Source organism: Canis aureus, chromosome 4 (assembly GCF_053574225.1).
Source record: "Canis aureus isolate CA01 chromosome 4, VMU_Caureus_v.1.0, whole genome shotgun sequence".
In the NCBI taxonomy this organism is placed as follows: Eukaryota; Metazoa; Chordata; class Mammalia; order Carnivora; family Canidae; genus Canis; species Canis aureus.
The window spans coordinates 10187689-10247622 of record NC_135614.1 but is presented as its reverse complement, the minus strand read 5'-3'; the positions used below and the strand labels follow the sequence as shown (position 1 = coordinate 10247622).

General features: G+C 43.3%; 1 long non-coding RNA gene across 1 annotated transcript; it reads right to left on the bottom strand.

Moving 5' to 3' along the window:
* Positions 1–3637: 3637 nt before the first annotated feature.
* On the bottom strand, positions 3638–15671 carry LOC144311782 (uncharacterized). The gene is made up of 3 exons (XR_013377305.1): positions 15569–15671; positions 12782–12822; positions 3638–4307 (listed from the first exon to the last, which is right to left on the bottom strand). It is a non-coding gene; the product is annotated as an uncharacterized LOC144311782 (long non-coding RNA).
* Between the last annotated feature and the right edge of the window lie 44263 nt (positions 15672–59934).

Sequence of the window (59934 nt, the reverse complement as noted above, 5' to 3'; positions counted from 1 at the left end):
AAAAAATATAACTAGGCATTCAAAAGTACACTAGACCAAAAACCAAGAGAAAAAAAATCACATAATAGAAATATTCTCATGGGCAATCCAGATATTAAAATGATTAGAATTAGATTTTAACTATGATTTATATATTCAAAATGTTTAAAAACAACATGGAAAATTTAGTCCAAAGAAATGCAAGCTACAAGAATAAAATGGAAAATTTATCAGTAAAAATCATGATAACTAAAATTAAGGACTCAGGAATAAGCTTAACAGCAGATTAGACAAAACTGAAAAGAGAAATAGTGAATTGGAAGTCAAATCAGAAGAAAGTAATCAGATAGGAATATGAAAAGACAAGTGGGTTTTATTTTTTTAAGATTTATTTATTTATTTTAGGGAGAGAGAGAGAGAGCATGTGAGGAGGGGCAGAGGGAGAGAGAGAAAGAGAGAGCTCACTAAGCTCACTAAGTTCTGCCTGATGCAGAACTTGATCTCATGATACTGAGATCACAACCTGACTCAAAACCAGGAGTCCAATGCTTAACTGACTGTGCCACCCAGGTGCCTCTAAACAGGTGGATTTTAAAAATACAAGAAAGAACACAAAAGTGTTATGGTTCACATAAATTATACATAAATTCAGTCACTGAAGAAGAGGAGGGAATGGATCTACAAAAAATATTTGAAGAGATAATGACCAAGGGTTTTTCAAACTAATGAATAATGTCAGATCTCAGAGTTACTAAGCTCTGTGTATCCCAAGCAGGATGAATACAAAGAAAGCCAGGCATAGGCAAATCATACTGCTGAAATTGCTAGGGGAAAAAAAAAAGGAAAAAAGTCCTAAAGCACGTAAAAAAAAAAAAAAAAAAAAAAAAAAGATTTTCTTGAAAAAAACAATAGTAAGACCAACAGCTTTTTTTTTTAACCACATATCAATGGAAGTAGAAGACAGTGTTATTCTCAAATCACTGAAAGCAAACACTGCCAAGCTAGAAGCCTATGCCCAGAGAAGTTAGCCTTAAAAAATAAAGGTGAAATAAAGACATTTTAAGCACACATTCACATCTATACAGGTACTGAGAGAATTTGTCAGCTACTGACCTACACTGAAGGATATACTACAGGGAGTCTGGGCAGAAAGCAAATGGTCCCAGGTAGAGGTTAACAATGGAAAAAGAATGTAGATAAATAAATATGAACACTAATTCTAACAATAATAATATCTTGTGGGATTTAAGAAACAAAATACTCAATAACAATAGCACGAAAAGCAAAAGAGGGATAAATGTAGCTCAAATATCTTAAGGTCCTTGCACTCGAGGAAAGGGCAGATTAATAATTTATGGTAGACTTTAATAAGTTAAGGGTGTGTATTAATTTAGGATAACCATTAAAAAATAGTAAAAGAATGTATACCCAATATGCTATTAAATGAGAATCAATGGATTATAAAAGTACTTGGTTAAAAAGAAGTTAAGAAGTATAATACAAATCAAGAACCATGAACAGCAAATATAAACTACCTGGTGATTAACGTAACAAGGAACTGGCAAAACTGCTATAGAGAAAACCTTGAAACTATAATAAAAGTGGAAGGGCACCCAGGTGGCTCAGTGGTTGAAGGTCTGCCTTTGGCTCAGGTCATGATCCCAGGGTCCTGGGATTGAGTCCTGCCTCAGGCTCTCCTTAGGGAGCCTGCTTCTCCCTCTGCCTATGTCTCTGCCTCTCTCTGTGTCTCTCATGAATAAATAAATAAAATCTTTAAAAAAAAAGATGGAAAAGATTACATGAATACACAGAAAGATATCCTATGCTCTTGTGAATACATGAAAGCTCAATCCTATTCCCCAAATCAGTAAATAGGTTGCAACTCTAACTCAAAATTTAGGACAATTTTTTTCAGATTCACTAGACTTATTCTAAAATTTACATGGAGGAAGAAAGGACCACAAATAGCACAGCTGATTTTGAATAAGAAAAGAAGGGAGCCTTGCCTCCCTAGATATTGCTAGATATTAATGTCCCCTAAAAAGCCATGATAAGAGCTGCAGTCTGTTGCTGGCCTGCAGCAAAAACAATAGATCAATGGCGCAGAAGGCAGCACTCAGGGACAGATCTTTGTGAACTTCATATTTCAAGAAAACTGTTACAGACCAGTCAGAAAAGGACAGACTAACTCACTATTGATATGGGAAAAAAAACCCTGGGCTCCAGTTAATATTATAAAGAAGGACTCCCCTATGTACCAACTTAATGGAAGACAATATTAGTGGTCTAATAATAAGAAAGGTGGAAAGCAGAAAAGATAGGTGGATATGATTGCTCCTCCAAAAAACAATTCCTAGTCAACAAAGGATACCATGGACAAAATTAGCAGATTAGGAGAAGATACATGCAATATTTAGAACCAACAAGGGATGGATGTCCACCTTAAACCAGGGGCTCTGGCAAATGAGCAAGGAAAAAGAAAGAGCCTGGTTGAAAGTTCAGCAAAGAATGTGAACAAGCAGGAGGTGCCTGGATGGCTCAGTCAGTTAAGTGTCTGACTCTCGATTTTAAGCTCAGGTCATGATCTCAGGGTCGGGACATCGAGCCCCATGTTGAGCTCTATGCTCAGTGGAGGAGTCTGCTTGAGATTCTCTCTCATTCTCTGCACCCCCCATTCACACCCTCTCCTTCTCTCCCTCAAATAAATAAAACTTTAAAAAAAATGTGAGGAGGCAGTTCATTGAAGGAAATCTGAAAGACCAAGAATCATATTAAGGATGCTCAGAACATAATAACTAGAGAAATGTGAAGTAAAATAACCATAGACCTCATATTATACTTGGTACATTCATAAAAATTAGAAAGCTGGAAGAAAAAGAACGTAAGAGAATAGAGGAAAAGAATTATTAAAAAGTGAAACAAAATTTGTAATAAGTTTAATCCCAAACATATCAGCAATTATATTAAATATAAAAACAATCTAAAAAAAATAAAGATTGGATCAACTTCAGGTTTTGTATTTTTTAAAAAACTATGCACTGTTTATAAGGAATCTTACTTTAAATAGCAGTCTGGATGCTCCAGTCATAAGCTTAGTGGGGTTTCTGGGTGCCTGGCCCCAGGGCTTTCTTTATCTTGGCTCTTTTCCCTTACCCTCTGGCCCCCGGGTGGACTCCGTGCTCCCCTATCATATTTCCAATAAATCCTCTTTTCACTTAAAGTAGCCAGACTTGTTTTCTGTTGGTTGCAATAAAGAACTCTGATTAATGCATTTCCAGGACACTGGCCTTTGAGTCCTAGGCTGATGGATGCACGCCCCTTCCCCATCCAGAGAGAAGACAATGTGCTGGTTTCCAATTCTCATTTTGATAGCAGAAAATGGGAGAGGTTGTCAGTGGGTCCCCCTAATTGGAGAACCCTTACTAATAATCATTGAGACCTCTCGGGTATGGGGTTCAGATTTTTAAAAATAAAGAAGTGGGATCCCTGGGTGGCGCAGCGGTTTGGCGCCTGCCTTTGGCCCAGGGCGCGATCCTGGAGACCCGGGATCGAATCCCACATCGGGCTCCCGGTGCATGGAGCCTGCTTCTCCCTCTGCCTGTGTCTCTGCCTCTCTCTCTCTCTCTGTGACTCTCATAAATAAATAAAAATTAAAAAAAATAAAAATAAAGAAGTGCTCATCATTTTATTCCCCAGAAGGTTTTGCTTTGCTTCGATGGACTCAACAGGAGGCCTGCCACCCATTTAGCAGTTTCCAGGAAAGTGCTTTCCTCTGATACTGATGCACTCCGCTCTCAGTATCTCCGCCCTGAACACTTTGTTCTGCAGCATCTTTATCTTTTTTGACTTTTTTCTCACTTACTTGGCTTTGAACTGAGGAAAACACTTCCAGCTCCAATTTAAACCAAGAGGATGCTCTTACCAAGAGCAGCTCCACAAACTCCCCACTCTTTCTCTGAGCATGTCCCCAAATGTAGCTGGGGGGTGGTGCTGGTCGTGATTATTGAACTGACGAGTTGCAAATGGATGGTCCGCAGATGGGAAACAGCAGCCAGCAGTGATGTTGTGCTTAGACTGAACCATTCTTTTTTTCTTTTTAAACAACTTGGCAAGCAATGAGAAAGCAGGAGATTTCACAAGAAGAAAAGAGAATCCAGATTCTTGACATTGTCACAAACCAAGGGATGTGGCCACACAAAACCCACATCCTGCAGGGCACAGTGGAGCATGATGTTGCCACTTTACCTCAGTCCTCAGCATTCCCTGTTGTCACCCTGGTGCTGAGGCTCAATGTCCCTGGTGTCTACCTGCTGTGTCTGCTGTTCTTCCTGAAATAAAAGGTAGAAAAGACAACTTGTTTGAAGAAAAATGGAATAGGACACCTTAGCGGGGCTGCCTAACAATTGTGGCATCTGCCCTGCACAGCAGGTGTGAAACAGCTGAAACAGCTCCTGCTCGGCTTGCTTGCGAGCCATGCCCCTGGCACTGGGCTGTGACAGCCCAGAGAGGCAGTCGTGTTCTCCTTTGCTCAAAGCCTTTATATGGGCTAGCAGAGGTGGGGCATAGTTTATACGCGTGTGTCTGTGTTGAAAAAATAAAATTCATCCTGCTTTACTTATTTATGTTGCCTGGCCAGCTCCTGTAGACATTACAATTTGCAATCCTTGTTTTAGTGTCCCCACGACCTTTTTTTTTTTTTTTTTAAAGAGGAGGGAGGAGGGGCAGAGGGAGAAGGAGAGAGAGAATCTTAAGCAGGCTCCACACTGAGGGCAGAGCCTGATGTGGGGCCTGATTCCACGACCTTGAGACCATAACCTGAGCCAAAATCAAGACTCAGACGCTTGACTTACTGAGCCACCCAGGCTCCCCTTGCTTTATTCTTTTTATTCCTTTGGTTTCATAAGTTACAATTTCACTGGATCTTCATAACAACCTAGATATGAGGAAAATTTTCCCAATCGGAGGCTGACAAAATGATGCCTTTTCTCTTATTACAGATACCCTAAACTGACTTTTGGTTTTTCCCTGCTCTTTCTACTCACTGGGTTACTTGCACATCAGAATATTCCATGCTCATTCCCATGTCCAGGCCTTTTCCCAGCTGAAATGACCTCACCATCTGCTACACCTAGACAGATTGTATCCACTTCTTTGGGTTAGAGTGGATGTCTATTTGTTTTCTATGCCAAGCACCCTTTCATGGAACAGTAGTATGGGGATACTGTGCTTTCCACCCCAGATCCCCACTTCAGGGCTCGTCCATTTATCTCTGAGAATCTGGGAATGTCAGCTGCTGACAGCTCATAGCTGCATCTCTCCCAGCTACAGGAAAGAGCTCCCCCCAGAGTTCTGTTTCCTCGCAGGGATACCCTGCAGCCAATGACTGGCTGACTCAGATTTCCTTAAAGAATCTCCTGAGGTGTCAGTTGCAACTTCAGGGTAGGTGACTTCTCCCTCTGCCCATCCTGCTATCTTCATTTGGGAGGAGAGAAAGAGAGGGAGAGATTTTAAGGAATTCACTCATGTAGTTGTGGTGGCTGGCAAGTCTGAAAACCATAGGGCAGGCAAGCAGCCTGAGGATTCAGGAACAAGTTGAAATAGTAATCTTAAGGTGAATTTCTTCTTCGGGAAAACCAGTCTTAGTTCTCAATCTTAGTCTTCAACTGATTGGATGAGGCCCACTCACATTATAGAGAGAATCTACTTTACTAAGAGTCTACTGAATTAAATGTTAATCATGTCTTAAAAATACCTTCACAGTATTTAGACTGGTGGTTGACCAAACACCTGAGCACCATGGCCTCAACAAGGGATACGTGAAATTGACCATGATAGCAGATTTTCCCCAATGGGATCTACTGCCATTTACTGAAGTGATTGTGCATTGAGGTAAAAGAGAGTTCCCAGTCCTCTTAAGGATGTTGGTCACAGGGTTTAGATTGACACTGATATTTGGGGACCTTGGTAGGTGACAAAACCCAAGCTAAAAGGTTATAAGGTAGGAAAGACCAAGAAACTGTAAATGACTCCCACCCTATTTCAAGATAGGAAGTAAAAAACAATGATCCACTCCATGGAGAATGCCAGAGAATAGTGCAAACTTTAAAAATGTAATGAATGCAGGCATGATGGTTGTGTAATGCTATAATTCACCAGTCTGGCCTCCAGAAAAATCAGTAGTGAATAACCACAAGCCTAACCAAGTAGCCACACCAAGTACAGCTACCATGTTGACTGCAGTATCTTTGTTAGATTAACCTCCAGCATGTAGTATGTGGCCATTGACCTGATGAGTCAGTTCTCATCCACCCCTATTAAGGCAAAGGATCAGAAATGGCTCACCTTCACATGGAATAGATAACAGTTCACATGTCTGGTCTTGCCCCAGCATTGTGTTAACTTCCTTAGTCTCTGTCAGATGCAGTCCAAAGGGATCTGGACTTAATGGAAGTTAAGTCTGGATATTCCATGAAATATCTCATTAGTCCACTATATTGATGGCATAATGTTAATTAGACCAGATGAGGAGAAGGGGCAGGGGAGGACTCAGTAGCACATTCATTCCAAAGAGTGGGAGAAGAATTATGTGGAGATTCAGTCCCTTCCCACCTATAGGTGCCCTCCAAAGTAAAGGATGATTTATTGCATCTCATACCTCCCACTATTAATGAAGTACAATGCCTGGTAGGCCTTTTGGTATTCTTTTGGCAGCATATACCACACTTGAGAAAATTCTGCACTTTGACACATTTGCAGGGCGATATGGCAGGCCATGGGATTTGAGTGGGGCCCAAGGCAGAAAAGGGCTCAGCAGCAGGTCCAGGCAATCGTGAATGTAACTCTGCTGTGTGGACCATGTGATTCAGAAGACCCAGATGCTAAAGTTATTCACAGTGGGAATGGTAGCTTTGTGTAGTTTATGCTAGTCTTTAGTAGGAGAATTATAAAGTAGACTTTGAAGATTCTGGAACAAGGCTATGCCCCATGTAGCAGAGAATGTTATAGGAACAAAGAGACAAGACTTGGATCTTGTCCAAGACTGGATCTTGGCAAATGGAACATCTGGTCATGGAAATCAAGTAACCACATGGCCACAGCTGCCCATCCTGAACTGGATTCTGTAGTCTCATCAAGTCATTAGGTCAAGTGGCCCAGCAGCAATCCATCAAAGGGTAGAAATTATACATCTAGATTAAGCACAATAGGGTCAGAAGGTACAAGTAGACTGTGTGAACAGGTGGTCCATATCACCTGGTATCCATCACTTTTGCATTGGCTTTCCTCTACCTCATAGTAATGGCTGTTTGGGAGGTTCCCTTATGATCAGGGGAAAGGAAAGGGCCAACCTTGGTTCGTGGATGGCTCAGCTTTTGTCAGTTTATCAAAAACAGATGGCAGCTGCACTCTTTGGGAGCAGCCCTGAAATGGCAGGGAAGGAAAATTCTCTCACAGGTAGAGATCCAGGCAGCATAGCTGGTCACCCAATTATGGGAAAAGAAGAGGCCCAAGGCAAGAATATGTAAAGATCCATGAGCAATCATGAGTGGTCCAGCTGGTTAGTGAGGGCTTGGAAGGAGAAGGATTGGAAAGGCAGGGACAAGGAGATCAGGAAAGAATGACAAAAGAATATCACACCTTAATGCCCACCAAATAGTGTCCACTGTGGAAAGAGGCTTTGAACAACAACAAGAATGACTCAGCAAGTTCGTGTCAACCACTCCAGAGCTGGTATAAGTGATATATGAACAGAGTAGCTCCAAGGCAGAGATAGAGGTCATATATGGGCCCAAGAGCAAGAGCTTCCTCTCACCAATTCTCACTTAGCTGCCACTGCTGCCACATGTCCAGCCTGCCAGCAATAGATCTGCACTAAGCTCTGACATGCCATTATCCCTTGAAGAGAACACTGTTCACTTGGTACAGTTGATTTGACTGGAACAACACACATTCTCAATATGAGTTTGTCCCGTCCACAGGCCTTGGCCATGACCTGAGGACTTGTAAAGTATTTATTTCATCTGTCTACAAAGAATTCTATCAACATTATTGCAGGCCAAGGGACTTACTTTATAGAAAAGGAAGTAAGGTCAAGTGGTCACAAATAACCCACGCGTCCTGTTATATACTGCGCCCCGTAGCAGCTGACAGTCTGAGAGAGCATGCCTCTCAAAGATGGTTTTTGTAGATGATCCCCTGTGAGGATGGGTTGTCATTCTCCGGGGAGAATATACAGCCTCAATCAATCACCATTACATGCTGATGTGTCCCATGAGGCTGAGTAGGAGTGGCCACACTTACCAATACTCTCAATGGCTCACTTTGGGAGTTTGGGGTTCCCATCTCCATTACTTCAGGGTGTGAGAGCAAGGAAAAGGGTCACCATCCCTGCAGGGATTATTGATCTCACCATCAGGAAGGGTTAGGACTAATGTTGCACAAGAGAGCAGGGAAAAATACATTTAGTGTCTGAGTGATCTACAGGGAGTCTGCTGGTGCGTCTGTGTCCAGTTTTAGTGGTAAATGAACATCAACAATGATGGTCTGAGAAGGTCATGGTAACCAGGGTCTCACAACCCTCAGAAATAAAGGTCGGGGTCAACCCAAAAGGCCCCAGCCAAAGATGAGTTGAATCTAGAATGGGTTGGGGAGGAGGGGATGATGCTATCATGACTATTAGTTACAACCTCAAGAGCAACCCACATAAGAGAACCATAAGAGAACCATCTTATGTAAATTTCCCTCAAAACCAGACCAACCAAAATTCTAGAGCAGCTGTTCCCACATGGGACAAACTTAAAAGAAGCAAGTAGATCTGAGCAGTACAAGGGGTGTAGAGTCCTAAGTGCTGTCGTGCACTGCCCCAATGCCCTGTTTAGTGACAATGTGCCCATTCCCCAGTGTCTAGGACTATCAGCTGCTGACGGCTCACAGCTGTGTCCTTCACTGAGAACTACTCTCGACTTCAGAGATCTGCCTCACCCAAGGATATACCACTCCTAGGGAAATGGTCCAGAACAATAACTGGCTGAAGGGAGGACATGGGCCTAACCCTCTTGTCTCAGCTGGGGATAACGGTCCAGAGATCCCTGGGGATCAGCTGAGGCCTCAGATACAACCACACTACGGGTTAGCTTCTCCCATTGGCCAATCCTGCCTTCTTTTCTTCCTTATGGGTGTGTCCCAAGAGCATTATCCAGTAAACCTGCACACAGCTTCCCATCTCAGGATCTAGTTGCAGGGAATCTAAAGTATGGCAAGCAGTCAGTCACCTTCTTTGAAGGGATTTCTCCCCCAACTCCAGTCAAACAGGGCCCTAGCATGAGCAAAGTCATAGTATCCTGACCCCCGAGGGCATAGAGGGGAAGTTGTTGTCTCCCACTTGTGGGGAAAGCTAGTTTTCAATAAATGAGAATGACGGCAAGACAGATAGAAGAGTCTTAATTGAAGTCACTATTGGGAGTATCCTAGATGTCCTGGTTCCTTCCTTCCTTGGATTTAGTTGTTTAGTTTTCTTTTGAGTCTTGTAGGGGATTTGAAGGATTTAGAGCCGATCAAGACAAATGGTATGACCACGAGAGACAGTAACCCACAAGCTTTATGAGTGGTGCTTTGCCAGAGAGAGTAGCATGAGACGGAAAGTCCCTTCCTGCATGAGACCATCCAGAGTTGCAATAAGGGGGCACTATCCCGAAGGGCAAGGGAATTTATGGGGGACAGGAGGATCAAAGAAGAGACCATCCTGTCTAGACAGTGGCACTTAGTAGCTCCACAGATAGTCTTTGGGTCAGTGAGCTCCAAAGGGCCTTAGTGACTTGGGGCGTTAGAACCACAGGTTCTATCTGACCAGTGGCCAACAGATACAGGATGAACTTTCATGGGGAATGCAGGGCAAGCAGTCTTGAAGTGGCAAAAAATGCATTTGTTTGGACCATTTTAAAGATAATTAGCTGTGTAAAAATTTGAGTTTGGTGCCAATGGACTTTGAGCTAATGAATCTCAGCCTGTGGTGAAGAAAGAACCTACCGGCCAATAGGTAGACACCATATTTGGTTCATTTATATAACAAGTCGGTAAGATACTACCCTACCCTTCTAAAAACTGCCCCCTTAGTACTTAAGCTGTTGGAGTGGAGGCTCTGATAGTCGCAGTGAAGACATCCTGTCTAATACGAGTCTAGCACAAGCCTTATTGTCTTTGTGAAGCCAAATACAATGATCGGTCCTCCTCTCTGGCTGCTCGGGGCCATGAGGTCTGTATCATATTTCAGTGGAAGGTTCTATTTTGCATTATTCTCTCACGGTTTCGGTTTCGTGTTTTGTGTTGTGTGGCTTCTCTAGCTTATTAGCTCTTTGAGGGCAAGGGCTTTGTGATGCTCCTCTTCTGTCAGGGGCCCTGTGCCTGGAGCTGCCTGACAGAAGTGACTCCTTCCTTTTCTCTGCAGTTAGGAGCGCTCCCTTCCACCTCCCTGCAGGCCTCAGATTAGCCAGCCTGGGGACCGACTTCCTCCGTGATAGGAAAGATCTCAGAGCTCCCACGCTGATACAAAATGTTGCCTGGAAAAAAAAAAAAATGTTGCCTGGGTTGCCAAGGCCCTTCTTGGTTCTTGCTCTTTATATAATTTTTCTTATTACTTCCATTTCTTACTTCTCACTGATACCTGGGAACTTTGACCACTTGCCTTGTTTTTGCCACTTAGAGGAGATGCTTGGTACCTCAATCAATCGATTAATCAACCAGTTGCGAAAAATAAAGCCCAGGCTGTGACTCGGGGGTCCCGGCTCTGGTCCTGGGACTGTGTAGCCTTGGACAGTCTCCTGGCTTCCTAATGCTTCTGTTTGCTCATCTCTGATGCCATGGTACATGCTTGCCATGTGTCAGGCCCAGCGACTAGATCACCTCGTGTACCCAGCAATGTGATGCATGTGCAGTAAGCTCCCTTGGGCTTCTGGAACATATTGCCCCACCATCTCCAGTTAGACCCCCCATCTCTAAACTCGGCACTGGCTCCCAGCTTGCCCCTACCAGCCCCAAGCTGGCTGTGCTCCTTAGCTCTTGCCTGAGAACCCGTCTGGACTCACGGGGTTCTGATTTAGCATCACACAAATCTGTGAGACTTTCGGCAGATCATTGTGCCTGGGCTTCTTCCCAGAAGGCTGAAAACATTACAGAGGTGATATTTAAAATGGGTTTTGCTACTTGCTATGTTGAGAAGAGTGTTATTTTGGGGGATGGATATGATAGCCATTTTGTAATGCATATAGAGAAGGATTTAGCATTCATGTGATAAAGATGGTTATAAGAGTGACACCCATTTAAAAAATAAATAAATAAAATGGGTTTTGTGCTCCTACGGAGAGCAGAGCCTCCAAAATGCCTGGCTCTTTGCAGTGGGAAGGCCATTTGCCACTTAGTTATTTTTCTTGGCTCCAACCATTTCATCAGATGGGTATCTACTCAGGGAAGAATGCTGGGATTTTCTGGGTTTGGAGGAGAGCTAGAACATTGGAACTGACCATTTTGGAAGAGCAGCAAAGTGGCTCACAGATTTCTTGCTTTCGGCATGGTGCTGGCAGAGCAGCTCGAAACTCAGAGGAAAGAACTGGCAGCAGAGGAGCCGGGAGGCCTATTTTTGGAGGAGGCATGGGGATAGCAACCTCAGGAGTCCAGGAGAGGATGTTTTTCTCTTTTGAAAATACCCTTTAATGTCTCAATGTTCCACTTTCCCGGGAATTGAGTGGCTGCTGCCTTTCAGAGGAGCTATAAATAGTCCTCACCACTTTGGATAAATAATGCAGCAGAATGAGGGTGAGGAGGGCCAGGTGTGCTGGGAAGCCTGACTTGGCTGGCAGCGGGCGCGGGGCATGGGGACGGGAGAGGGCATCTGAGGCCCAGCTCCTGAAAGGGAGGGGGACGGGGGAGAGGGCCAGAACTCCCTGGGGGACCTTCACGGGGGATCCCAGGGCTCTGGTGCTTGCAGGGCCTCCCAGCATGAGGGACCTGCACGGGCACGGGGGGCCTGGAGGTGTGTCCGCTGCGGCCGCAGCTGCTGCGCGGAGCTCGGATCTGAGCAGGGCCGGCCCGTGGGCACGCGGGCTCAGCGCCGTCCCTTCCGGACCGTGCCTTCACCTTGGCCTCTTTCAAAAGGAGCCCTTACCCATGAGGTGGTTCACCCGGGGGGTGTTTCTGAGCATTCCGCACACAGTGAGTGAGTCCGTCTCGGCAAAGATAAACAGAACGAGAGAAACTTTTGACCTTGTGCCCAGAATCATGGGGGCCCAGGGATCAGGGACGCTGGCTTGGAATAAGGCACCTCAGCAGTGGCCCCCCCTTCCCATATTGCCAAGCCCCTGTTTCTACCAGGACATAAATGTCTGTCCTCACCATGTCTCCTTTGTGATTTGAGACCCTAACAACTGGTTTCGGAGAGGCATACTGCCAACCTGAGGGGACCTCCCCCAGGAGGGGAGGAGCAATGCCCCCTGGGCACTGGGGTTTGGCCAGGCCCTGAGGGCAAGTCAACCCCTTCCATGGAGGGCAGGCTCCCTTCCGCCTCCTTCTTCAGGGAGGTCCAGGGATGGCCTTCCTCAGGGGCAGAGGGGGGACACAAAGCCAGCCCCTGTCTCCTCAAGCCTACAAGGGAAACGTGCCAGGTGTTGTGCCACCGACAACCTTCTCCAGGGCACGTCTGTGTCCTATCTTCTATTTTCACAGAGCTCCTGTCCTGGATGTTCCGCCACCTATGCGGGAAAAGATACTGGATTCCCCGAAGACGTGGACTCCGGTCAAGGCTTCCATTCCGTACCTTGGGGCAGGGCAGCCACGTGTACTGGTCCCGCTCGAGGCCTGTTTAAAATCAGAAAACCGTTAGTGGGCGCAGGAGTGAGCTCGGCCGTGAAGCTGCTCCTCGCTCGTGTAACGTGTGTGGTCCGTCCTCCCTGTAAATTTCGAAACAAAACTTCGGGAGCATCCGTGGTGACACTTAGAGGTCACACGGGAATCTGCTGCATCTGTCTCCTAAGTTTATGCTCTTGTCCCCACGGGCACACACCAGCAACTGGGGCTGGTGAATCTGGCTGTTTGGGAACTAGCCAGGGAGGAGGGGAAACCACAGCTTCTGGGTTTAATGCGTCATCCCATTTATTGCTGGCCTTCCATAGCTGTTTTCATCAGGGTCTGGGAAAGCCACACATTCAGATCACAGAGGGTTACACCCATGGGGTAAGTACCACTCAGTTGCGATTGAAAGAATTGCTTGGGGTGAAGATACATCTAGAAATAAGAGGGGCTTACTGGCTTAAATTCATACTGAAGTCTTACACCAGATCCTTCCAGCAGGATTTGATGAGTCAGGTCCCTGAGAGGAGGAAAACAGGTAAAGGATGTAGAAGGGGTTAGTGTCTGTCAAACACATGTCCAACCAGGGCCAGCCAGAAGATTGCCCTCTGCGGGGCATCCTTGGTTAAATCCTCGAGCTGCTTCTCCTCATTGGTCTCCTCTTGCCAGGGGGTCGGTGGAGGCTCCTAAAAAGCTCTTCTGACCTGAGGAAGGACGTGTGAGGACTTTCTGCCTGTGACCCTGTAGGAAACTTTGGCTTCTCTGAAATATCAATTAAACACATATTCTGAAGCGTTGGCCTAGATGAGCCAGTGTGGAGACATCAGGAAGTAGGAGTAATCAGGACTATCCAAGCAATGCCAATGCTCACAAGACATCCATGGTACCGAGCAGGTGGCAATATTTTCTCTCCCACATGCCCACACAACCACAGCACAGCACTTGTTGTAACCAAATGAGGTACACCTTCTTGTCCTGCCCCTGTTGCCCTCCATGTCTGAGCCCCCATCCTTCCTTGGTCCCCCCCAGGCAGATGCATTGCTTGAACTCCTTGCACATATTCCACTGTAGGTGACTTTCTCCCTTTTTTTCATAGTCACCCTAGTTGAATCTCCTTTCTTCCCACTTCTACCTAGTAAAATACTACTTCCCTTCCAGACCCAGCTCAAATGCTGGGTAACTTAGTCCCAGTACAACTTAGTCATCAGAATGATGAATGTTTGTTCCATCTTCATTAATTCTCACTTTGTGCCAAGAGCCTTACATATATTAGCTCTGTTCTTTTCAACAAGGCCATGACAGATTATGATTCCCACTCCATAGATAACAAAATTGAGCTCAGGACAGCTAAGAAACCTTTCTAAGATCACACAGAAGTGACAGCTGGGACTCAAGTATATGAATGAATTAATGAGTCTGTGTTACCAATAAGCAAATGAAACCAAACTCAGCATCATTAGTCATTATTAGAAAGATGTAAATCAAAAACAGAGTGAGAGACCTCTTCATACCCACTAGGATGGCTACAAGATAAAACACAGAGAATAACAATTGTTACACGGAGAAATTAGGACCCTATAACATTGTTAGTGGGAACATGATATGATGCAGCCACTTTGGGGACCAGTCATTTCCTCAAAAAATTAAACATAGAGCTAACCTATGACCTAGGAATTCCACTTCTAGGTGTACATCCAAGAATTGAAAACAGATATTCACACAAAAACTTTACTTGAATGTTTATAATGTCATTATTCATAATTGCCAACAAGTCAAAATAACCCAAATGCCCATCAGCTGATAAATGGGTAAACAGAAGTGGGGTAATGGTCAGCCATAAAAAGGAAGGAAGTCCAGACAGAGGCAGCAACATGAATGAATCTTTGGGAAACATTATGCCAAGTGAAAGGAGCACTCACAAAGGACCAGCTACTGTAATAATGTCATTTATGGAAAATGTCCGGAAGAAGCACATCTACATAGAAAGCAAATTAGTGGTTGCCAGGCACTGAGGAATGGGAGCGATGGGGAATGACAGCAGATGGATTTGAGGGTTTTTTTGTGGGGGGTGGGGTAGTTGAGGAAATGTTCTGGAATTTGATAGCGGTGATGGTTGCACATGTTTATAAGCTGAAAACCACTCAATTGCATACTTTAAAAAGGTTAATTTATGATATGTGAAATATATGTCAGTGAAAAAAAGAGTCTAGGATACCCAGATTCACAGAATCAGTCATCAAGGATTTATTGGACACCTATTATGTGGCTAGAATTGTGTGGCCAAAGCCTAGCACACAGTCGGCACTCTGAAATATCTGTTGACTCACTAATAGGTGACAGTGCTCAGCCCTGGGGATGAAGAGATGGTTAAGATGTGATTTCCCAAGAAGCCAGATCAAAAAAACAAAAAAGAATACATATCACATTTATGTAAAATGCAAACTAAAATATAGTGATACAAAGCAGATCAGAAGTTGCTTGGGATTGGGGAGAGAGAATAGGAATGTAGATATGTTCATGTATCTTGATTAGGGAATGTTTGTGTGTGTGTTGGGGGGGTGAGAACCCCCCATCATATATCCTAAGTTTTGGTACATGTGTTCTCATTTTCATTTGTCTCAAGGTACTTTTCAATTCCCTTTTGGTTTCCTCTTTGACCCAATGATTGTTCCAAAGTGTGTTATTTAGTTTCCACGTATTTGTGAATTTTCCCATTTGCCTTCTGGTTTCATTCCACTGTGTTCCAAAAACTTACTTGGAATGATGTAGATCTTCTTAAGTTTGTCAAGACTTGTTTTGAGATCAATCCTGTGATCTGTCCTAAAGAATGTTCCATGTGTGCTTCAGGAGAATGTTCATTCTTCTGCTGTTGGGTGGAACATTCTGTATATGCCTGTTAGGTCCATTTGGTCCAGCTCAGTGGGGGAGCAGTGGTGGCTTCTGCCACAGGGATGTTCAGCAGTGTAGACTTTGGGTAGCTCCATCAGTTGAGCGCAGAATCCCGGTCCTCAGTGGCCTGCAGGGGTCCTCGGTGGCCAAGGCTGTGGGGGTCCACAGTGGTGGCAAGGGTTGCTGGGAACTTCCTGCTCCCCTTTTCCGCTGCAAGGGGTAGTCACAGCCAAGGAGATCCTCGCTGATGTTGGGGTCTGGGGCAGAGGTGTGTGCAGAGTAGCAGCAGAGTCAAGGTCTGGGGCATGGGCACGTGTGAACTAGCAGTGGCGCCAGGTTCTCTATTCCAAACACTTTTGAATGTCAATTTTCTTTTCAGGTTACCTGTCATCCTGCAGGGCATGGGCTTGGGAAATGCTGGTATAGGGAATGATTCACTTCACAGAGGGGAAGATACCTACAGCCTCTTGCCCTTTACAACCTAAAAACCCTGATTAGCAATGTGCCTTGGTGGAAGTTTGCATCCTCATCACACAATATATACTGTGGATCTGTACATTTTTGTGAGTGGTGAACCAAGTTTCTAAAACAAAACTGAAATAAGTAGGCCACCATAAATACTAAGATTAACTCTATGAGGCACTTGGAATGGTTACTGTTCTGGGATCTGCTGATGGCGCCCAGAGTTAAGCCTTTTGTTCTGTTAACTTTTGGTGAAAAAAATCGTGTTATCCATTTATAATATGCTCCACTGAATAGGGTATGACTCAGGGCCCCCCGTACTCACACTTCCCACGTGGAACTTGATGTGACATTCAAAGTGTTTAACAATCGGCAGGCATGAGCAGTAACCAAGCCTACCGACACTGACCAGCATGCTCTCCTAGTGTGCCCCTGCTAAATATCATCTCCACTTAGCACTGACCTGTGTGGCTCCACTTGTAGACGGAAAAGGTAAAACGATTTGATAAATACCAAAAGGCCTTAGCCCTGAAACTCCTGTAACTGCAGTAGTTTGTGTGAATTATGGCACTGCATCTCTAGAAAGCGCCACCTAAGAGAAAGGATAAGGTCAACCTGCAAAGGCATGGGCATCTTTGTTACTGAAAACGACCTCACTGCAAAGTGGCTTCCTGTGATGATGAGATACATGGTGGGGAAGTTTGTGGGAATAATTACTTTCTCTTTTGGTAAAATTACTTTTTATTCTAAAACCCATTTTGTTTTGTTCAAATGTATTTAAAATATTCACAGGGAAAATAATTCGTCTCTTTGGTTAGTTGCCTTTGAGAAGTTGCAAGTAGAAGCAGTCTGGTAAAATGCTGAGGCCTGTAACTTAATGAAGGATTCTGTCTCAATGCTAAAATAAGCATTATTTGGCACAGGGGGTGAGGGGGGTGGGAGGGAAGGAGATGGGAGGGAATGTTGGGAGAGGTGGCCAGACAGTGAGTATCCTAGCTTCACAGTGATTACGGAGTGGGGGATAAAATATCCCGCACACACCATCTGTGAGCTGTGTATGGCAAATGCTGGAATGAACCCTGGACGCATCCCACAGATTCCTATATGCAACATTGCAGAGCCAGGCTAGTTTCATAGTGACTTCTAAGTGGGGCATAAAATATCTGATCATCACTGATTTGATGCCTCCTTGCCCCACCCCAACATGGCCCAATTCCAGACATGGGGACAGCATGGGAGGTGAGGGGGACCCAGAAAAGTCATGTGGAAGTTATGATTGGCATTTTGGAGGCACGAAAGAACCAAGATTCAAGGATGAGACAACGCAAATTTTTGAAAGAGGTGATAATTGTCCAGGGCATATTTCTTCCTTCTCTGATGGAGGTTTCTCTTAAACCTCTTGATAAGCCTTTCATGCTATGTAGTAAATAGCTAACTCAGCAGGTTTGGGGTGTTCAAACCTCATACATTCTAAAGAAACTAGCCCTTGAGGGGCTTCCGAGAGATGGGCTCTAAGCCTTTTGAATATGTGCCCAGTAAGCATACTTTGATATACCTGGAGCTTTGGCTACACCAGATAGCCCATGGTAACCGCATGATTTGTGGTGGGGACCTTGGTCACGCCAAGTTTGAATCCTGGAGTAGCTGGAATCTGAGAACTAAGGTCAGTCATATGGGTGTTTCACACTTTTGTGACCCACTCCCAATAAAAACCCTGCACGCCGAGGCTTAGGGGAGTGTCCCTGTCCATCAGTGCCCTAAACAGCCAGACACACAGCCTCACTGGGGGAAGTAGCTGCTGTCTGCACAGCTCAGCAGCAGAGCACGCCTGGAAGCTCGAGCCCGAGTTCTCCTGGACTTAATCCCCTCACACCTTTTCCCTCTCTGGTTTTAACCTACGTTTTTTCACTGGGATAAATCATATTCATGCCTCTTTCAGCTTTTCCGAGTTCCGTAAGTCCTTCTAGTGGATCATTGACAAACCTTCCATCTAAAGAAGGCCTTTCCACTTACTTAGAGGGTGGTCTCGGAGGCCTCTGACCACAACGTCATCTTCTCGCCAGCACAGACTGTCTTCTAAATAGCCCCGGAGAGCTGTGAAGTATGCGTCTTCCCTTCCCTTCCATCACACTTCCTTGCTTTTCAGGTGGCCTCTGAATCCTGAAAGTCAAAAATAAGCCCCCTGCAGTCCTAGGTCAGCCAGAGTGGCTGCATGCACTTTTGCACAGGAGTGAGCCGAATCTCACTGCTGAGAAGAATATTGCCAGGCCAGGGCACCTGGGTCCCCCCAGGCCCAGCCAGTCTATAGGGTGAGTGGTTTTCACTTTGACTTTCTAGTTCTGTTCAAGTTCCCCCACCATCCACCCCTAGACCTCCAGCCAGTGGTTAAGCCCCAGACTGTGTTCTGACTTCGTGGTTCTGGGCTTCCTCTAGAACTGGACCCTCTTCTCCATGTCCCCAGGGACCTCCTGGCCAGGCCCATGCCTCCCCGATTGACCACCCTGGATCTGGGCTCTGGCCTAGCACCGTGCCCCCAGGTCACTGCCATGACTCAAACCAGCCCAGAGACCCTCCTCTGAAACACACGGAACCAGAGGAAGGACAGACAATACTGCAAACCTCAAGAAGATATTTTTCCAGCAAAGTGTTATCCCTGCGTTGGTCTCCACCTGCGAAGCACAAGGTAACATGGCCTTTGTCCCTGGAAGACTTGGAATTGTCAGACTGATCTAAGAAGTAGAGGAGTGTTCTCTGGTCACCTTGCGCACACGTGCTCACCTGCGTCAGGCTGCCCTTCCCCTTCCCAAACTGCCGGTACAAATCCTACTCATATTTCTGGTCTCTGTTTCCATGTTAATTCCTCAGGGAAACCTTTTCAGCCTCGAAGTCTAGGTCAGGTACCTTTGGTCTATGCTTTTGTGAAAACACGGTCTTTTCCCTCCGAGAGTTCGGCTGTGTTTGTAATTAGTGGGTCCATGTGCATCCCCTGTTGACCACAGGCTCCATGTATCCTGCATCTGATTCTGCTCACCATTGGATCCCATGACCTAGCACAGTGCCTGGCAGGTGGTAGCGTGCTCAAACATATTTCTTGGATTCAGTATGAGGTGTACGAACCATGTCACAATCGCTTTGTGTGCGTGTATGTTTTTAAAAAATTAATTCAATATTCCCTTCTATAAATGTATACTCGGCCTTCATAATCTTTTGCTCTTGTAGTTTGGGCATCTGCTCACAACCTTAAAAAATGAGAGAAGTGATTCGTTGCCAAGGTAACCATTTCACAACTGGAAAAAGAGTACAGCCCTGTGGGAAACAGATGTGCGGCCATGTGTGGACCAGTCTCACTCCTTCTCCACGCCTCTTCCCTGACCGCTCCAGGGAACAGAGCTAATGCTGAGGAACAGCATGAACAACCTCACAGAGAATGACTTTCTCCGTGCAAAAATGACTGAAGAGAATTCTGACATGTGGTACAATACGGATGACCCTGGAGGATAGGAATCTAAGTGAAATAAGTCAGTCACGATAGGGAAACCACTGTATGATTCCACTTGCATGAGGTTCCAAGAGGAGTCAATTCACAGAGACACAAAGTAGAATGGTGGTTGCCAGGGGCTGAGAGGGGGGGAGAGAGATGGTTTTTAGTTGGTACATAATTACAGTTCCGGGAAAAGAAGTTCTGGAGATGGATGGTGGTAACTGTAAATGTAATTGTGCCACTAAAAGCACACATAAAGGGTTAAATTGGATAATTTTATGATCTATATATTTACCACGATGAAACAATATGAAAAAAGAAAGATGGGTGGTGAGTTCCCTTCAGTTAATCAGGAATTTGAAGGAAACAGTTGGTGCTTTCTTGTTTAAATTCTACAACCGAAGACATAGAAACTCCGCAAAGACACAAAGTGGGAAAACATGGCACCCCAACAATAGTTAGGTGTCTCCCTGCAACCAGGCAGAGGACGCTGTGGCCAAACCCAGCAGTGGCGAGGGGTGCTGAATGTCTTCATATTTATGTAATCTTGTCCCTTAAAAGCATGAGGGGAAAGCATGCCTTTTCTCGGAGCTTCCCTGTCGGTTTTGTGGATGTCTACAGGTCTTACATGGGAAGACATAACCAACAGTTTGAAGGACCTTCTCCCAGACGCTGGCAGGAGGGACGTGATGTGTGTAGGAATACCAGCTATGTATCAGTGGGCTCTTTGTTCTTCATTAATCCTCAGACACACCAGAAGCATACCTATCTCAGGAGGCTGAGAACACTGAGGAAAGGAGAGATGAAGAACTATCTGGAAGTTATACCTCTTCTAGGAGGCAGAGGCCACACACACAGCTGTCTGATGCTCCTGGGAGTGGCCCCATCAGAAACAAACTGTTCCAGACTTAACTGAGCTACGGTCCTGTCAGTCTCACCTCCCCAGTCACCGATGCTCCCTTGGCAAACATTGCTGACCCTTCCCCTTGTTTGGTAATGTGGGGTGTAGGTAATTCTGGACATTTGCTACAAGGACTCAGATGCCAACATGACAGGCTGAATATCCCCAGAAAGCAAGGATTCACCAGGAGAAGCTGGGAAGGGATCCTCCCCAACAAACACTTTTTAAAAAATATTTTATTTATTTATGAGAGAGAGAGAGAGAGAGAGAGAAAGAAAGAGGCACAGACACAGGCAGAGGGAGAAGCAGGCTCCATGCAGGGAGCCCAACGTGGGACTCGATCCCGGGGCCTCCAGGATCACACCCCGGGCTAAAGGCTGCACTAAACCGCTGAGCCCCCCAGGGTACCCCCCAACAAACATGTTTAAGTGAAAGGCAGGTGCGCAGGGTCAGGCCACCCTCCGCCCTCCCTCCGCGTGGCGTTGTCACCACAGCATCAGGCAATGCATCAGCTATGCTGTTTGAAGCGACCTGGTGTTTGGCGAGGAGGTAAGTAGGCTGCTTCTTTCATGCATAGTTGACTTCAGAATGCCTCCTTGGTACCCAAGCCTCAGGTCCCGTGCTGTCCACCCCAACCAGTGATACCTGTGATCCCCTCTGAGCCTGGGAGCCAAAAGGCCCCCCACCACAGGGCCCTGATTTCAGGTTATAAGCGTCCTGCTATCAAAGCTTCACATCCTGCATTTTTCCCACCATTACTTTCCAGAAGCTCCCGTGCAGATGATGTTTTCCCAGAAGCAGGAGAAAGCAGCTGTTAACCAGTCTGACTAGACCCAGGGAGAGAGAGGTTGTCAAAACAAGTCTGGAGCTTTCTGTAGCAGGGAGTGGACCTGCCCGGGGCTGGCAGATGCAGAGGGTTGGCTGTGGCTGCATTTGGTGCTGTCGTGGCAGAAGCAGACACAGACAGCAGCGGAGGAAAGAGGACCAGACCTCCCGGAGAGACATGTGGGTGACCAGAGAAGAGCTGAAATGAATCAGGAGTCAGGGCCCCAAGAGACAGGATCAGGAGCATGTGCATGGCAAGGCAGGTTAGCTTGGGATCATGCAGAACTGGAAAGCTTTTTCAATCATAAAAAAAAAAAAAATCACCAAAGTAATAGATGTTCAATGTCAAAAATTCAAACAACAGAGAGATGTGATAGTAAAACTAAAAGTCTCTGCCTCCCTCTTCAAGCAATTTCTCTCCTCTCCCCGGGATAACCACTATCAGCTGTGAACACAGACCCCTCTAGTCTTTCCTCCAGGTATTTGGAAACGTGGAGACCTCCTTCTCCCAAGTCAGACGTCACTTGAAATGTTTCATTCCTTTATTTTTTTAAAAGATTTTATTTATTTATTCATGAGAGACACAGAGAGGCAGAGATGTAGGCAGAGGGAAAAGCAGAGCAGACCTCCCACGGGGAGTCGGCTGTGGGACTCAATCTCAGGACCCCGGATCATGACCTGAGCCAAAGGCAGAGCCACACAGGTGCCCCTCCTTTATTATTTTTTAATCAAATTAAATCTGAATCCAAACCTCTCACCTCCCATCACCGGGGCTTCCTCACCCCTAGAATGACACCAAGATCGCAGGGTCCCGTGCCAGCTAATCATCTGCTGTGTGAGCCCAGGGTCCTTTCAGATCCAGTGGCTCTGCTGATTCTGAGCCTTATTTGAGGCAGGAGCACTGTCATCTTTGGCAGACTAAGGTACCCACTCCTTGGGTCCAGCTCCATGGGGTCCACATGGGGCTCTGTCCTTGCTGACATTTGCTGTCCCTGAGGCAATATCTGGTTTCCTCTGGATCTAAACCCTTACCTTCCACTTCCTTTCAGATGGCAGGAAATCTCATGCGTGCGCTTGCTTTTTTTTTTTTTTTTCTTTTTTTAAAAGATTCCATCTATCTATTCATGAGAGACACTGAGAGGCAGAGACATAGGCAGAGGGAGAAGCAGGATCCCTGTGGGAAACCTGATGTGGGACTCGATCCCAGGACCCTGGGATCACAGGCACTCAACCACCGAGTCACCCAGGCGTTCCTTCTCCTCCTGTCTCACCTTAAAAGACATGCCCTAGCGTACTGTCTTCTGTGAGCTTATTGACTTCTCACAACTTGTGTTTTCTGCCTGCAAAAATCGCTAACGCGAGAAATCACCAGGAATCAAAGTACCTCGAGGTGGGGGCAGGGTGGGGGTGGGGGACGAAGAATAATGCACAAAATAATGGGACTGGCACACAAATATAATGGGATCACATAAATGGGTCCTACTGTACATTATATTCTCCAGCTTGCTTTTCTCACTGAAGAATATACGAGACATATTTCTTTGCCACTATATTTACATCAACATCTCTTTTTTTAAACAGAATGGGGTTTTTATCCCATAATTCATTCAGCCATTTCTCTCTTAATGGAGCTGTCAATTTCCTTCAAAAAAAAAAAAAAAAAGCTCACCATCAATGCCACACTGTACATGTATCTTTATGCGCACACACGTATTTCTGTAGAAGAGAAACTCAGAGTGGAATTGCTAGATGATTAGATTGTGGAATATGCTCTCTATAATAAAATAAATACTGCCAACTCTTTAAAAATGCTGAACCATTTTATGCTTCCACAGAATCTAAGCATACCGGTTCCCATGCCTCCTTACCAATTGTGACCAGTCATTTCCTTTTCAAAAATCCATCTTGTGGGTGAAAGACGGCATCTCGTTACAATTTTGGTTTGCATTTCCCTAATTGCTGGAGAAGTTGTATGCCCCTTGAAGCTTAGTGGCCGGGTCTATTTCTTCTTTATGTGATCTCCTGTCTTTATTCGTTTTTTAAATCCCTATTCTTATTGATTCTAAAGAGAATGCACTTTAAAAAAAAGATTTATGTATTTATTTGAGAAAGAGAGAGAGAGAGCGTGACTGGGAGGGGCAGAGAAAGAGAGGAACTCAAGCAGACTCCATGCCGAGTGTGGAGCCTGACATGGGCCTAGACCTCACGACCCTGAGATCATGACCTGAGTGGAAATCAAGAGTTGGATGCTTAACTGACTGAGCCACCCAGGTGCCCCAAGAATGTACTCTTCTAGTTCTTGATACTAAACTTTTGTGTTACCTAACTTAACAATGTTTTATTCTAGTTTGTCATTTACTGATCGACTGTGATTGGGATTCTGACTTAATTGGTAAAGAGTGAGCAAAACCAGTAATTTTTCAGGGAGGCTCAGTCAGTTAAGTGTCTGCCTTTGGCTCAGGTCATGATCTCAAGGATTAAGCCTGCTCAGCGGGGAGCCTGCTTCTCCCTCTCTCTCTGCTCCACCCCCCCCCTTGTGTTCCCTCTCTCTTTCTCTCTTTCTGTCAAATAAATAAAATCGCTTTTTAAAAAATCAGTAATTTTTTCAAAGGTCCACCAGGTAATTCTAATCAGCCAGGATTGAGAGCCACCAGGGCAAAGAATAAAATAGGGACCAGAGAAAGTGAGCAGTCTCTCGTGCCATTGAAATATAAATATGAAGCCGTTTGTACACCAGCTCTATAGTCTCCCTAGGTTTTGTTTTGTTTTTTTACTTTCTGTTTCGTTCACCATAAGGAAGCAAGAGGAAGTGACGTGTTTCTCTCCAGTCTGACACTCTTCAATAGCATCCCATTGCCCTTACGATGAAATTCAAACTTCTTACCCTGGTTCTAAGGTCCTGCATGACCCGGCCTCTATCTAACCAGCTTTATCTTTTTTTTTTTTTATAAGTAGGCTCCACGCCCAACATGGAACCCCATGTGGGGCTCGAAGTCGCAACTCTGAAATCAAGACCCGAGCTGAGATCAAGAGTCAGACGCTTAACCACTGAGCCACCCAGGCACCCCATCCAACTCTCACCCTGTTCCCTACACATTATTACTGCCCTCTGCTCCCGGAACTCACCAAAGGCCCTGTTCTCCCTCTGGGACTCAAACTTGCTGCTGCCCCCCGCCCTTGCACACTGTGCTCCTTCTCAGTCTCTCTCTACAACTCTTTGGAGATGTCTAAGAGACAACCCCCATCATTCTCCACTCCACACCCTATTTATTTCCTTCACAACCTACTGCGATTTGTGATTATTTAATGTGCTTATTTTTCTTGGTTTTGGAAGTGAATATTCCCATTGACATGTAAACTCTACGGGAATGGCTACCACGACTTCCCACTGCCTGGCATGCTCATGGGCATATTCTTGGCCACAGTTTGTTAAATGATTGAATCCTAGTTTGGCCTGCCAGTGTGCCCTCCACGCCCAGCCCTCCCCCTGGCAGAGAGTGATGGCTGAGGAGAAGAGGGGGACATGCCTGACACTGTCCTCCTCGAGGGCCCATGTGTCTCTTGGTTTTCTGCGTCACTGACGCACTTGTAAATCTCCACAACCACTGGGTGCCAGGGCCTCTGCCAAGGCTCAGGAGTGTCTGGCCCTTGCCCACTGGCCTTCAGCTGAGGCCACCGCTCTCTCTGACTGCACCTTCGAGGCTCGCTCTCTGGCACCTGGACTTCTCCACCTTGGAAAACGAGCCCCCCTTCCAGCTCCCTCACCGTCTGCACACCGATATTTGAGAGGTGAAGGGAGGGGGAGAATCTTCCTCTGAAGCATTTCGTCCTTTTTCTGCAGTGGACTTAAGTTCCCAATAGAAATCACGCAAGGCACCCCCTCTCGATTCTTCCATTTGCACAACCATATATGTAGGAACACTCTAAGGCCCCTCAGAGGACCCTGATGCCAGGTCTTCACTCCTGACTTACGAGGAGCCCTTGGTAACCAGCACGTGGATGGGCAGGGCTGCTGCTCCCTGCTGTCCCCAGGGGAGGGGACCTTCTCAGAGCAGCACCCCAGGGCCTCAGTGATGAGCAAAACGTTTGCCTGGTGTCTGAGTGCAGCCATCCTGTCACTGTGGGTTGTTTAACATGTCAATCTTGCCGCGACAAGTTGTCACGTCGCTTTATGGCGACAGCATGCAACCCATCAGTCTGGAAAATAGGAATCTTACATCCAGGAGAATGCTGAGAAAATTGACCACCAAATAGTGGGGGCTATACCCCGCCTGATGGGTGTTTTGACTGAGACGTGGCACTAGTGAGCAAATCTACACCCTGCTTCAAGGGGACCACAGACAAAGTTGTGGGTATGAAGACAGGAAACTTGTCCCTCAGCCTGAGGCTAGTTTCTGGTCAACCTTGGGTCCTGTGAGAAGACCTTCCATGTGAACCAAGATCTGCCCTTTGGGATCTAACCTCTGAAACATCAACCATTCCCCTCATACTGAAGCCTACTATATTTCTCGAGGAAATCCCCGAGGCCTCCCAGTTTCCTGGGGCAAATGGTTAACTACATGGAGAGGCCCTTGGGAACCCAGGGTTTGTACAGTACTGATTAATATCAGTCAGCTCAGCTTATTTCCATTTCTAAGCAGTGCCACACAGTCTTAGGGGAGCACAAAAGAAATGTCACCAACACACCCTGTCCCTCCCACATTCCTACACCTCCACCTGTTTTCCTTAAATCCTCCTTTGATTGGGTCCCCACAGCCCCTCACTGCTGCTCCACTCCGGAGAGGGTCTTAGCTGGACCTCGGGTTATTGTGCCCTCCACTGCAGATAACATCGTCACCCCCCAGGCCCCTGCCCCACAGTTCCCGGGCTCCAGTGGAGCCTGGAAGTTGCCTCCTTCAGCCTAGATTCTGGCTTAGGGCTGGATTCTTTTTTTCATCCAAAATAAAAAGAACTTCACTAAGCCTCATAAAAGTGCATTTTTTTTTCAATTGAATTACCTACTTTATTGAATAGAGGGATTCAAGGAGAACTCTAGGAATGCTTATTAGCCACTAAAATGTCAGAGTTCTGCTTTCTGTGAAAAGTAATAACGAGGAGGCAGTTTTATAGGGTTTTGTACTGAAATTAGATCTGGGTTCTCCCAACGCTGGGCTAACTGGTGATAGCTCTTCACTGTTTCCTCTGCCTTCTTGCTAATTTTATTATCCTTCTAATATCTGAAGATGATGGCTTTGATGACTCCAGGTCCTTATATTCAGAGCCCAAGTGTCCCTCAGTTTTCACATGGATATTTTGTAGAAATGTCAGCTCGGTTGCCCAAACGACCTTATCACTTCTCAATCCCTCATAATTATTTCATTTAATGGTCAGCTCCTGGTCCCCTCCAGCCACCCAGTGGTCTGGCCTCACAGCAAATAAACCAGCAGGTGTGTGTGTGTGTGTGTGTGTGTGTGTGTGTGTTTAGATCTATTTATTTTCTTTTGAGAAAGAGAGAGAGAGAGGAGGGGCAGAGTGAGAAGGAAAGAATCCTCATGCAGACTCCCCACTGAGCAGAGCCTGATGCGAGGCTTAATCCCAGAACCCTGAGATCATGACCTGAGCTGAAATCAAGAGTCACACACTCAACTGATTGAGCACCCAGGTACTCCTAATCACCAAGTGTTCTTATTTGGAATCTTTTCCTCCACCATCTTTTCTTCCTGCAATTACTGCCTTGGATCATACCTCACCACCCTGGGCTTTTGTGCTTTATTGGTTACCCCTGGTAACCAATACCCACTGTAATACCACTGGGATTACTGGTACAGTAATACCCACTGTGACCAATCCTGTAATACCCAATCACTGTACGCACCACACGGCACATCCTCTGATTCCTCAGTGTGACAGATACCTGTGTCCACTAAGTCCTGCCCCTCTCCTCCTGGGAGCTAGTCACCCTCCCCCCAGCCATATCTGTGGCTGTCTGGGAACTGCCATGCTCCTGTGCCCCTGGGTCACAGTCCACTTGTCCAGGGTGGGCACTCAGGGCAAGCTGGGCCAGTTGGATATACTCAAGGCCCCAACTGGGTCATGTAAAGAGGATGATTTCTGGTAAAGGTATCTAAAAGATGAACCCCTAGAGAATCAGGCTGCTATGTGGAGGAAACGAAGCCAACATGTACAGAAAGGAGGTAGAAAATCATGTTGTGGGTATTTGCATTCTTGAGGCTCAGGTACAACCTGTCCTTCCTGTTGTTTGCTTGCTGAAACTTTTTCAGGAATCTGGGAGCCCAAGCTAGTTGAAGTTGCCTTTTTTGGGTTTGTTTGCTTGCTTTCAGAAGGAGGGTTTATTGTTCTGAAGCAAAAAGAGGAGACAAATGTTGTCTTATTTGTTCCCTACCTCTCCCCACACCTACCCTGGTATCTAACTTGGTACCTGGCACATATTAAATACTTGAGCAATGTTTTTGAGTACTTTTCTCATTTCCCCTCTAGAATTCATTTTTGAAGGCATAAAGCCATATCTTATTTTTCTTTGTATGCTCTGCACCAAGTACAGTGCTTGATATACAGACAATGCTCAAGAATGGCTACTGCTGTTATCTTAGAGAAAGAGGGAGAAAAGAGCCTGATGTGAAGAGGTAGGGTCAGAAATATAACAGAGGGTGAATTGGAACAGTATTTTGTGGTCGAATCAATTGACCTCAGTGATTCAGTACATGTGGTATGAATGGAGAAAATCAGGGATTCATTCAGCAAATATCCTGATTTTTGGCTGTCTGGCTTTGGTAACCGGGTAAGTGATGGTGCCCTATACTATGTGGACAATACAGGAGAGAAACACATTTCTTTTTTGTTCTCTCAAGGTTCTGTGTCTTTCTTTGGGCTGAGGACGTTTCCAACACTTAACCATTGTGCCCTAGAAACATAACTGCAGTCATCTTCCCTAATATGCATCTATGAATACCTGCTCTGTTTAGAACATGAGTGGCTATTTTGGGATTACTGTCAGTTAAAAAAAAATAGCCCACAAATTCTAAAATATCAGAATTCTGAAAACGAGTAAGGGCTTCTTATTTAACTTGAGTTTCACTGGGAAATGATGATTTTTAATTTGCAAGTTTAAAAATTTATCACATGAATAAAGATAAATTCAATTAATTTCATGCACTTAAGATGCAGATTTGGTCCCTGTGAGAGAGACTGGAAATGGGGCTGTAGGCAAGTCAGGATGGGGACACACTCCCGCCACCTGTGTGGCCACAGTGGAAACCCGTCATTCTCCTGATCTTAGAGAATGCAAATCTCTCTGGGTGTGTTATCTGTCTTCATTTCCATCTGTCAATTTGGGTTCTTTGGAGATAAGTTACTGTCTCATAGGAACACTATCAATGTTAAGTTGAAAAATAACCACAGGCTGAAAGGAAATTAAGGTTGTGTCTAGGGGTGTGTATGTGTATGTTTGTGTGTGTGTGTGTGAGAGAGAGAGAGAGACAGAGGGACACAGAGATGCAGCTAGTCTGCTGGTTAATCTTGGATTCTACAACCACTTTACTTTTTGGATGGAAGTTACAGTTGGTTTCTTAACATTATGCCAAGATTTCCAGCTGCTTTGGTCCTCTGAACTTATTTCATATGTGCCCATGGATAAATATAGATTTCAGGCGGACAGTCCTGGTATCCCAAGTCAAGACCCTAAAACCTTGTTTGCAAAAATCCACAGCTTGAACCCATCACCCCCATAATTCTCTGAAAGAATAAACTCATGGAGTAGTGGTTATTTTTGTCCATGGTTGTTGGTATAACCGTGTTCCATGATCACCCAAGGAGTATTTTTTAAATGTAGATATAAAGTCTTAGCTCAGACCAATAAATCAGAATCTCCAGGATGGAAACCATTTTTTCTAATCTCCAAAGGTGATTCTAATAAGCATTGATGGAGTTAAAAACCCATCAATAGCAGTCCTCTTGGGGTGCATGTTTGTTCTTCATGCCCTAAAGAACTTCGGTCTGAATTTCTGCAGACAGAACTATATTCCCTAGGGCTTTGCTGTACATAGCATGGCCTACTGACCAGCACCATCAGCATCACCTGGAATTTGTTGGAAAAGCCCCATCCTAGACCTATCGAATCAAAGCCTGCATTTTCACAAGATCGCCTGGTGAATTACAGGCACATCTAAGTTTAAGAAGCATGCTGTAGGGTCAGAGAGGTTTGGTCTTTGTTGCACATTGAAATTGTGTAAGGAATTTAAAAAATACGGATGCCTGAACTCAAACCCCAGGGATTCATGTGATTAGCTTGGGCACTGGGAACTTTTATAATCTCGCAAGGTAAATTCAAATGAGCAGAAAGAGTTGAGAGTCACCACCCCAGATGGCTTTGGGGATCATCCAGAGGATTCATGACCCATCTTAAGGTGGGATTCCAAATCTTACAAAAGCCATCGCAACCTCTTCTTCCCCAGAGTAGAAAGCAAGTCAACTTTAAGGTTGGGTCTTCTCACAGGACTTATTTTTTTTAAGATTTTATTTATTTATTCATGAGATACAGAGAGAGAGAGAGAGAGAGAGGAGCAGGCTCCAAGCAGGGAGCCCCACGTAGGACTCGATCCTGGGTCTCCAGGATCACACCCTGAGCTGTAGGCTGCACTAAACCGCTGAGCCACCAGGGCTGCCCAGGATCACAGGACTTATATAAGGTTATACAGGAGACAGTTGCTTCTCAGAGGATGAACATTTAAGTTTTGGATGCTTTGTAGATTTCAAATCTCTGGACAGAGAAACAATTGGCCACATTAGAGCTATGAATAACAATTCCCAGAGTGCAAATGCCCAGATATCCTCATGGAAGTGTAAAGAAAAGGAAGGGCATAAAAGTGGACCATGGAGCATCTGGTGCTGAGCTGGAAAAACACTCTGAAGGTGAAACAGTGCCTTGGACTGGAAACAAGGTGCCCATTTTGTGAGCATTAACTTCTTGCCCCAAAGAAAGTGCCCCAAACCACAGTATTTATGAGAAATCTGACCACTGAAAAGTAATCCTATGTGATTTTTAAAGCAAACAGATTCCTTGGAAAAAGGTTTTCTGCTGTGGGATGCCTGGGTGGCTCAGCAGTTGAGCGTCTGCCTTTGGCTCAGGTTGTGGTCCCGGGGTCCTGGGATCGAGTCCCGCATCAGGCTCCCCACAGGGATCCTGCTTCTCCCTTTGCCTATGTCTCTGCCTCTCTCTGTGTGTCTCTCATGAATAAATAAATAAATAAATAAATCTTAAAAAAGAAAAAGCTTTTCTGCTGGATTTGCATCTTTTTGCCTTGGTGTCATCTGACCTCGTCAGGAGAGTTTAAGAAATGTTGAGGAAGAAGTGGAGGTGAATTTTATGTGACAAGCATGGAGGAAAATACCTGTCTCAAATCCTGTGTGATAGTAGATTATGATATGGTATAAGGTAGGGCACTGTGGTCAGCCAGGCCACTATCAAGATAAGAAGGCTGAGCTGGCTGGAACAGAGAATATGTTTCAAGATCACATCCAACCAGAATAATAGCAACCACAAAAGCAACACTAGCAACAACTAGCACTTACTGATTGTTTACTATGTGTTAGACATCCTGCTAAGTGTTTTACAAATATGTCCTAGAACACCAGAGGACTAGAAGGTTAAAGGCATGGGGCTCACCTCTGTCCAAGTTTTAAACCTTGGTCTACCCTCTCTTTCTTTTTTTTTTTTTTTTAAGATTTTACTTATTTATTCATAGAGACAGAGAGAGAGAGAGGCAGAGACACAGGCAGAGGGAGAAGCAGGCATCATACAGAGAGCCTGACGTGGGACTCGATCCAGGGTCTCCAGGATCACGCCCTGGGCTGCAGGCGGCGCTAAACTGCTGTGCCACTGGGGCTGCCCTACCCTCTCTTTCTATGACAGAGAAAATTTCCTTCTGGAATCTCAGTTTCTTCATCTAAAAATAGAGGTAGTAGGAATATCTATGTCATAGGTAAACGAAATGCATGTTTGAAGGTATCCACATGATAGCCAGCATATTATATGCCCTCGATAAATTTTAGCCATTGCTAACAATCCAGCCATGACACCCATTTTATGGATGAGACAACAAAGACTAAGAACGGTGAAGTGTAATTAGCTTAAGGTTGCAGCACCCAACATAGAACCAGGGTTTGAACTCAGACATTTTTATTTCATCACGATGTAGTTCTTCCTACACTGGGGCCCTCTGAATTCTTAAAGACCATATATCCATGTTTCAAGACTCAACCAAGACTCTTCCATGACTTTTTCATAGAAAAAAGTTTTTCCTGACCTTCTTGCCAGGTGTATCTGATTTCTCTTCATTTTATACCCTGACTATACCTATACTATATTCTTCTTTTGCAGCACCCAAATCATCCACTCTGTGCTCTCTGTTAATTTGCTGAGAGCCAGGGCCAGTTTGAGAACCAGTTAGAGTTTTCGAGCTGTCTAGACCCTACCTTAGCTCTGGTCTTTCAAATTAATAAACCAAGTATCACCTCACAGCACCAGAATGGCTAAAATAAAAACCATAAGAAATAACAAGTGTTGGCGAAGATGTGGAGAAAAAGGAACCCTCTTGCTCTGTTGGTGGAAATGCAAACTGGTGCAGTTATTCTGGAAAACAGCGTGCAGGCTCCTTTAAAAGTTAAAAATACCACTCAGTAATTGCACTCCTGAGTATTTACCCCCAAAACACAGAAACACTAATTCAAAGGGATACACGCACCTCATGTTTATTGAAGCATTATTTACAATAGCCAATCTATAGAAACAGCCCACTAATTAATGAATGGATAAAGAAGTGGCATATATATATGTGTATTAAATACACATACACATAAATATAATGGAATATTATTCAGCCATAAAAAGAATGAAATCTTGCCATTTGTAACAACACAGTGTATAATGCTAAGCAAAATAAGTCAGAGGAAGACAAATGTATGATTTCACTCATGCGGAATTTTTTTAAAGATTTTATTTATTCATAAAAGACACACACACACAAAGGCGTAGGCAGAGGAAGAAGCAGGCTCCTTTTGGGGAGCCTGATGTAGGACTCTATTCTAGGACCAGGAATCACAATCTGAGCCAAAGGCAGAGCTCAACCACTGAGCCACCCAGGTACCCCTCATATGTGGAATTTAAAAAAACAAAACAAATGAGCAAAGGAAAAAAAGAGAGAGAGAGACAAAGCAAGAAGCAGACTTTTAATTATAATAAACTGATGGTTATAGGATGGCAGGGGACAGGTGAAATAAGGTGATGGGGATTAAAGAGTACACTTATTATGATGAAAATAATAACAACAATAATAAATAAGGCAAGTAGGAAGGAGACTGGGGAGATGTTGGAGTACAAAGCACCAGACATCTGTCTCCCCATAGAGACAATTGCACTAGCGGAATCTGCCAGATACAACTATTTTGGAACTGTGCAGTCTATTGAAAGCTTGCAACTTTCAGGGAAGACTAGGATGGTAAATTGCTGTTAATTTCAGTCAATTGCAGCTCTTAGCACAGTAGTCTACCCATCCCCCATCTCCACCCGCAGCAGGCAGTTGTGTATGTGTTTCTGGAGCAGCCTGCCCCCAGCCACGCAGACAAAAAAGACCCAGTACTCCCAAGTATCAGGGATTTGTGCCACAAGCGACTCTCCCACCTCACCCCAAATCCTGCTAAAGTGACTTCTAGAGATTTAAAATGCTGGTTCCATTCCTAACTCATCCCCACCTTCATTTTTCTCTATTTCTCCTTTGGGGAGCCAGACATTAAAGACTAGAACCTTGAGAAACGACTACATATATGGGAAAAATTAGAAAGTGCCTGTGCATGCCCAGGGAAAGGCTTGGAGAAGATCTCAGAAGACCCTAAGTTTACATTTCAGTCTGATCCTCAGCAGAGAGACAGCCCACAATGATAAAAGAAACATCAATAAAAGAAACATCAAAAACAATATGTAAGAACAATAGAAAAGCCAGAAAACTCTGGAGAAGGAAGAGAATCGGATTTCCAGAGTTATCACATTATTAGATACCACTGGGCTTAGCCACTAGGTACACAGAGGCCATACTAAAAAAAAAAAGGGATCCCTGGGTGGCGCAGCGGTTTGGTGCCTGCCTTTGGCCCAGGGCGCGATCCTGGAGACCCGGGATCGAATCCCACGTCGGGCTCCCGGTGCATGGAGCCTGCTTCTCCCTCTGCCTATGTCTCTGCCTCTCTCTCTCTCTCTGTGACTATCATAAATAAATAAAAATTAAAAATAAATAAATAAATAAAGGAAAGAAAAAAAAGAAATATCATATGATCCAGCAATTCTACTTCTGAGTATATACCCAAAAGAATTGAAAGCAGGATCTCAAAGAGGTATTTGTACACCCACGTTCACAGCAGCCTTATTCACAACAGGCAAAAGTGGAAGAGGTGTAGCTGGTAGGAGAGTCTGTGTTGTGCGAATGGAGGTTTTTCTCCTTTGGATTCCCCTGGAAAGGTACATGTGAGGATCTCTGCTGGAATTAAGACAGCCAGAGGGAAGGTAGCGAGGACAGAGCAGTTTACTGGGGATAGTGCACTCTCAAGGTGGGAGAACGGGCAGGTCCAGAGGTGGTGACCGCCCTGGAGTGAGGGGTGTATTTTCTTTTTATGTTTGCATAGGTTGTGGGTCATAGCTAGGGCGCTCTCCCACTGAGGCTTATTTCCAATCCTCTAAAGGGCTCCTCCTACTGGTTGGGAGGGGAGCTTTTGGTCCTACAAGGTTCTTGCTGGAACTGACAATGGCCATCTTGTCACCTGGGGAGGGTTGGGGGGGCAGGGTTGAAACCACATGTAAATATATTATAATAAGCAATGGGTCACCCTGTGAGAGGGGTTGAAGAGGCGTGAGCATGTTCTGCACCTGTTGCTTTTGGTCTATTTAGTGCAGGGTGTTGGAAGCCATAGGCTAGGGTGTTAAAAGCCAGAAAGTCAGGATGCTGAGCTCTTGGGCTTCAAATGTGTCACCTATATTTCACCACTTTACCCTCCAGTTCATGTGTACCTAACTACGTACTCTACTAGAAGCAACCCAAGTGTCTGTTGATGGACGAATGGGTAAGCCAAATGTGGACTGTATATATTTATATAAAATGGGATCTTGTCCAGTCTTGAGAAGGGAGGAAATCCTGACACATGCTACAGCATGAATGAGTCTTGAGGCCATTATGTGGAGAGACATGGCCTGTCACAAAAGGATGTGTACACTTATCTGAGATATTTAGAAGTAGTCAAAATCATAAAGACAGAAAGTAAAATGGTGGTTTCCAGGGTCTTGCGAGAGAGGAAGGAATAGGGAGCTATTGTTTAATGAGTATGGAGTTTCAGTTTTACAAGATGAAAGGAGTTCCAGAGATGGATGGTTGGTGAAGATTGCACATTATGAATGGCTTAAATACCCTTGATATAAACACTTTGAAATGGTTAAGGGGCGCCTGGGTGTCTCAGTTGGTTGAGCATCCAATTCTTGGTTTCCGCTCAGGTCATGATCTCAGGGTTGTGAGATCGAGTCCTGTATTGGGCTCCATGCTCAGCAGGGAGCCTGCTCAAGATTCTTTCTCTCCTTCTGCCCCTCCCCTGCTCTCTCTTTCACACACTCTCTCTCTCATATAAATAAATCTTTAAAAAAGAGAAGTGGGTAAGATAGTAGATTTTACATTATGTATATTTCATCTTAATAAAAAAATAGGAAAAATTAATGTGCCAATACAGTATATAATGTCAATACATACAATGAGCCAATAAATACATAATGAGCCAATACATATAATACAGTCCTTTTTTGCTTAAGCCTGTTTGACTTGGTTTTCTGTCACTTGGAGAAGAGTCCTACTGTATGTATACCTCTTATATCCCATTTCACACCAATCACAACTAATAATACTGTTGAACATGAAAGAGCTGCCCACAGCTCCTTTAAAACGTCCCTTTATGTTGACATCAGCCAATTAATCAATACACTTGGGTATGGTTATTAAACCAGTGACTCCTCCACTTAATTATAAATAGCATATAATCCATATTTCTTTACACAGTCCATAAGCATGTCTTGAAAAATTGTCAAATTTTCCAGACTTACAGGTCCAGCAATGCCACTGAGGAAGAGGAGAATCTTCCAAGTGACTGGTTCTTGAGCTGGTGGTTTTCTCAGCTGTGGCGCTCTCCCCGCGCCTCTTTCCTTGATGTGAAGGAATTCTTAAAGACTCCTGTTGGAGTTTCTCAGCTCTCTCTCAGGTGCCTCCTCCTCTGACAAGACTGGGTCCTTGAGAACCGGAGTGCATACCGACCGATCTTCCTGGCAGCATCTGGACAGAACCAGCCCCGTGTGATGTGAATGTGTGTGTTTCCCAGACTCTGGACCTTCCCAATTGATTGATGCATTGTGCTTTGTTTTTCTGAGTGATTGGTTGCAAGGCCAACTTGGCATCACTTTAGACTCTTGATATTCAAAGAGTAGCACCACTGGGGAACTTGTTAGAAATTCAGGATTTCAAGCTCCATCCCAGACTTTCTGAATACAAACTGCATTTTAACAAGCTCTCGGGGGGATCTGCACATTACAGTTTTAGTCACATAGACTCGGCCTTTCCACAGCAGAAGGCCCTTGGCCGGGTCCTCTCTTACACCGGGGTGAGTAGCGTTCTGTGTGGTCTTCATTTCATGTTTTCTATGATCTCTCTGCATATGTCCTCCTGAGTGGCAGCTCTCGGTTGAAAAATTGATCTTCCAATGCCTGAGTTGTTAAACAGAGCAAGCTTTAAAAGTCCCTTGAGCTTGCCCCGCCTTTTTTTCCCTCAACAGCTCTCACTCTCTGTGACCTTCTGTGTCCTGCTCTTTTTCTCATGTATCTGGACTGTTTTCTTCCCTTCGTGCATGGTACTAGCCAAGTTGCCATCGTTCGCATGCTGTCCTTAGAACCATTGGCTCTATGCTATGCTTTCTGGGCATGTGTGCTTCTTCTTTCCATACCATCCCCTTTTCTTCCAAGATCAACTGAAAATGTATTGTTTGAATTATATTTGAGGACCTTTCAAACTCGTAAGATTGCCTCCTCTTCACTGTCTTCCGACCCAAGAACTTTCTTAGCTTTTCTCTGAAATAAGTTTGTGTAATACGTACACATAGTTAAAATGTCAAGTAATGCTGAATTATTTGTTACAAAAAATATTATAGGTGCTGTAAGTATTCTTTGCCTATGATTGGTATCCCCTCTTACCAGTTTTCTCTAATGCTTAGCTTTATGTTTCTACTTTTTATGCTTAGACTGAAATTTCTTTCATCAATCATAGGTGTTGTTTTTTTTTGTTTGTTTTGTTTTGTTTTTGTTTTTTATATTAGATCGAAGATTTGGCGTCTTACGTCACTTTATCACCACCTTTGCTTCCTACCCCCTCACTTTCAACCACAGGTTTATCACAATTTTGATGGAATCATTAGAATTATTACTTCATAAATATTGTAAACTCCACATGCAAGTAGCATGTTATGATTGTTATTTCCTTTCCTTTATAATTAATTGTTAATTCTTGATTTAACAAATGCATGATTTTCATTTTCTCTAAGGCTTTGATGTACCTATAGCCAGTTCTTGCTTTTCCCACAGCCCCACAATAGTTTTCCACATGATCAAATCAATTAGAATAGTCTTATGATTCTATATACGTGTAGATATTTTTTTCTCATGCCCCCAACAGCCTTTCGATTCAATTTTCCATGTGGTGAGGAAATCTATCAGTTCTAGCTGCGTCCCTTCCAGAGCCCTGTGGCTTCCTGTTCCAGTTTGAACTGATTGATGGCTAGGCCAGCTGCCTGCTGACATTTTGGGGCTTCCCTTCATTATTGCCCTGCACATCAGTTTGGGACCAATCAGAAAACAGAAACCACCTAGTAATGAAAAATCAGGAAGCTTAATATAAAGAATTATTAAACTACTCCAGGAGAATAACTACAATGATGTAAAGAAAATGAAAGAGTGTGCCCTAGGGCTGAGGGGGAGTCCCCAGGAGGGGCAAACTGGGAAAGGGATCTCCTCATGGGTAGCAGCACCCACCTCTGCCCATGGCAGAGAAGTCTGCTGGGCTGCTGGGTCAGAGGTAGCCCACATCTCACCAGGTAAGCAGGAAACGGCCCTCTGGGTGCAAGTGAGCCAAGGATGGAGGTGAGCACACAGAAGGACTTGGGGGCCCCCTGCAGCCTGGAGGCCTGAAGTACAGTCTGTGTGTCAGGAGGGCCAGAGAGATGGTGCCTGGGCCCCAACCAGAATAGCAAAGTCTCTAAGGGGCTCAAGCTCTGCACATGTGGCTGGGGCAGAGCACCACTGATGTTTCCACACAAACATCCCGAAGGGCAGTGCAGCAGGAGCCAGCAAAAGCAAAACACATCAGCTGGAACCAGGAAGAAAAGCTTTCCTCCAGTGCCCTCTACTGACAAAGCATATCCCCATGTTCACAGTGAAAAGAAAGCTTCAAGAGTTGTGTCCATTATAGCAGAGCAGGCACTGAAGGGTGAATGTGGAGCTGAGAGGCTGCTAATGGCTACCTGGCAGCCTAACCCTGGTGCTGCTCAGCTTCCTCACCCACCCTTGCGTGCCCATGAGACTTTCACATAAAACCAAAACCACTCAATATTTCTACATAGAGAGATATGTTCCTCTTTGCCAGAGAAGTTCTCATCTTTCCCCCAAATGAGAAGACACAAAGTCCCAAGAGTTATTGTATCTGTCACTGGCTGTATTAATTAATCTTAAGATTTAGTTATCATTCCATGGAATATTCTGTTACCTAAATGGTAAAGCTAATTTCCAACAACTTGTATAAAAATTAAAATGGGAGGCACAACTGGGTGGCTCAGTCAGTTAAGCATCCGACTCTTGATTTTGGTGCAGGTCATGACCTCAGGGTCAGGATCCTTTGGTGCATCCAGCTCCATTCTCAGTGAAGAGTCAGTTTGAAGATGCTCTCCCTCTCCTCTCTCTCTCTCTTTTGCGTGGCGCATACATGTGCCTGGGGTCTCTCTCTTTCTCTAACATAAATAAATAAATCTTAAAAATAACTAAAATAGGAAGGATATAGGAACAGAAAATGGCTGGTATATGCCAGAAAACATAGGCATATAACAAGTACAGGAAAAATACACAAAGCTTCTACAGAACTCATTTCTATAAGTGGTCAAGGGGTCATGGTGTCTTTGGCTATCTTCTTCCACTGCCCAGTTCATATTTCTCTTGCCCTCCCAGCTAGAGCCTCAGCTGCTCAGGGTCCTTTACCAGGTATTGTGATCCAAGTCTTCATTCTCCAAGGGCCTGAGTCCCTAGTTGTCCTGCGTTTGTTGTTGCTACATCATCTTCCATTAAGCTTTACTATTGGCCATGCAATCCTAGGAATGACTCAGTGAATCCCCCTGGCTTCCAGACAGAGTCCTATGTGCCTCTTTTGTGCAGAGGCCAAATTTACCCTGCTCATTGGAATTGAGCACTTCAGCCAATCAGCATATTATTGTCAGTGTGGTGGACCAGTGGGATGCTGCCCAAGATGACCAGGATCCCTGCAAGACTATATTCTGGCAGAGAGCCGGGCAACTGATTGGCCCTGAGACAGCGCTGGGAAGTTACACCATTGGCCCAATAGTGGCAGACCAAGTGCCAGGTGCTCTGTTGATTTGCTCCAGTAGAGATGTTACACTGACCCATTTGAAGTCTTACCATTTAATTTAGCTTAGGATGATCCCCAATCACTCTCCAGCATCTACGTGGCTTCTGCACAGGTCAAATAGGTGAGTTAACTGGTGGTGTGATAGCTAGAACTCCTCTTTCAAGTCTTTGATGATAGTATTAATCTCTGCAATTCCACCGGGGTATATTATTGCTTCTAGCTTACTATTGTGGTAAGGAGAGGAAATTCTGGGGGTTTCTACTTAGGATTTCCAATCAAAATGTCCCTTGTTGCCAAGTATTCAGCAACCAGGGGAATAGCCACAGAGTGAGCTCACTGTTAGACTCCAATTATCAACTGATCACCATAAACCTCTGCTTTTTTTTTTTTTTAAGATTTTATTTATTTATTCATGAGAGATACAGGGAGAGAGGCAGAGACATAGGCAGAAGGAGAAGCAGGCTCCCTGCAAGGAGCCTAATGCGGAACTCAATCCTCGGACCCCAGGATCATGTCCAGAACCAAAGGCAGGCGCTCAACCACTGAGCCACTAAGGTGCCCCTAAACCTCTGCTTTGACTGGTGGGCTACAGTTTCATTTTGAGTGAGCTGATATCAGGCCACACTTTTCTTCTGGAATCCTTAGTAGGTTCTAAAGTTGCACCTAGGAGGCTGGGGAGCTAAAAGAAAAAACAACTAAAAGGCTGGGAAACTGAGCAGAGCTTTCAGCACTTCCATGGGGCAGGAGAGACAAATATTATGACCCGCCAAAGAGGGGAGACGCTGACAAACCCCAAGGCTTGCAGTTGGGACCCCAAGGGGCTATACCTTGGAAGGAGGAGAAACCTGGAAATAAACCTGCTCCCCAAGATTGAAGGTCTAGCTTCCAATCAGCTCAACCCTTGATTGGATTCAGATCATCTACTCTAACCTGTCTGCAGAATAAAAGCTAATCCTCTCTGGAAAAGGATAAAATCCTTCAAAGCCTCAAATTATACATCAGAATTTTTATGCTCAATGTCCAGTACTGAATTAAAAATAAGTGTACATACAATAATGCAAGAATGAAGGCAAAGAATTTTTTTTCGATAATGTTAAGTGAGTTGCGTATCTACATGGTAGAAAAAAACCCACACCACACACAAAAATCAATTCTGTACAGATTGTAGATATAAATGTGACAAGTAAAACAGTACGACTTCTAGAAGACAATGCAGGAGAACAACTTCAAGACACTGAGTAGACAAAGTAGGCAAAAAAATTTCTTAAACAATCCAGAAAACATTAACCATGAAGAAAAAGATTGATAAAGTATATTATATTAAAATGGAAACTTCTGTTCATCAAATAACACGATAAAGGGAATAAAAAATGAAAGACACAGAATGGGAGAAAATATTTTAATAATCAGAATGATAGAATAATCAGAATGATAGAATGGTTCTTGATTCAAGAATACAAATTTAAAAAAATTCGGATACATCTAAAAGAATAGGTGGGTAAGGGGATGGGTGACATAGGTGAAGAGGATTAAGAGCACACGTATTGTCATGAGCACCAAATATAGAATTGTTGAATCACTATACTGTACCCCTGAACCAAACATCACTCCATATGTTAATTGTATTTGAGTTAAAAAAAGAAATGAGAAAAAGAGTGATTAGTTACATTTTTATATAAAAAGCATTTAATATTTTATATAAGTACTTTTATATAAAAAGTATTTGAATATTTGAGACAAAAAAAGAAAAAATAAATAAAAATGAATAGAGGGTGGGCTCAACCACACACTTTACAATAGAGGATATTCAAATAGTCAATAAGCCTATAAAAATCTGCTTTAGTCATCAGGAAAATGCAAGTTGACATTACAATGAGATTCTAATACTAATCCACTGAAATGACCCAAAAGAAGAGGACTGACCCTATCAAGCAAAAATGCGGATTAATAGAAATACTCAGATATTGTTCTGGAGGGTAAATTGGGACAACTTGGGGAAACTACATGGTAGTATTTTCTAAAACTGAATATATGTGTGTTTTGTGGCTCAGTGATTCCACTTTTATTTTTATTTTATTTTATTTTTGATTCCACTTTTAGAACGTTTCTATGTCAAGCAGAATAATGGGACCCACAAAGATGTGCACATCCTAATCCTTGCTACCTGTGATTAGGTTACCTTACTTGGCAACAGGGATTTTGCACATGTGTTTAAATTAAGGTTTATAGGAGTACCTGAGTGGCTCAGTGGTTGAGCATCTGCCTTTGGCTCAGGCCATGATCCTAGGTTCCTGGGATGGAGTCCCGCATGGGGCTCCCTGCAGGGAGCCTGCTTCTCCCTCTGCTTATGTGTCTGCCTCTCTCTCTGTGTCTCTCATGAATAAATAAATAAAGTCTTTAAAAAAATTAATTGAGGATCGTGAGATGGAGGGGTCACCCAGGATTATTGAAGAAGGCTTAATATGACACTTGGGTCCTTACAAGGGAGAAGCAGGAAGTCAGGTTCTGAACAAGAGGTGTGACAATGGAAGTAGGCACCTACTCGAGTGATGGCTGCAAGGTCAAGGAATGTGGGTAGTCTCTAGAAAGAGCAAAAGGCTAACAGACTGACCACTGGACTTTCCAGAAGCAATGCATTGCTGCCGAAACCTTGATTTTAGCCCAATGAGACCTGCTTTGGGCTTCTGATCTCCAGAACTGTAACATTATGAATTTATGTTGTTTTAAGGCACTAAATTTGAGATAATTTGTTATATAAGCAAAAAAACAACTAATAGAACATCAAAAGAAATGAGTACATATGTGTACCAGAATACATTCACAAGAATTTTCAAGAGCGTTATTTCTTCAATCTAAATCTGGAAATCATCCAAACATCAATCAACAGTAGAATGGATAAATACATGGTGGTATAATCATTCAATGGAATACCATACAGAAAGTGGAAATAAATGAGCTACTACCATACAAAACAATATGTAATATAGATGAATCCAGGGGGGGCTGCTAAATGTTTAACAACTGTCTCTCTGGGAAAAGAAAATCTCTCTATATCTCTGTCTATCTATCTATCTATCTATCTATCTATCTATATCTATATATACGTATACTTGTCATAAATTTATTGCTATAAGGACACAATCTTGGATAGGACACAATCTACAAATAATAAAATCTGTAATACTCCTTAATGGAAATTTCATATTGCCAATTGATTCTCAATTTTGTTGATTCTTGCTGAACTCTTGTATCTGTAGCCAGCCTGTGGATGCAATTGACAAATAAATGTAGCTCTGACATGCATATTACTTGATCATTTTACTTATGTTAAAGAATAAGACAAAAAAAAAATGAAGATTTATATCAAAACCTCCCACTTGTCAATAAGGGAGCAACTTCTGTACTAAATTGGATAATAATTTTGAATACTGGAAGAATATTTGTTTTTATTTGTTTCTCACAATATAATTGGCTACAGACACAACACAATTTTAACGTTAATCTGCATTTTAAAAATTATTATTATTCATGAGAGGCACACAGAGAGAGGCAGAGACGAAACAGGTTCCAAACAGGGAGCCTGACGTCGGACTCCATCCCAGGTCTCCAGCATCACACCCTGGGCTGAAGGCGGCGCTAAACCGCTGAGCTACCTGGGCTGCCCTGCATTCTTTTTATTTTTTTTTAATAAATTTTTTATTTATTTATGATAGTCACACGGGGGGGGGGGGGAGGGCAGGCTCCATGCACCGGGAGCCCGACGTGGGATTCGATCCCGGGTCTCCAGGATCACACCCTGGGCCAAAGGCAGGCACCAAACCACTGCGCCACCCAGGGATCCCTGCCCTGTATTCTTAATTAACATTTTCTCCATCACTTTCTTAAGTCTAGAGAATTAACGGAACAATAAAATAAAGCCCTAATTTAAAGCATTAGCTAATTTCCATGGTGTAAATACTCCCACTGTGGCCAATTTCAAGCTACCAATGTGACACTGTTGAACACAAGATTGGGAAGAAACACACAATACTGCTCCTTTTTATAATACTTATTCCATGCTGTTACAATTGATATAAATAACCTCATGGATAGATAAAGAGCATAGGTAAAAGCAAAATATAATTGAATAATTAGGAAGCAATGAGTTTTGAATATTTATTACCTTTGTTTTTAATCTAATTCATTTAATTATGGGTTTTTATCAATTAATTTTTATGTTATGTTTGACAACTGACTTTCAAAATTCCTAAAAATTAAAAAAATTCTTAAAAAATTAACAATCATCAGCTCTTGCAAGCTGTTATGAAACATACTGCCAGACAAACTTCAAAAAATAATATTGAATGAAATCAGCGAGACATAAAAGAATACCTATTGTGTGAGTCCATCTATGTAAAGTACTAAAAGAAGTGAAGCTTAATTATGATGTTAGATGTTGGGATAGTGGCCCAGCTAAGCCCAGTCTAGATCAGCTGATCCCCAGATACATTAATGAACCCAGCTGAAATTAGCAAAGCCACACATCCATGACAATAGTGATTGCTGGCAATAGCTAACTGATTCAGAAATTGCACCCTCTCCTTTGAGGAGAAAGGTAAGGACCATGCCAAAAAGAAGTGTTTGAGGTGCTGGGAATTCTGTTTCTTGACCTCTGTCTGGTTGCAGCATGTGTTGGCTCTGTGATAATTCACTGAGCTGTACTTTCGATTTGTAGACTTTTATTTATTTATTTTTTAAATTTTTATTTATTTATGATAGTCACACAGAGAGAGAGAGGCGCAGAGACACAGGCAGAGGGAGAAGCAGGCTCCATGCACCGGGAGCCCGATATGGGATTCGATCCCGGGTCTCCAGGATCACGCCCTGGGCCAAAGGCAGGCGCCAAACCGCTGTGCCACCCAGGGATCCCTGTAGACTTTTATTTATATGTGTTTTGCCTCAACAACAACAAAAAAAACCACAACTGGCTGATTAATTCATGGAAAAATGCTCAACATCACTGGTGTATTAGGATTCTTCAGAGAAACAGAATCAATATGCATGTATATGAGTATGTGTGTGTGTGTGTATATGTATATATATAACATATAAAAACATATATGTATATGTATATATACACACATGAGTATATATATGTTTTATATATGTTGTATACGCACACACACACCACAAACACACACATTGGTCCATGAGAGGTTGAATAGTCCCACCATCTGCCGTCTGCAAGTTGGAGACCTGGAAAGCTGCTGGCATAATTTGATCTGAGTCCAAAGGCCTGAGAACCAGAATCGGTGGTTTAAGTCCCTGTCCAAGAGCTGGAGAAAGTGAGTTGAGATGTTCCAGCTCAAGCAGTGAGACAGGAAAAAAGAGGTGAATTCCTCCTTCCTACACCTTTTTTTCTGTTTAGACTTTCAGTGGACTGAATCATGCCCACCCACACTGGGGAGGGCAAACTATTTTATTGAACCCACAAGGTCAAATGTTACCTCACCCAGAAATACCACCACAGACAAGCCGAGGAATAATGTTTAACCTGTGCATCCTGTGGCAGGTCAAGTTGACACATAAAATTAACCATCACAACTAGTAATCAAAGATATTAAAATTAAATTAAGTAAACACCATTTCCACCTAAAATTTGGCAAAGATTTTTAACTTTGCTACTCAATGTTGAGAGATTGTTAGAAAATGAGCATTTTAATATGTTGGTGGTATACCAACATCTTGGTGAGATGATTATATACTGATACAGAATTTTTAAAGAGTTATTTGACAAATGTATCAAATACTTATCAAAATATCTCTTGATTTATAATCTCACATTTGGAGGTTTACAGTAAGGAAATCACTTAAATTATTTGCAAAGATTTAGTTACTAGCATGATGATCACAGGGTTGCTTTTGATGATGAAAAGTCTGAAAAAATTAAACGCATTAAGTTGTAATTAATTAATAAAGAGGGTACATTCCTGCAAGTGTAGCCACTTTAATACAATGGGAAGCATAAGGTTAATTCTACAAAATGTTGTTTGTGATCTGCTACTTAATGGAAAAGAAAGAAGTTTATAGAATAGTATGTATAGTATAACCTAGCCTTTGTAAAAAGAGCTATATTTGTATAGCTAGATTTACATGTTAGGTGTTAAAGATAATGGATGGTAGGCAAGTAAGTAGGTAGACATGGAGGTAGATAGAAAACCAAAAGTGTGGCAGGAGTTACACTAAAACACTGATAGTTTTTTTATAACCGGATAGTTTTCATTTTCTACTCTCCTCTCTGTTTCCTAATTTCTTCTCTGATGTGTGTGTATTTTGTTTAACTAAAGTGACTAAAACAAGCACTACCACCAACAAAAGAATATAAATAGCTTCATGTCAGGTCAAGTTTTGCTGACAAACGAGCTATTCGGAGCTTTGCGGATCTTGGAGCTTCTGCTAAAGGATCCTTGACCACAACATATTTGCATTAGAACTTTATTACCTATTTCCTCTCCCTGATCAGGTGGTGTAGAACACAGGCACTGGGATATCGCTTTTGTAATTTCGTTTCTTCAATCCTTATCCCTATGCTCCCCTGAGATCCTACTTCCAGGTCTGATTTCTCCACGTGGAAATCCATGTTGTTCAACTGCTTCTGCCTAGAACAAGCTGCTAGGTTCCAACTTAAACAGTATCTTCCAAATCTCTGTGATAGCTTTACCACTTGGTGTTATTACTCAATTCACCTTATTTACTCTGCATAATCTATGTAATAAACATCTGAGGTCATAAGCCTTACCTCTAACTCCCTGCCTTACTGTTTTTTCATGTGAATCACCAGATACTCATTTCCTTGCCTTAACTGCTATTTTCCATGATAATTCTGTGTCAGTGTTTCTCCTCCCTTACTCATATACAGTTTATTATTTTTTAAAGATTTTATTTATTTATTCATGAGAGACACAGAGAGAGGCAGAGACATAGGCAAAGGGAGAAGCAGGCTCCCTGTGGGGAGCCTGATATTGGACTCGATCCCAGGACCCTGGGATCACTCCCTGAGCCAAACACACGCTCAACCACTGAGCCACCCAGGTGCCCCTCATTTTCAGTTTAAATCACTCTTGATCTGATTAACCAGCTGCTAGGCAAATAATAATACAAAAGCTATTAAAATGGACATCATATATTTACATCACACCATATTTTTTATTTTTATTTATTTATTTTTAAAAACCTAACAATTTTTTTAAGTTTACTTATTTATTCAAGTCATCTCTATACCCAACATGGAGCTCAAACACATGACCTGGAGATCAAGAGTCTCACGCCCCTCTGACTGAGCCAGTGAAGCATCCCACACCATGTGTTTTAATAGAAGAACTCCTTAATTACCCTCAAGGATTTTAATTCTTTTTTTTAGTATATGTGCTGCCGAAGCGGGCACAAGGATTTTAATTCTTAATAAAATTGGAAACTAGGATCATTTGGTTTCAAAGCATCTGTTTAAATATAGGGAGAATGTTGTCACTATTCTTGAATTCTAACGTTGGTGCAAGGAAAGAAAGGGACAATCTGGGTGTTCATATCAATGAACCAGGGGTGCCAGGATTGAGAAGGAGGCTGGCAGACAAATTCATTGTCCTGAGACCCCAGCAACGTTCCTGCATTAGAGCCTTCCCCAGGCACAGTTCTGCGTCATCATGATTTTCATTACAAAGCATGATCTATATCTTTTAAATCTTGTGCAATTATATAATTTGCCTATGTAGTAATGTTATTTATGGCATGCTTTTCACCTAAGACTACGCAAGAGCTTCATAGAACTACAGGTGCTTCAGATTTGACCCTGAGATCATTACGTTTGTAAATGAAAGGACGTGAGAGTACTTTATATCTTAATATGAACTGTCATAAACTGTTTCTCAAGCTCACGTATCTGATTCTTTAAATACAGCTTAACCCACTCCTGATCTGGGTGACACTGGAAGCTTTGGAAGCAATGCCAGAATGGCATTTCAAATGATTTTGTCTCTGAGGACTTTTCTGTGCACTGAAGATGTGTGGGTTAGAGAGAAAGCTAAAAGAGATTTGGGCCCATTCCTAATATTTAGTTTTAACTCATAAACCACTCTAAGAAATTAACAACTTTTAGGTATGTTTGGTAGCCCTTATAGGCTTCATGTTTTCTCAAATGCAGCATCATAATCTTCAAAGACTTGTGTTTTGAAGATATTAGTTACTGCATGTTATAGTTTGGAGGAAGAAGATGGGTGGGAGTGAGGGACTGGAGTGGACAGAGCAGAAGTGGCTTGTCCAGGGTTAACCAGCTCGTCAGTGGCTATCAGGTCTTTGAAAGTTACAATTCCATGTGGACTGTCCTACTTTAGAATGCAGAAAGCAAAGAATAGGAAGTAAACATACAAATAAACAGCATAGCAACTAAAAGTTAATATTAAAGATATCGAAACAGAGTTTTAAAGATAACATTTATAGATCAAGTTAAGAATTCAAGAGAGTGACCAAGAATTCTCTGCCATAATCATCATGATCCTACTCTTCATCCTCTGATCCCTCCTGGTGGGCTTCAGTTTTCTAGTGCTTGCCAAAACTCATTCCAGGGTTTTGCAGGAAGTCATAATAGAAATGAAATGGAAGCCGGCTATATTGTCCCTCCAATCTTCCCCAGGCTGACCCTAACCTTATGCTACAGCCAGGCATTCTGAAAAGGGATGCCCTTCCCTTCTTGGAACAACAGCTGACCATCTGGTGCCAATTAGCTCAGTGTCTTGGCAAGAAATTATCAGGGTCCGCGCCTGGCCTCCATGTTGATGTGCCTATCACAGCTCTGCTCAAGTGGAAGCATCTAAGAATCCCACCATCTGTTCCTGGAGAGGCCTGTCCCAGGATTGGCAGAGAACCCAAAGCCTGGGGGAAAGGATACTGGTGCAACATTGGGCCCTCCCTACATTAATGTTAGATATGAATGACTGGGCGTGTGCCCTCCTTCCTGCTTTGAATCTGCAGACAAAGTTACAGCAGGGCCAGGTAGAAAGGTTTGTTCCTTTGAAGGAGATAACTGGAAAGAACCAGGCCCCCAGTCTCAACCCATGCAGTCCTCTGCCTCTTAGCATGGCACACATTTCCCTTGCCCTTGTCAGCTAATGATCTAACTCAGCCAAACCTTAGTTTCCTCATCAGTGAAAACATTCCATTCTCTCATAAGAACATTCCAAAGATTGAACAAGATAATGGATGTAAAGGGTAGAGCTCTATCTCTTTAGTGTTGGCCATTATTATTGGCTGTGCAATCACAGGTCAGGATACGTACCTTCTCCAGCAGGTGGACCAACAGAGAGACCTTCTAGAGGGTGCAATGTTCAGTAGGATTTTCCTCTCTCCGGGCACGAGGATGATAGTACTGCCCAGTACTTGAGAACACAAGCATTGGAATCAAGACGGAATTTTGGCTGCTCTGCCTACCGCCTCATGACCTTGGACAAAAGACATCATTTCAGAGCCTTCTTTTTCATTTTCTTTCTTTTTTATTTTTAAAGGTTTTATTGATTTGTTCATGAGAGATACACAGAGAGAGGCAGAGACATAGGCAGAAGGAGAAGCAGGCTCACTGGGATGAGCCTGATGTGGAACTCAATCCCAGGACCCCAGGACCATGCCCTGAGCCAAAGTCAGACGCTCAACTGCTGAACCACCCGGGTTCCCCTCAGACCCTTGTTTTTCTTGCCTGTGAAATGAGGATAACAATACCTGTGCCTCATAGGTTTGGGGGCTAAGCTGGTGAATGGACAAATTGTATGTGTTCCCTAAACCGTAGGTATTCCTGTTGTTGTACTATCTTTCTTATAATCATTTTCTCTAATTCCAGTCTAGTAGGTCAGGAAGATAAATTAGGGTTATGGAACAGAAACTTTTGCTTGGGTGGGAATTTTTATTGATTAAAAAGATGGAGAAAAATCTAGAAATGATGCTCTAGGAGAGAGGTAAATGTTAGAAATCCAGTTTTTTTGGTGTCTGGATCTTTCTTTCTTTCTTTCTTTCTTTCTTTCTTTCTTTCTTTCTTTCTTTCTTTCTTTCTTTCTTTTCTTTCTCTATTTCTCTCTTTCTTTCTTAAATACATTAGGCTTTCGATGGAAACAATTTGAGTGAAGGAATTTAGTTGAATGCTATTACATTTCAAAGCATTTTGGTTTTTGTTTCTTACTAAAAAAAAAAATCTGTCAAATATTTGCAAGTCATATGTCTGATAAGGGATTAATATCCAGCATATATAAGGAATTCCTTCAGCTCAGTAAGAACAGTAATACAAATAACCCAATTTAAAAATGGGCAAGGGGGCAGCCCCAGTGGCTCAGCGGTTTAGCGCCAACTGCAGCCCGGGGTGTGATCCTGGAGACCCTGGATCGAGTCCCACGTCAGGCTCCCTGCATGAAGCCTGCTTCTCCCTCTGCCTGAATCTCTGCCTCTCTCTCTGTGTCTCTCATGAATAAGAAAATAACATCTTTAAAAAAAATGGGCAAGGGACTTGTTTAGACATTTTTCAGAAGATATAAAATAGTCAATAATGTACATATTTTCCATATACTAGTTATTTGTTGACTACGTGTATAGCAAATATGTTCTCAAAGGTTGTCTGTCTTTTTTTAATATTTTATTTATTTATTCATGAGAGACACAGAGAGAGGCAGAGACACAGGCAGAGGGAGAAGCAGGCTCCATGCAGGGAGCCCAACATGCGACTTGATCCCAGGACTCTAGGATCACACCCTGGGCTGAAGGCGGCGCTAAACCGCTGAGCCACCCAGGCTGCCTGGTTGTCTGTCTTTTTAGTCTGAGTCTTTGATTTGAAAAAAAAAATTAATTTTAAATTGTTGAATTTGTTAATCTTAAAGTTATGGTTTCTGCTTTTTCTTTAATAAATTCTTGTCTTCCTTCAAGTCATAAAGATATTTTTCTATATTGTTTTTGAAACATTTTATAGATTTTTCCTTTCACTTGAATCCTCTTGGAGTTACAGGGTGTATTTTGGTGTGAGTTTGGTCTTTTTCCCTATAGAGAACCAATTTTACTCATGCTATATTTTGAAACGCTGGTTCTGTCCCCGATGCTACCTAACATGTCAGTAGCATTGCCTATGAAATACATCTGTTTTGGGGATTCTATCACATTCCAATGGCCTGTCTATGCCTTTACACCTGAACCAATGCCATGCTGTCCTAAGTAGTAGAACCTTATCATAAGGTTCACCCTTTTAAAGAATGTCTTCACTATTACTGACTCTTTGTACTTTAAAAAAAAAATATTTTATTTATTTATTTAGAGAGAGAGCACATATCCTTATGTTGGGAGGGGGAAGGGCAGAGGGAAAGGGTGAGAAAGAATCTCAAGCAGACTCTGTGATGAGCATGGGGCCCACACGAAGTGCGGAATCCTATGTGGGATGCAGAGTTCTACACGGTGCTTGTCTCACAACCCTGGAATCATGACCTGAGCCAAAATCAAGAGTCAGCCACTGAAGTCACCCAGGTGCCCTGGCTCTTTGTATTTCTATTTCTATTTTACAATCAAAACATCAAGGATCTAACAGCCATGTAGATAAATTACTTTTTAACTTCTACATGATCTTTGTCGTTTTTAAAAGATTTACTCACGAGAGAGAGAGAGAGAACGTGCACACGAATGTGTGAGTGGTGTGGGGTCAGAGTGTGAGGGAGAGAGAATCTCAAGCAGACTCTCCTCTGAGCACAGAGGCCAACATGGGGCTGCATCCCAGGACTCTGCATTATGACCTGGGCCAAAATCAAGAGTCAGATGCTTAACTGAGCCACTCAGGCACCCCAACCTTTGTCTTTTAATTTATTGTAATTATTTATATATTTGGACTTACATCATTGCACTTATAGCCACTGTCTTATTCTATACTTTCCCCTCTAGTTTCACTCTTTTCTATTTCTTTTCTGTCCCTTTTTCTTTCTTTTGGACTAACTTTTTAAAGATTTTATTTTTAAGTGATCTCCATATCCAACATGGGGCTTGAGCTCACAACCCCGGTATCAAGAGTTGCATGATCTACTAACTGAGCCAGCCAGGTGCCCCTCACTTTGTTTTTTCTAATAATTTTTCCTCTAAGTTTCCTATGATTACAGAAGCAACACATTCTTTTTATTCTTGTGTTGTTTTTACTAATGTTTATTTAATTTATCAAAGCCTGGAGTTAATAAATATTTTTACCTCCTTCCAATCATTTCAAGGATTTCAGAATATTTAAACTCCACTTGTCAACAAATTGAACCTGTTTATTACACTGTTTTTATATATTTTAATTCTGTGTCATTTTTAGACCTACAAAACATTACTGTTGTTGTTTTATACAGCGATTTAAAAATACATCTTCCCATGTAATTATCACTTCCTTTTCTTTTTATTCCTTGCATCTAGTATCACCTTTCTCCTACTTAGAGAATATCCTTTAAAATTTCCCTAAACTCTTCAATGTCTGGGGCACCTAGATGGCTTAGTCAGTTGTGTCCAATTCTTAATTTCAGCTCAGGTCATGATCTCATGGTGATGGGATTGAGCTCTGTGTTGGGCTTTGTGCTCAGTGGGGAATCTGCTCAAGATACTCTCTTTCCCTCTCCTTCTGCCTCTCCCCCCTGCTCGCATGCTCTTTCTCTCAAATAAAAAAATAAATCGTTTAAAAACCCCAACTCCCTGATGTCTGCTAGTGGCAAGCTCAGTTTTTATTAGCTTAAAAAATGGCTTTATTTAGCCTTCACCTTTGAAATATACTTTGACTAGAGGCGTGTGTCTGTGCATGTGCACTGGTTATCTTCTCTCAGCACATTGGAAGTATTTGTTTTGTCTGACTTCTACAGTTGCTATTGAGATTATTAAGCTAAAGGTTGCTCCTTTGAAGGTACCCTCTCTCTTCTCTCTGATTCCTTTTAAGATCTCCTCCCTGTCACTGTTTTTCTACAGTTCCATTATGTTAAGTATTTGTTGGACTTTTGTATGTGGATTTGTGTCCTTTCAAAGCTCTTGAAAAATTTTAGCCATTACATCATTAAATAGTGCCTGTGCCTCATCTCCTCTGCCTTATCTTTTTTTTTCTTCTAAATATCTTGTTAAACCTGTTAGACTTTCTCACTTTACATTTCTTGCTTCATAACTTTTCTTTCAACTGCCCCATCTCTTCCCCTTTCTATGGGACATTTAGTAAGTTCTTAAGATCCGTACTCCTTTTGCCAATTCTCTCTTTAGTCATGTCTAATGTATTAAGCCCTGTATTGGTCTCCTTGCTCAGTGGGGAGCCTGCTTCTCCCTCTCCCTCTGGCTCTCTCTATCTCTCTGTCAAATAAATAAAATAAAATCTTAAAAAATAAAAGTAAAATAAAATAAAATCTTTATAAAAATAGATATTTCTTTCTCTTTTTTTTAATTTTTATTTATCTACGATAGTCACACAGAGAGAGAGAGAGGCAGAGACATAGGCAGAGGGAGAAGCAGGCTCCATGCACCGGGAGCCCGACGTGGGATTCCATCCCGGGTCTCCAGGATCATGCCCTGAGCCAAAGGCAGGCGCCAAACCGCTGCGCCACCCAGGGATCCCCAGATATTTATTTCTGTTACAACATTTCTTTCTAGACATTCTACTTCATTCTTTTTCAAATCTTCTTGCCAATTGAAGTTTGTTTCTTTTTTAACATAGAAAACACCATTATTTTAATTCCGTGTCTGATAATTCCAGTATCTGAGATCTTTGCAGGTCTGTTTCTATTGTCTGTTGTCTTTAATGGTTCTCAATCATTCTACCTTGTTTCCTTGAACATTTATGATATATTTCTGTGAGCTGCTTGTTCTCCTTGGAAATGTATTTGAGAAAGTTTTTTGAGGATTAAGAATTCCTGATTCTGGAGGGGGGAGGTAGGATGACAGAGGAGTAGGATGACCCTGAGCTCATCTTGTCCCTTAACACAGCTAGATAATTGTCAAATTATTCTGAACACCCAAGAAGTCAATTAGAGGTCAGAGAGAACAAAAATTACAAGTCTATGAGTAGAAATGCAACCACCTTTCAGAAGGTAGGCGGTGCAGAAGTTCACTTGCGGGGAGGCATAGCTGTGGATATGGCAGTGGGGAGGGAGCCAGCTTCTGGAGGCTACCATGAAGTATTAGAGGCAAAGGCACAATCTGAACTTTTAAGTTCACTACCGTGGGGGATGTGCCTGGATTAAATGTGCTCAGGTGGCATAGAGGGCAGAGTCCCAGGAATGACAGGGTGGTCTAAGCATCCCCTGTGTCACAGGAAGAAGGGTGGCACCAAGGTGCTACATTGTTCTCAGGCATAGGATCTGGGAAGCCAGTAGAGGGCAGTGGGTCTTGGCACCCACTTTCTGCTATTAACTGTGAACTGCTGGGCAGTCATGTCACTACCTCCCTGGGTATTAAGGAGGGCACTTGTGATGAGCACTAAGTGTTGTATATAAGTGATGAATCATGGAATTTTACTCCAGAAACCAGCATTGTACTGTATGTTAACTACCGAAAATTTAAATTAAAAAAAAAAAGTATTCCTAATTTATCTGGAATTAAAGCAGAGCTCTCTGTAGAGAAGTTGCAGTTATTTTGCCAGATGCCTAGGGGACCATTAGTGTGCAGTGTCCCTCCACGTTATATCTTACCTTTTATATATATATATATATATATCTTACCTTGAGTGCTGTTGTTTTACCCAAGGCAGTATGAATCTGTGCTGCAAATGTGTGTAAAGTCTAGCTTGTGGCTACAACTTCACATGGGTGTGGTTTCTGCCTCTGCTCTACACCAAGGAGCTGGGTGACTTTCTTGTATTGCTGTAGTGTGGTGAGGGGAGAGTTGGGTGTATTTCCAGATCAAGCTAACACTGAGGGTGTGGTTGTCTGGGGTCCCAGCTTTGTAGGAAGGTCTTTTGGGATGTGCCATGTTGACTGTCTCGTGTTGTGTCTCTGTCTCCTAGGCTCCACAAAGCCATGAAAACTGGATCTCAGGGTCACCAAGGTTGGCAAATGCCCCAGGCTGAGAGTTGGCTCTGCTATTTCCCTCTGTTGCCGTGTTCCCTTGGATTTTTCCCTGTGTATGTCTTGATTTCTTGCCAGCTCATCAGCTTTTTGAAGAAGCCTTTGAATTTCAACCTTTATAGTTATTTTCAGCAAGAAGGACGATTTGGGTAATTGCATTGCCATATTGCCAGAAAGAGAACCCTGTAGGGCTTGTTTGCATGAAACATAAAGAGGAAAAAAATGATGCTTAATAAAATGCACAGGTTGGTAAATAAAGCTGCTATTAATTTTGTAAACAGGTATTTCAATCATATTGTGTGACTAACACATATTATGACTTTTGCTTTCATCCTAGGTAATATGAAGTGCTACAGGTCAACTGTGTGACTTTCTCAGGAAGAGAGAAAAGACGTGAAAAAGGACATGACAAATTGGAGTGGGGGGATTTCCTCCCCTTGTTTAGGATTGTGACATTCCCAGGTAAGGGGAAATAAATCTATACTAGCAAGGACTAATTATAGAAGTATAAGATATTCTTGAATAAATCACATTAATCTTTTGACATTCTTAAATCAGACTTAGAAAAATATGTAGAGTTTACCTGCTAACTTCCCACTAAGTAGAGTCACAGAAAGTGAACTTAGATGTGAATTCTTTTCTCCTTCACCCATGTATAAAAATGATTTTTGTCAAGGTGAAAGTGGAAGGCACCAGCATCAAGTTCTACTCTTGTACTCATCAAAAATATCAGCAAATACATCACAGGGGGAGTTTGCTTTCTAAGGAACCGTGTGCTGTCATCCCCCTTCATGGATGCTCACCTTCAGTGTAGGTACTCACTGGGTTTTCTTCCTTTATGGAGGCAGATAGGGTCTGCAGGTGCTACAAGACCAGCCTGGGGGACTGCAGACCAGGAGCCAAGACTTTTCCACAGCTTGTGTGTATGAGTCTAGGCTCAATCAGAGTATGTTTAAGATCCCTCCAGCGCATTAAAACAATCTGTGGGAAGCCATTGTTCTTGCAGATCCTCCTCTAGAATCAGCTGTTTGACTCTTCTGAAGCTCCTTCCATACCCCAGGGGAGGCTGCCCCATTCTCCCTCTGCAAGGATTTGGCACCCACCCTAGCCTCTCCCAGTACCCAATCCATCTTTGGCCCTGGGCTCAGCACGCTTGCCTTGATGGATTTCAGCTGCTAGAAGCATCCTATGGAAGGGCTTTTATGAGGGAGTGAGTGGTCATGGGAAGAGAAATTTCTAGTTAGGGTGAGGTGCTAGCAAGGCACCGGGAACAGAGAAGTCAGGCTCACTTTGATGCTGAGCCTGACAGGTGGCCTGAGGGATAAGAAAACAAGGATTCCGCTAAGTCTAAACTGACATCCTCATGCTGGAAATAGCCACAGCTTTTATAGCTTCTCCGACTCAAGTTCACAGTGCCCGCTATGATCGGTTTCATCTTCCTAAAGACTGTTATTATCACCCAGCTCTCATGCTCCAAATCACCACGGCTGCCTTCGGCTTGCACAATGACGTCAAAATACCTTAGTCTAGCTGTCAGGGTCCTCCAGGATCTATCACTGGCTTATAACATTCTGAAATTTGAAAATTTTAGCATCCTGGAAATGTCTGGATCCACACCCATCCTCGAGCTTACTTTGTAGAAGTATTCCACTTAATTCTTTCTATGAAATACGGTGGGACTTTGTTCTGGAGTTGGCTTCTACTTGCGTAGGAAGGAGGTAGAATGTTCCAGGACAGAGGCAGACAGCTGTCTCAGCTTGAAAGGCACTTATACTTCGCTTGGAACCTCCCAGTCTTACTTCTGGGATCCATCCTCATTCATGACTATGTGATCCACCACCTGAGTCCCCCATGATTACCTCTCTTTAATCTCTCTACCTGTTCTGAGGCATTGCAGGGTCTAAACTGACTCAGGTGGGCATACCTGTTTCTGCACGTTAGACTGACATTAACCGAGTACGCATATGGTATATGGCTTTCATTGATTCCGAGTGTAGAATCGCTCATCTATGGCTATGTAATAAATTACTCCCAAACTTAGCAGCTTAAAACAATACATATTTAGTAGTTGTGATCTCACACGGTTTCTGAGGGTCGGGCATCTGGAAGCAGCCTATCTGGGTGTTTCTGCTTCGGGGTGTCTCACGAGGTTGTTATCAAACTGTCAACTGGGCTGCAGCTGTCTCATGGACACGTCCACTCACGTGGCAGGCTATGCAGGTGACAGGTGTAGAGGGCTTCTGTTCCTTGCCACATGGGTATCTACAGGGCTACCTGAGTGTCCACAAGAGCTAATGGTGAGGGGAAGAAACTGGGAGGGGGAGAGGCGCGGAAGCTGGAAATCACACTGACTTACGCTTTTATCCCCACACATTCTAACATCTTTGAAATTCGGATACATCTTACAATCAAAGGTGTAGCATGGTTTAATAGGCAAAGTTCCCAGTTAGCAGTATGTAAAATAATCATATGTCTTATAATCCTCATTTGAGGATATGCTACTCTGGGAAATATGATATATGTGCGTTCAGGCTTTAAGGAGGCTTCCTGGCTCCTGGCTGCTTGCCTTGACCACAGTTTCTTGTGGCCCCACCTGCCAGTCTAGTTGCCACCTGCCATATGGGCTCAGCTCCTCTTCTGTGCCCTTGCTCACCACACTACCCTTTCTGACGTCCCTTCTTCATGACTCAATGATCACAGCAGGTACTGAATCCTCTAGAAGCTTTCCCTGACCACCCAAAAGCATCACAGTCTTCTCTCTCCTCAATATTCCTGTAGCTCCTGTTGCCATCTATTCATTGGTGCTTATGCTTCTGTACCTTGTAGACTTGCTGAGTTTTCAGTGTTGATATCTCAGTGTGCAATAAATGTTGCTGTATGCATTTAGAGGCCTTTTTTTAAATACAGAATCTCTGGACTCTACCTAAAACAGCTACAAGCCTCTGCTCCTCAGGTGAAACTCTCTAACTAATCTGATATCCATCAATCACACACAGCTACCCAAGAATGTACATGCCCACTGTTATAAGCCAAAGCTGTGAAGGTCCCCATTTCCAATGGTTCATCAAACTGATGATTGTTCTGTTTTCTATAACACCTAAATTCTAAGATTTACTTGGACAAGGTTTCTATGCACACTATTGCATAGGATGGGAAAGGGGTGCTCACTCTATTTCTACTCACAAGAATAGGAGTTTTCTCCATCCTGGGGTTAAGAATAAAAGATTGGTACTTAATGACACTCTCATAAGCAGTTTAGTTTGTAATCTTGTCATTTTTTGCAGGTTTAATTTAAACAGGTGACTTGATGTGACCTATAAAAAGCTGGCTGAAAAGGGGGAGCAGATAAAATGTATGGACTTCAGCTGAAACTGATTAGAGGGACACCTGGGTGTCTCAGCAGTTAAGTGTCTGCTTTCGGCTCGGCATGATCCTGGAGTCTCAGGATCAAGTCCCACATCAGGCTCCCGCACGGAGCCTGCTTCTCCCTCTGCTTGTGTCTTTGCGTCTCTCATGAATAAATAAGTAAAATCTTAAAAAAAAAAATTAGAAACCCAGTAGAGAAGATTGTTAAATTTGAGGATTTTCTTTCAGTTACTTGCCTGCTCAGAAGAAAAGCTGTGCTGGACCATCGCCAGGAACACACTGGGAAAGACCCAGGCTTATTCTTCTTGGGGACTGGCTGGAAAGCATTTCTATCATTGGACATATGTATGGGAAAACAAATCCTCACCCTTACTTCACACCATATCCAAAAATTAACTAAGAATGGATCATAGACTTAAATATGAAGGCTAAAACCATAAAACTTCTGAAATAAAGTGCAGGGCAAAATCTTCATATCCTTAGGGTAAACAAGGGTGCATTGGGCCAGGTAGACTATTCCCTTGGCACCAGTTTTCAATTCAGAGCACAAGAAGTGAGAAGTTCTATTTTGGTCTTGAATCTAAGATTCAGAAGGGACCACTAGCGTAACTACTCTTCCTAAGAATATGTTCTGACTTCTTGCCGAGGACCTGTCTCTGATCTGTCCTGGGATGTCTCTGTTTAAATGCACACAGATAATTACTGGGTTGGTGGCGGGGGTGAGGGGATGGTCATTTAACACAAGGTACCCCACCTGTTCTGTGTCTTCTCTCTTCCTCCCAGTTCTCCAGCTCCCCTTTAGCATGTGACAAGCAGAAATAGCTCGCATAAAGCCATCAAAGAACTCTCTTGTTAACTTAGCCCCCAGGTGTCAGAAGGAACAGCCTAAGTCTGAAACATGAAATGAAGACATGTCCCCAGCTTAACGATGTTGACACTCCATCCCTCACACACCGCACACTGCGGGAAGCTCTAATCACATCCATTAGGGACCCTGTTGCAGAGCACAAATCAAAGGAAGAGGACAGAAGTGAGGAGAGACGATTACGTTTAACAAATGAATTAAAACAATTATGCAGCCACCCACGGAGAACAGAGTTTTGAGCTCTGCTTCAAGTGAGATGAAAAGAATCAACCGAGAAATTGTATCGCAATCAAAGTTGACCAGCTCTTTCAGAGAACTTTTTCATAGGATCGGCATGCGGACGTTATTGGTTAGAGAAATCTAAAAGGTGCCCTCTTATCAGATCTCTTGTGACTACAGTAAATAATTCTCCATAATCATCCAAAACACAATAATAACCATTTCAAGATGTGAAAACCCCACTTATGGTGGTCAGTGATACTTAGTCATGTTTATCATAATTTTCAACTGTCAGCATCCTTTGGACACTCTTCCTACCTTTGAGGAATGTTCCTGTTTTACCTTTCTACCCCAAAAGAGAAGCCAGAAAAGTACTTTCTCATTCTACCTTGCAAATATATAAAGATGTGACCTATTGTCTGCTGATCAGATGCACGCACATGAGGCTTTGGTGGGAGAAGAAGCAAGCACCAAGCACTAAGGATGGAGGCAAATGATTGGAGTTCTCTGAGCAGCCGTGGCCATGGTTCCATCTAGGGCCCACTGTTGGGGAGTCAGTGCAGTATGTCCCCTGGCAGTCCTGTGGTGCTACAGCCCCATACCCTCTGGGGGGTTCTTCAAGTCCCCTGATAATATTTAATAGTCCTTTTCTGCTCAAGCTAGTTAGAACGTTGACTGATACACATTGCTTTTCAGAAGCTACATAATAGGAGGAGAACTCATAAATGCTTTGAAAACTATAAAAGGCCGTACCAGTCTATGGTAGCAATTATAGTACTTGGTTTTTAAAGGCAAGAAACAGCAACCCAGGCTTGCAGATAAATAGACCACTCGTGAGCTTGCTGAATGTTTGGCATCCTACAAAGTAAAACATGGGTCATAGGATAAATGTCATAGATATTCCTTTATAGCCACATGGCAGGGGGTCTTACCAGGATGACATGGTGGGTTTTCAGGAAGTTTCCAAAGCAACTCTTAATGTAGGAAATAACTGAGACTACTCCTGTCCCTCATCCTCTGACATTGGACACTTGTCCTTTGTGAGGGCAGACAGCAGGAAACCCCAAACTGATGGGACCATGCAGGGTTTCAGTCTAGCTCTGGCTGAGGTCCCAGCCAAGAGCCAGCATGAGCCACCGGGCACATCATCCATGTTCCTTCCTTTGTAAGGCTGAATAATCTTCCACTGTGTGGATTTACCACATTTTGTGTGTCTGTTCATCTGGTGATGGACACTTAGGCTGCTCTTCCTGACACAGACCTTCCAATTCATTTCACACAGCCCTTTCCTGGGACACAGACCCCTAGGATGGCAGACAGAGCTCTTCCGTGTCAGTTGCCACAGTTGCCACATGACCAGAACCAAATCT